This window comes from Clarias gariepinus, chromosome 13 (assembly GCF_024256425.1).
Source record: "Clarias gariepinus isolate MV-2021 ecotype Netherlands chromosome 13, CGAR_prim_01v2, whole genome shotgun sequence".
NCBI classification, from domain to species: Eukaryota; Metazoa; Chordata; class Actinopteri; order Siluriformes; family Clariidae; genus Clarias; species Clarias gariepinus.
In genome coordinates this window covers 4,405,208-4,477,296 of record NC_071112.1, presented here as the reverse complement: position 1 = coordinate 4,477,296, position 72,089 = coordinate 4,405,208, and the positions used below count along the sequence as shown (strand labels likewise).

Below are 72,089 nucleotides of genomic sequence, written 5' to 3'. Positions count from 1 at the left end.
ACAGCTTTCGATACCTCGGTGTTCACATCACGCAGGACCTGTCATGGTCCTGTCACATCAACACCGTGGTAAAAAAGGCCACCTTTTTACCACCTCAGACGTTTAAGAGACTTCAGACTGCCCTCTAAGGTGCTCAGGAATTTCTACTCCTGCACCATAGAGAGCATCCTGACGGGAAACATCACTACCTGGTTTGGAAACAGCACCTTGCAGGACAGACAGCTCCCTGACCTGCACTCAATCTACAGCAAGCGGTGCTGGATCAAAGCCAGGAAGATAGTGAAGGACCTCAGCCATCCCAACAATGGACTGTTCTCTCTGTTGCGGTCTGGGAAGCGATTCCGCTCCCTGAAGGCCAACACAGAGAGACTGAGGAGGAGCTTCTTTCCGCAGGCGATAAGGTCTCTCAACCACAACACAACACAGGACTAATCACCATCTTTTTATAACTCCACGGCACAAATCACTTTAAATAATGCACAAATCACTTTAAATAAGACACTTCACGAAGTCACTTTTATGCATACTTGCACACCACAGCCATTTAAAAATTCCAAATCTGTTTGACAAATTTCTATTTTCTTTTCTATATTTTTATATTTGATATATTGATATTTTGCTTTTTTATAGATATCTTGTTCTTATTTGTAAAGTTTATTTTACTATTACTTTGTAAAGTACATTTGCACTAGTTAATCTTATTTTCTAACGTATTTCTCTTATTACAGTATATTTTACTTTGTACAGCATATTTTACTAGTTAATTTTATTTTTAAAGTATTTCTTTCATTTCTTATTTTACTTTGTACAGCATATTTTACCAGTTAATTTTATTTTTTAAAGTATTTCTTGGATTCCTATTATTTCTTATGTATAAGCTTTTACTATTCTTTTCTTTTAAGGTCACTGGCAGTCGTATAAGCATTTCACTGCATATCGTACTTTGTATGACTGTGTATGTGACAAATAAAATTTTAATTTGAATTTAAATTTAAGGTTCACCTTCCAGCAGAACAACGACCCTAAAAATACAGTTAGAGCTAATGGAATAGTTTAGATCAAAGCATACTCATGTTTTCAGGTCCAGACCTAAATCAAATTGAGAATCTTTGGCAAGACTTTAAAATTACTATTCATTAATGCTTTCCATCCAATCTGACTCACCCTGAGCAATTTTGTAAAGAAGAATGAGCAAAAACACATTCTCTAACTGTGCAAAGCTGATAGAGACATACTCCTAATGACGTGCAGTTGTAATTGCAGTGAAAGGTGCATGAGGCTAAATGCACACCACACTTTTCAGATATTTATTTGCAAAAAAAAAATTATTAACCATGATTAATTTTGCTTCCAGTTCAAAATTATTTGCAACTTTATGTTGGTCTATCACATAAAATCCTAAAAAAATACATTTATGTTTGTGGTTGTAATGTGACAAAATGTGAAATTATATTACCCAGAGGAAGAACGTCGGCAGAATATAGCAATGGGCCTTAAACCGAACCCTGTTGAACACCAAACTTCTCTTTAGTGTATGGAGAATAATCACTGTTTATTTCTAAAAACTGAACAGTCAAATAACACCTGAGCCAGGAGAGTGCTGATCTGACATAATTAAATTAGCACCAATATTAATATTTATATTATATTTATATATTAAAGTATCTAGATGAAAAGCAGGATTCTTATACACAATAACAACATGACCATGGGATATGTATTTTAACATGGTAGTCCAAGATTTAAGAACCCCAAAATTAACTGTTGCCCACTGAAACATATTAATCACTGCAATAATAACCCAATCGAGGGCTTTTTTCGACCAAGAACTGTAGAAAGGTATTAAAGTTATTATTTTAACCAGCAGTTCTAATAGTGAAATTTTAATGCATGCTTTATTCTTTTTATTAAAATTGTCTACTTAAATTAAATTAAATTATATTATATTTAACAAAAAATTAATACTATTCTTTCAATCTCTGTGGATGTTTGAAGGACTGTACATTTAATATAAAAAGCCTATTTCAGGTTATGGGTGAACAGTCCACAGAATTTAAAAGCATTATGGAAAAACAATTCATAAGTACCAGAAATGACTAAATGTTTTTTTTTAATGCAGCTTAATTTTTAAATACATATTAGTAGTAGTAGTGTAATTAAAAGGCTGGTATTAAAATGCTACTAGCATTAGTATTAGCGTTAATGTTGTTATTATTATCATTATTATTATTGTGGTGGTGGTGGTGGTGCTAGTATGGCAAGCCATTTGAGCATTTATTTGACATTCTCAATATGAAATGTCATTTTTCTATAACAGTTCAATAACAGAACTAGCTAACTCAGAAATGCTTAACTAGTAACCTAGTGGGGGCCATAATGGCTTTAACTAGTTAACTTGCAAGCTTTTTGGTCTTTATTAGTTTACCACTAAGCAATTGTTACTACTGGACATAAATTTCAGGGACACATACTGTACAAAATGTTTATTATAATTTCTAGAGGAAAAAAACAGCAAAAAAAAAAAAAAATACTACTAGTATTTTTTTTGTTTGTTTTTAGTTATCAACAAATAACCAATCAAGGAAAATATGATATAAAAATATGATATACAGTAAATAAAGGAAACAGATTTTAGGAGAGTTGTACCAATATGTATCTAAACGTTTGGGCATTTATAATAAAAACTTCAGAATTTCATTATTTTGCAATATGCTTATGATAACTGGGTGATTTTGATGAGGACACCAATGAGACTTTATAGTTATATAAACTCAATTACTTTTAAAAGTCTTCTAGGGTAATTGTAATATTAGAAGTAGTCGTAGTAGTAAAACACATCTTTTAAATTGAAATTTTTAATATGAGCAGATACTAGACTCACTCACCCACTCATCTTCCATACTGTTTATCCTCTATTCAGGGTCACGGGGAGCCTGGAGCCTATCCCAGGAGACTTAGGGCATGAGGCGGGGGACACACTGGATGGAGTGCCGATCCATCACAGGGCACAATTAATATACTAAACTGTCTAAAGAATTACTGACTGTATATTAGATAATAATAATAATTATTATTATTATTATTATTATTATTATTATTATTATTATTATCACAACTTATTAAATCACAACTTCATAAGCATATCCCTTTTAAAAAAATAAGTTTAAAAGTCAACAGTCAGAGGCAGGCAGCCATATTGTTCACGGAATGTTTGATTAGTTTTATTTCCTTTACTTTAATTGCAGACAGAACTGTGACAGAGGTGGAAAACTAACTAGCTCCCTCTTGTGACCGAAAGGTGTACTGCAGACATGAATCACGACAATGGCGACCTTACTGTGGTCACGCGACCCAGTGTTTGGGAACAAATAGTCTAAAATATATTCACCTGACTATTTATTGGATTGTTTTTTTTTATTATTAGTTAATTAGTCAAAACCTTAGTTAAAAATCAAACAGCTCATCCAAAGCAAGGTGTAATGTTACCGTATGACCACGTGATGGCGCTGGTACATAAGCTGCAGAGATTACTTTCTGACCCAAATAAAAAGAAGATTTAATAAGAACTTTTAAAACACAACACTTGGACAGGCGCAGCAGGTCAGTGTGGAACTGTCAAGGCACTGTAAAGGAAGTGTTTTCTTTACTTCAAACAAATAATTTTATTTGTTTGTTTGTTTGTTTGTTTGTTTTGATCATTTCCATTGATCAACATTCCATTGTACAGCATAATAATAAATAGCATGCAAATGCACAATATTTTATTATCTACTGTATCAACTGTATTTATTATGTATTGTTTTCCCTTGTTTTATTTTGTTTTTTTATTAGTCCACAAAAACTTCATAATGACAATATATAATCTAATATAAATTTTATATAATAAAACATTACATTAGTACTGTTTTGACGTGGATTGATATTGGATAGAGACTTCATACCATTGAGCCACACGCTCAGTGATTTACATGTAAAGTCGGGGCATGTCTATATAATGCCCTGACTAAAAAAAGGCAAAAACTGTGCTTTTTTTTAAAACATCAATGCTATTTATTTATTTATTTATTTATTTATTACCAGCATTTTGTATTAAAGTGTGTAAAGCTGTGACCTTGACTTCATCCATCTCAGTACTCAAGATGCTCCTTATAATAAAAGATGCATTTAAGGTCAATCCTGCGACGACTTTCCCGAAAGCAAATCTCAAAAGCCACAAATACACACGCACCCATGAGGGTTACGGTACCACATTTGGGGAGCGCTGACACTCCTCCTGCAGGTATTTGGTCCTCTGTTGTGAGTAGCAGAAGGTGTCGAGCCATGGAGAGGCGAGATGATGTGTCTGTATTGATTTTCCAATGAGTGTGTGCAGCAAGAAAATGAAGGGCTGCCGATAGGGACTATACGTGTGTGGGCATGTGTGTGTGTGTGTGTGCGTAAAGGTCAGCACAAGAGGGAACACAGTCGATGTGTCCTCTATTCAAAAAAGAAAATAATTTCCATCTGAAAATGGTCAGAGATCCTTTTATTACGCACAAACAATCTGTCAGAGATTGTCAGAGAGCAGTAAATGGAGCTGCACAGTATCATGATGATGAAACCAGGACAAACATTTCATTATGTTCAACATAGCAAGATGGCAATCCGGTATTTTGCCATTCATTGTTGGGTGTGTGAGAATCACTCTTGTTTTGATGGGCCATTCAGCTCAGGTGCAGCAATCGGGTGGATGCAGGCTTGAGTGTTTTTTCCTGGCGAGGCCAACCATGTCTTTACCTTTTCACATTTCAGAAATGTACCACAAATGAGGGGATTCATTTTTAAAAAGTTGTTTCCGAGAAAAGCAGCCGTGTCGGACCCACTTGTGGGGGAAAAGGGGGGGAAATTACATTTGGAATGAAACGGATGAAAGTCTGCAACAGTTCAACAATGATTACAAATGCAGCTCAGCATCCGCTACTTTCCTTTACACCACCAGCTGTAAGTGTGTGTTTGGTTTCTCATGTCCACTTCCTGTCTTCAGCCCTTCTGCTTCAGTCCTTCACAGCTTGATCATCATTCACACTGATTTCTCATGACAGAACAAACGATAGGACAGAATCACATTGAATTATAGTCAGTGTTTCTTATTTTGCACACGCACAAATTTTCGTTCACCTAAAACTGTACACACTGAACCCGAGTGTGTACGGTCAGGATTATAATGTGTTTCTGCACTTTGTCTGGCTTGTGTCCTGATATGTTTGCTCTGTGTGTGTGTGACAATTTATAATATGAGTTATATTTCTGTGGGGTTTTTCTTATGTACGATGGTTTTTCGGCGACTGTAATGACTAAAATTGCATTTGTCTGTCTATCTGCTTGTCTGCCTGCCTGTCTTTTTGTCTGTTTGTCTCTGTGTTCCAGTCTGTCTGTATTTCTTTCTTTTATCTGTCTGTTTCTCTGTTGTTGTTTTTCCCTGTGCCTTTTTGTATTGCTATCTTTCTATCTCCTTGTCATTGTGTTTTTTTTCTGTCTGTCTGACTATGTCTTCCATCTTTCTGTCTCAATTGTCTGTCAAATCTCATCTTTTTGTTTGTGTATTTGTCATCTGCCTCCATTTGTCAGTTTCTTTTCCTCTTTTTCTTTTGCCTGTCTCTGTATCCCGTGTTTGTCTGTGGCTTGTTGTCCCTCTGTGAGTCTCTGAGTCTCTTTATCTGTCTCATTTTCTTCCTATCTTTTTGTCTCTGTGTCTCTTTTTTAGTCTGACTCTGAGATAGCCACAGTGCACTGAGAAAAATATAAAAATACTTCAATATACTATAGCATATGGTGTATTAACGCCCTTTTGACATTATGTGCAAATGCCTTCATTGTTGTTGTCTGGTTATTATTGTTTGTAGCATTGTGCTTCTACAAATAATAATAACCAGACAACAACAATGAGGGGATTTACACACAATTTTAAAAGGGCTTTAAACAGTACTGGTAGAGTAAAATGAACTGGAAACTTCAGCAACCTGTCTCTGATAAAGTTAAACAGAGTGTGTATAGTATAGTGTAGTATAGTATATGTAGTATAGTGCGGTATAGTATAGTGCAGTATAATATAGTATACGTAGTATTGTCCAGTATGGTATAGTATATGTAGTATAGTGCGGTATTGTATAGTATAGTATAGTATAGTTCGGTATACTGTAGTATAGTTTGGTATAGTATAGTGTAATATAGTGCGGTATAGTATAGTGCGGTATAGCATAGTATAGTATAGTATAGTGCAGTATAGTTTAGTATAGTACACTGTAGTGCGTTATAGTATAGTATAATATAGTATAGTATACTGTAGTGCGGTATAGCATAGTGCAGTATAGTATAGTATAGTATAGTATAGTGCAGTATAGTTTAGTATAGTATACTGTAGTGCGGTATAGTATAGTATAATATAGTATAGTATACTGTAGTGCGGTATAGTTTAGTTTTAGTATAGTATAGTTAAGATCTTGTATTGAATACAGGAGAGTTGAACCACTTCAGTTCAGGTGGTCAGTTCATGTGTGAAAATAATTCCTTGTGTTTCCAGAACCACTCTTTTGCAATCTCACCTCTGTAATATGTCCATGCTATCAGGGAGGAAGAAAAACACATAAATGTGATACCCCTATCATTGAGTACATTTGGGTCTTTAGCTGTTTTTTATTTTATTGGCACATAACGTTGCAGAGCCTAGACCTAAGCAGCTAATCATAACACTGCCTCCAGAGGCTCGTAAAGGTATCACTGTGGATGATGGCGCTTCCCTTCCTACCCTGATGCACCCATCGCTCGGGAATATCTGAACTCATCGGACCATGTGACCTTTTTCCCTAGCACACTGAATCTGATTAGTCTGACTAACAAGTGGTTTTCTGGTGCTCACACAGCTGTCAGTCACATTGTGTGTTAATTTGCCAGCCGAAATACAATAATCACAGTGTAGATAAATGGATGGAGAGAGGGAATGATACTGCAGTATCACCATGCTAACTGCATTATGTAATGAATACTGCCATCCTGTAGTAGTAAATATACCATTTTACACCCTTAAAACCCAAACCGTTATGCAGGTTCTCCTTGTGTCACCAAAACAGCTCTGACCCTTTAAGGTACGACTCCACAAGACCTCTGAAGGTGTGCTGTAGTGTCAGAACGTTAGCAGCAGATCTGTTAAGTCCTCAAGATAGGGCCTCCATCTTGTCTAGCACAACCGGTGAATGCTCAACTGGACCGAGGTCTGAAGAATTTGGAGGCCGGATCAACAAAGAGATAAACAGAAAGCTGCGATGCACTGATTGTGTTGATATCGTTCTATCATAACCAGCATTAACTGTTTCAGCAATTTATACTAAATTTACTTTTCAGAGGGATCGGACCTGCCTTCAGTCCTACAGGTATAGATGATCCTTGGGAGCCCATGATCCTGTCACCAGTTCAGTAGTATATAATTGATAATCAGTGGGAATATGGCAATTCACCTGGCAGTGTGGTTAGTGTTATGGCTGATTGATGTATATACGGATACGTTATATACAACTAGAATATTAGAACCTCTGCGTGTAACCTTTGTGGAATTCTCTGGGGTTGTTGTGTGCCAATACCTAGATGTTATTTCTAGCTTTCCTTTTCCATCATGGTATTAAAAATGTGTAAGCATATTTTTCCATCTACTGCAATCATTCTCTCTGTAAATTTGCATTTATATGTGGCTACACATGCTAATGCACATATGCTAAAATTAAACCTTGCGTCTCATGGAGTTTTGAATTACGATCCGACTAATCTAAGCAATCCGATTCTTGATTTGCTTCAGACTGATTGATATTGAGTAATCCCATTGTCAATGTGACGTGAGTTGTACTTTCACAGGAATCCCACAATAGAGGTGTCGTCTCTGTCTATTTCAGATCTGATAACCATCTTCTGCTAGTATAACACACACACACACACACACACGGAGCTGTTTCTTAAGGTGCATCCTAAAGCCGTATTTGTTGTGCCTGTTTGCCGTGTTGTAATGTTGTGCCAGCATGCTTTAGGCTCCGTGCCATTAATGTGGGTGAGACGGTAAAGAGGTGCCAAAAACATTAGCGGCAAAAAAAGGTAGCAGCCATCTAGAAAAGACCCTCCTAATCAGCAATAATGAGCTATTAGAACAAGATGGAGCTCTCTATCCCTCCCTCCTGCTCTCTTTCTCTTTATCTATCTATCTTACACCCCCCTCCTTCTCTGTGTCTTACTGTCACTCTCTCTTTTCTCGCTCGCTCACTTATTCTCTCATTCTCTTTTACTCTCCGTCTGTCTGTCTCCCCTTTCATTAAGTAGCCAAGCTGAGACATGTTTCTTTATGGGTAATGGAAGGACTGAGTATACAGAAACACATTTATTTAATTGAGCGTGTTTGTGTGTGTGTGTGTGTGTGTGTTTTCGTGTTTGTGCATTTGTGTGTGAGAGTGTATGATATGTTAGATATTGGTTGGACATCAGGTTTGTGATCCAGTGCTGTGAGAAATGGCTCCTTTATGTCACAGCATTAACATATATGCATTATAAATGAATGGAAGTTTATTGTTTTGAATATTTTATTCCACATCTTAAAGCCATTCTGCTGGACATTACATGCTACATGCTTTCTGTGATCTTGGCTTTGATCATGACTTTTTTATCATGTTGCAAACAAGACAACAAATAAAATCAATTTGAGAGGAAAAAAAAAACAAAAGAATAAACCGAAATTTTTTTCATGGTCATGTCTAGAGCAATATTCCACTGTAGATGAGCTGCTTAGATGATATGAAAGGCAGTTCATAAGGGTAAGGAGATGCTGTACATGCTGTACTAGTCAATAAGGAATATTTTACATTTCAATATAATTTCCACTATCAATACATTAACATAAGCTATTGGGCCACTGGACTTCATTGATAATTTAATATTTGTAAAATCTATAGCTTTGTCCTGGGGTGTGCAAACCTTGTTGTCTTCCTTACTTTAGCATCATCTATTTACTACAGTGCTTTTCCTAAAATAAACCAGACAACCAGACATTTTAGAATGGCGGTCTATTTTCCTCTACAGGTGCATCTATTTTTTCATCCACCCTCTTTTCTGCTCATTTCTCCATGCGTCTTCTTGCTCTTCCTCTCGCTCTTGGTGGTGCTGCAGTCTGTCACTTTCCTCAAATGGCCTTCGTTAAATACTCTCAACGGGGTTTTGCCCCTCTGTGATGCTGCGAGTTCTCAGGTCATCCAATAAAGGTACAAGCTGTGGCTTAAAAAAAAAAAGCCTAAAGCTGGGGGAAAAAAAGATCACACACATTTCAGCAGGTTTTTATGACTCTTCTGAAATTAATTCCTCTCCAAACCAGTGAACAAACAGACAGTAAAGGGAAAAAAGGGAAGTTCAAATACAGTGGAGAAGCAATCTACAGTATATCTGTTGAAAGCTGATCATTATTAATTCATCCAAAAATGATTCCAAATAATGAAATGTAAGTGTTATTTACATTTATAGTATTTGGCAGACACTCTTATGCAGAACGGCAGTTCAGCGTTAGGGGCTTTGCTCACGTGCCAAACAGCTATAATTTGGTGATGCTGGGGTTTAATGCATGACCACCTTATATATATATATATATATATATATATATATATATATATATATATATATAAAACAACTTTAATAACTTTGGAGGAAAAGGATATAATTGACAAATCCCACCTTGAGAACCACAGATGTAAATTGTTTAAAAACTTTAAATAGGATTTCTCCATTCTTAAAATTTTACTGTATATCCTTGAGCAGGGATCACTAAATAGCAGCTTACCAATTGTTCTGATCTTTTAAAATAAAGTTTAATTGGGCCACCAATGAAACAGGAAACGGTCCTCCTTTTTGCCATGTAAAATAAGTTTTATTTTGGAAAGGTTTAGATGTAATACTAACTTTTGGGAAACGAGCTTCAAAAGAGTTAAGGAAGTGTTGAGTCATTCTTTGTAAAGCAAGAAATTCCAAAAGTATGCAAGCCATTTTCATGTTATAGTGGTGATGTGCTTTCTATTGGAACTTATAGAACAAATTTTATTAGAACTTGATAAATGGTCATCAGTTACAGTATGTGGGTAAAGTTGTTACAATAGTTAGTAATAGTTACAATCGTTAGGTCTCTGACTACTTATAGTTTGCATGTTGGATAACTAAACTGTTATCCTGTACACTGCCCAGGCAAAAAATCCCCACCCGGATGTAAGCAAATAAAGTACTTATTTCCCATCCTACACAAACTTTATTGGCTGCCCCCCCCCACCCCCCCACCCCCCATCCCAATTATTTCGGATCTTATTCATACTTGCTCCCCTGTTTGCACACGCCGATCTGCAGATGATGGTCTACTGTTCATTTCTCACCATAGATAAGCATCATTTGGAAGACGAGCATTTACTATTTCTACCCCTACACTCTGGAATTCTATTCCCAAACACATCCGTGATCTTTCTTCACTACAGGATTTCAAAACCCACCTCTAAACATATCTTTTCTCCTCCTGTTTTCCCAATCTTTGAATATGTGTTTAGATCAATTCTACCGGTTTTCATGTTTATCTGTATTTTGTTTTGTTGTCTTTCAGATGTCTCTTTCTATGTGTAAACATTTTTGTTATTGTAAAGCGGCCTTGAGTCTCCTGAAAGGCACTATATAAAATAAACGTATTATTATTTATTATTATTATTATTATTATTTCTAAAACAACCATCGAATTTCTTAAACAATCATATGTCAAAAGTCGTATCCTGTTGTCATGGCAAAGATTGTTTTTGTTTCAGAAGAGTCAAATTGTTATCCTTTGTCAAGCTAAGAAAACAACTAAGGAGATTGCTGAAACTACTAAACTGTCGAGAAGTGTAAAATACATTATTAAAATCATCTTCAAGGAAAAATGAGACAGACAGGAGATTTCTTAAATGCTTACTGAAATCAAATCATAAAAAAGCAAAGGTCACAGCTATGTTTAATAGCAAATGTAAGAACTTTTTCACATGAAGAAGGGTCAAGGGATTGGGACTAAACAGCTGTGTAGCCCTAAGAAAACCACATATTAGTGAAGCTAATCAGAAAAAAAAGGCTTAAATTTGCTAAGGATCATAAAGACTGGACTGTGGAGCAAAGGAGCATAACCATGTGGTTTAATGAGTCCAGATTTACCCGTACAAGCATGCTGGGTCAGGGTTATGATCTGGGGTTGCTTCATTGGTCACGTCTATGTTTAGCAGCATTACTGTATGTGCCCAAAAAATGAAGACCTGGTTATCACATAAATGGATTGTTTCTTCCTTGATGCCAGGGCCATATTCCAAAATGACGATGGCAGAATTTATCAGGCTCAAATTGTGAAAGAGTGGTTCTCTAGATAACATTGCAACACGAAATGTGAGACACACACGCTGCGGAGAATGCTTTTGCGTTTGTTATATCTGTTTGCGTCTGCTGTTATAATATTATAACCTTAGTGGGCGACTGATGCACGGTACATACCTGTATACTATTATAGGAAGCTGGCATCATGTAACGAAGTGAACTTAAAACTGGAAAAAAGATTTTAGAGCTGATGATGCTCTAAACTGAGGTTGTTTCTGATGCTCTTCAATAATCATTACAATTACTTAAAAAAGGGTTGGGTGCAACAAAACCTAAAACATTTTTCCTTCTATCTAATTTGCTGGCACTTGTTTCTGTTTGACGTCCAACAAAATCACAATCAAAACAATTAAAACACGAGTTTGTTAGATTTTTAATTAGTTAAATTTAACCAACATATTATCGATACTAAATTTGATACTTTAATGACCATAAACACAACTGCTGGCAGATATAGCCATTGTGCCAAAGTATTGGAATATTCCTTTAACACCCTTGTAACTCAAAGAAATCATGAACAAAATAATCTCTATTAGAGATTAATTTAAAGAATTTTCGCTTTGTTTAAAAAATATTGTTTTACTCAAAACTGCAAAAATGGAGCATTTTTCAAACTGTTCATTTGTAGAACTTGATTTCCTATTTTCAGGGGTAAGATTGACCAGATTTGCACAATTCAGCTCTTGTGTTTCCTCATTGCATTTATACAAATACTAAGCTACTAAAAAAGAACAATCACAAAGATGGAGGAATTGTCTGTTGCTTCGATATGAAATTCCTGGATGCCCTAAACTCTTAACAGCTATAGATTTAATATCATTTGTATAAAACTACTGGTCATATGTTTTTACTACAGTAACAGTTTGTTATGATTAAGTAACCAAAGGCTTCTTTCCTCCCTTATTATTGGCATGGGAATGAGTAGGCTATTTAGGTGTTCTTTGTTTGGAAACACCAATTAGTATCTGACTCCTGTACAATGGTAGGCAATTAGTGGTGGCCCTGTGGCACCTCCAGAACCATGTCATACCCTCTTCTAATGAACAGCACTGAAAGATCTGGCCCACAGCCAAACCTAGGCATTCTGTCCTAGAGCAATCTCCAGTCAGTTTGTAATGTCTCTATGAACGTACTATATACACACTGAGATGTAATATCTGTCCAACATACACACCAATACAGGAGAGTGAGGATCATGATGTATTTACCTAAACATATTGTAGATGTAAAGTGTAAAACTGTGTCTCAGGTTATCTGAGACACAGCACTATCGCCTTGCAACTCCAGGTCCTGGGTTCAATTCCCGACTCAGGTCTACGTGCATGGAGTTTGCATTGGAGTCTTTTTTCATTTTGTTTAAAAAACATATATTATTATTATTATTATTATTATTATTATATTTTAAAAGAAAAAAAAAACAAATACAAAAAAAGTACAAAAATATAACATTTCTATTCTTTTTTCTTACAATTATAGTTTGTTTAAAGCACATATTAAAATGCATCAAAATTAACTATTCTAGGTATTTTATTATAAAACAAAATAATTGCTTTTATTATTCTTCATTTGGTTAATAAATAAGGTTTATTATTACCAGGTTACTGTACTGGAATATATGTTTTTAATATTTTGTATCACGATTATGGGGAGGAAAAACAAAACAATCCTGGCACTCGGAGTGACAATTTACAGTATTGATAATACACACACTTAGACTTTGCTACAACATGGTGTGTGTTGTGATATTTAGTTTTGATACTCCAGTACCACGATGTAGAAAAATTTTGAATAATATTTTGTTTAAAATAATATTCCTAAAAACTACTACAAACCAAACAGGTATAAAAGAGAAAAATGAAAGAATTTGTTAAATGTAGAATCCTAAAACTTTCCCTAACTTTGAGCTAACACCGAAAACCAAGTGGAAGCTTTTAAAGCTGTAGACCGCTTAAACTGTCTATATCATTTAATGATATCTCCTAAAACATTATCGTGACATAATTTATCACGATATTATACAGACAGTACATATTATTGCCAAATCCTACCTTCCATAACCCCGCTCTTGTAGTGTTCTGTATCACATTCTCGAGCATTATGTCACGACGGTATATGGTCACACCCCCTGTTGTGTGTTTTTGTCAAGGTGCACAGGAACAAGGCCCACAGCTGGTCCCTGTCACCGAAAAACCCTCATTTTTCCCAAGCTTCAACTTGAACAGGGCTTGAGAATCAGCCTCCTGAGCCCCCCCTTCCCTTCCCTTCCCTTCCTTTCTAGCCCCCTTCTTACCTTTTCTTTAAACAATCCCTCCCCTCCTCCACTTAGCTCTTCTTCTTTAAACAATCTTTCCCTCACTCTTTTTCTTCAACAGGCTGCTCCACACTCTTGCTGAATGAAGTTAGTGCTCCACTTCTTCTCTTACCCTAGCCCCCCCTCCCTCGCCCCCCCCCCCCTCCTCCTCCTCCTCCTCCTGGTCTTCCACTATTCCCGAGCAGACACACTCACTGAATTGTTTGTTAATAGTCCAATTAGATAATTGCCATCTTTCTCCCCTTGTGCTCTCTCTTTCCCATAAAGCAGTGAAAGGCTTTAGGAAGGGTGGGAGTTTGGGGTTGGTGGGGGGTTCAGAGGGAAGAGGCCTTCTGGCCCAACAAGGTGACAAGAAGGGTCCGAGTGCACAGCATTGGCTTGAATTGAATCATTGTAGCCTAATCAATTGTCTTATTGGATTACCCACTACGGCTGTTCCCCAGATATTGTTGCGTTGACAATAAAAAAAGCTGCAAGTGCCTGTGTGTGTGTGTGTTGTACTGAAGATTTAATTTCTGGGATTTTGTATGTTTTTAGGACTTTACACTAAAAACAATATGATCGCTTGCTTCCCCAGGTTTGTGTCCACATGTTTTGGACACAATTTTAAAGTGTATTTCTATCTCTACTTTTATCAATGAGTTTGTGTTATTTATTTCACACAGACGCAGGACGCTGCTCACTTTTCTTCCTGATGGTGTGTGTGTTTGCCCGTGATCTTTCGCACTACAAATTCTTGCCGAAGTGCATTTCATTTTTTTTCCTCATTCCTTTTTTCTTTTTGTATCCCACGTCTCTCCGCCTCTCTCGCTCAGTCAAATTCTCACTCTCGCTTTCTCTCTCACTCTCTCTCTCTCTCTCCCACTCTCTCTCTCTCTCTCTCCCACTCTCTCTCTCATTCTGCCCGTGTCTGTCAGTCCTAACGTAGAGACAGTGGTGCGAATTGTCGTGCGGGCTCGTTGCAATATAACTGGACTAAATTTGCTTATCCTGAATAAAGATTTATGCTTCATCAGAGTAACGGGACATCAACAGCGGGACACCTGAGACCGGACTGGAACTTTTCTGCGAGGGTTCTCCCTCCGTTCTGCATGTTGGGTTTTGAAAGCGTGTGAGCACTCCTTCATGATCCAAGACCAATCATTAGACTGGGATCTGTAAGTGTGTGTGTGTATGTGTATGCGTGTGAAGACTGGCTAGGAGAGGGGTTGTAGGGAACGCACCCCTCCATTAGCGTGGCATATATTTCCCCAAACAATTTAGCGTATTCGGGAGGTTACGCAAATCCGAAGCTGGTGAAATTACCGTAATCAATTGCAACGAGCGGGCATGCATCCATCCGCGCCTCTGATTGAATGGAGATCGTCTCTATCAAGCTGACGCGCAAGTAACGAAGACAGGGGCCACTAAATTGCTGCTGAATTTAGGGCGAGAAGTCCATGATCACTGGCCAAGTGAGAGCAGACACTGATGATAGAACGCTTGGGACATGAAGCAACTGCCGCGTCGACATTAGATCCCTGACTCAAGTGTCCAAATAGCTGTGGTTTTACACGCAGGACACAGAAACTAGTATTATCAAGATTTTTGTTTTTGGCCTTAAAAAAGAACAGAAGAAGGAAAAGAACAAGTTGAGCTACTCTGAGAAGGACACGCGAACATGGACGTCCGCTACAGCCAGGAGCCGGAAATGGGGATGGTGCTGAAGAACGGACTGAAGGAAAGCAAGGAGGTGAAAGACTCCCAGGGGAGCCTTTCCAAAACACTCCTGAAGGAACCACAGGACTCCTTCTCTTCATCTGGAGCCATGGAAAACTGTGAAAAGAGTCGCACGAACACGGGAGATCCAGACTACTGCCGGCGGATTCTAGTTCGAGGTAAGGTAGTGATGTTCCACTGTTTGGATTTAATGATGCTTTATAGGAATATTTTACTAAAATCAACGTTACATGGACAAACCTGCCAAGGTAGCACATTTTCAGTGTGTAATATTTTTGATCATTAAAAGCATTAATATAATTTTTGAAATATTATAAAAAATGAAAATGATTTCAATTTCAATTAAATTTTAACCCATAACAATTTCACTGTCTTTTCCTAAACTATATTAAATTATTGCATATCCAAAATTGAAATTAAAATAAATGATTCACAATTTCTGAAAATATGTTGAGCTTCATAATCACTGGTGCATTTTGTTTTATCTTTTTTTCCTTTCCTATTTTAATTTAAACCAATACTTTATTTTCTTATTGTCTTCTGCAGCTTTTTTGAAATGTATGCATTTATATTTTCAAAACGTATTTCAGAATTTACTAAATGCAATACATTAAATATATATATATTTTTTAAATCTTTTGTATATCTTATTTTATATATTTTTTATTCCGGTTCCTTTTAGTAGGGTATTTCAGAAGAATTAAAAAATAAAGTCATACATTCCTGTTGTCTGCAACCGAACGACAAATAAACGATGCCTCAATTTCTATTTAAATGAAATAAAGTGTAGAGAGCTACCATCCATGCTGTGCAGGTTCACCACTTCCCAAAACCCACAGAGCAGTCATCTCCATTTATTATTTACTTTTCCAAACTCAATCAGGCTCACACACCGAGACCTGATCAAAGCCCAATGAAATTAGCTTGATTAAATTATTGTTTTATTCCTTCCAGTTGTGCTTAAGCTGCCGATGTTCCTGTTTCGCCGCACTGATCACATTACAGCATACACAATAAAGGTGTGAAGAATGGAAAGGAAAACTAAAAGGGCTCCACTTCTTCTTTATTTTTAGACAGTATTTTAATTTTTTGTTTTCGTAAAAGCATTAGATTTCCGATTAAAATATTTTTAAAAACTTTTTTAAGCAATATGATTTCTTATTTAATGTCATTTACGTTATTTTGTGTGTTTTTATCTATTTATTTCAACATTACTGTTTTAATCATTTATTTGAACACACTATATCTTAAATCTTAAAATAATATGAAAAGATTTAAAAAATGAAAAATACATTTAGAAAGCTTAAATACATTTAATTTCTTTAGCATTTTGTTTTTGAAACTTTTGACTCTCCTGCATTGTTTGAAGTGGAAATTTTGGTTCTGAAGAAAACTGCATTGAAAGTCCTAGGAATTATGTAGAATAAATAAAAAACAAGGTGATCTGTGAAGCGTAATTTAATAATAAGTCTAGGAGATATTATATAATTATTTTTAAATTCTAAGCAGATTTATTTTTCTGTGGTTGTGAGAATATATTTAGAATATCATCCTAATTTTATGGTTAAATTGATCAGGTATTTTATAGTTTTAGGCGCTCTGTAGGTGAGTGCTGTGTATTCCAAATGTGAAGTATTTTGTATTTAAGAAAGAATAATTTGATAATTATTTTTTAATTATTAGTAGGGGAAAAAAAAGCATTTTTCAACCTTGAGAGTATGTTTATATATATATATATATATCGTTTTAAATTTTTATTATTATTATTTAATTATTAATATTTTTTCTTACAAATATCTATAATATCTATGTGTATGTGTTTTTTTACTTATATAAATATTATTTATTTATATAAATATAAATTTTACATTTCATGCTTTATTAAAAATTGCAAATTTTTGAGATCCAATCATAGCATTTGTTTTGCTTTTTTTAGATGCCAAAGGCTCGATCAGGGAGATCATTCTGCCCAAAGGTTTGGATCTGGACCGGCCGAAGCGTACCAGGACTTCATTTACAGCCGAGCAGCTCTACCGACTCGAGATGGAGTTCCAGCGGTGCCAGTATGTCGTAGGCAGAGAGAGAACTGAACTTGCTCGGCAGCTCAACCTTTCTGAGACGCAGGTACACACACACACACACACACACACACATACATATACACACACTTACACTCTTGCACATACACTTACATGTGAACTTTATATAACTGCCTTAGATGTGTATTTAATTACAGACAGGAAAACAAGAATTTATAGAGACTTATATATGTGTGTGTGTGTGTGTGTGTGTGTGTGTGTGTGTGTGTGTGTGATAATGCAGAAAAATACCTTTGTCCTTTTTTTGGTTAATCTTTTGGGTGTATTATTATTATTATTATTATTATATACCAGTTCAGCTGCTCTCCTCAATTTAATATTTTCCAATTTATACTCCATCTTTCTTAATACATCCTGTAATGCCTGTAATTTCCCTATTTTTCATCTTTATGATGATTACAGCCAGTCATTATTGTCGTTATTGTCGTACGGTACATCAAGAATATTTGTTTGTTTGTTTGTTTGTTTCACCACCTGTTGGAATGCTGTAAAGATGATGGACAGAAGTTTTGGAAAATAGTGTAAAGATCCACAAGGCTAAAGACCCTCTGAAGTGATAGCCATAGAAAACTAAATATACTGTAGACAAAAATAAATAAATAAATAAATAAAATTTTAATAAAAAAAGGAGATGTGTTCATACCCCTCAAATCTATTACCCTTAGCTGATTTATTCAAATAAACATTTTACTCAAGGGAGTAAAATATATATATATACCCATGAGTGATGTTGTCCTTCATTTTCAAGTTAAACATACAGTAGGTCACTCTTCTAGTGAAATTAGTATTTAACAGTCATGGCCTTTTCTGTAAAAACTTGTATCCTACTGATGATGATGATGATGATGATGATATATTGTGTAGGACAGATGCATCCTAATGCATTTCTACACTGAGAACTGTATAAGAAAATAAAAAACAGAGAAAAGATGCACCAAGGAAAGAAATCACACACACAGAGAGAGAGAGAGAGAGAGAGAGAGAGATTAGTCGCCAATTGAAGACAATTCAATTTAAGTTGAAGGGAATAATCAGAGTGTTTTTATTCATGGGATGGTCATGATTTGTCTGCTGCCACTTCAGTGTTTTTTTTTCTAAGCTGCTGCCTATGCTGGTGCTTACCACACTTATCAAGTGTGTGTGTATACAGTATGTGTGTGTTCCAAGTGAATGACCCACTAATTCTAACTCCTAAAAAAATCCTCTTGTAAACTTTTTTGATTTGGTTTAGCTCATCCAGTACTGGTTTAGCTGGGGTTTATTCTGCACAAAAAATGGGCAACAAATAATGCATGAGACTGTAGATACACACTTTTACCGTAAACATGTCCGCATCATCTATCTCTGTATATTCCCTACTTTTGTTGTTGTTGTTGTTGTTTTTGTTTACTTTATTATATTTTTCAAATTATATAAGGTTAAATGTAAACATATTTCATTTAGATTTTTGTTTACGCCTTAAATAACTTTAAAGCATTGTGATCCTGATTGTAATAATTGAATATTTCTCAATTGCCATTCGAATTATTTTAAAATACATATTTCTTGCAGATTCCTCTGTAAATATTAGGTTATGTAAAAAACTCCGAAGCTTGATTGAATGAGTCAATGAGTTGCGATGCACAGAGCTTCAATCCATAAAATCCGTACAGAATCGAGGAACATGCATAAATAATCCTGTAGCTTATGTTGCACGTACTGTGTGACGATGATGTTTATATTTACAGACACAATTTAACACAAGTGTAATGAATTAATAAAGTGTAAAGCTTAGAACTGATAGAGATTATATTCGTCAAATCACGTCTCACTTCCAACACACCACACACACGCACTCAAAAAAACACACAGTTGCATTTCTTCCATCTTGGAGCAGGACATTTCCCATCTCGATAGCTTTGCGTTGTTACAGTACCCGTGCCAGGATAGTTTATTTGCCGAACCCAGTTTGTGATTCGTTTGATTTTATCCCGTCTATTAAAAGCCCCGGATTGTTCTCTGTATGCAATCAGACGACACATGTTTACACAGCTGCGGGTTGCTAACTCATTAGCTGTGGATTGATTTCCAAACTGTGCGCATGTGCTAATGAGGTGAGCATTAACTCCGATAATAGCACCTTATATAAGAGACACGGTAGGTACTGCGTGTCAGTAATTACTGTTTAAATTGTCCCTCACTCTCTTTTCCTCTCTCTTTATTTGCACCACAGACAATTACTGAAAGTGCCTAGCGCCAGATTATTTTATTTTTTTTCCCCCTCTACTCCACAGCCGGCTTATTAAATGTTTCTGTTCTACATTTGAAACCCTCTCACCTGCTTCCTTCTGTCTGTGGGCAGGTGAAGGTGTGGTTCCAGAACCGGCGCACAAAACAGAAGAAAGACCAGGGGAAGGATGCGGAGCTGCGTTCGGCCGCGCACTCGGAGACGGCGGCCACGTGCAGCGTCCTGCGTCTGCTGGAACAGGGCCGCTTGCTCACGCCGCCGGGTATGCCCGGCCTGCTGCCCCACTGTGCCAGCTCCTCACTGGGCATCGCTGCTAATGGAGGATCCTCCTCCAGCAGTGGAACCAGCTCAGCTACAGCATCCAGAAGCCCTCCACTGCCCGCCATGTCCGGCTCAAGCACACTAACCAGCGCCCACCACGGGCTCTTCAGCTTTCCCGTGCCAACGCTGCTGGGAGCCGTGGCATCGCGGATCTCCTCCGCGCCTCTGGGCATGGCCGGCTCGCTGGCCGGGAACCTGCAGGAACTGTCAGCCCGCTACCTGAGCTCCTCGGCTTTCGAGCCGTACTCGCGGACCAACGGCAAAGAGGACAAGAAAGTTTTGGAATAGTGTTGATTTTCTTTAAATTTTTTTTTTTTTGGTTTGTTTACGTTTGGTTCTTTTTTTTTCACTCTGTGTTCTTTGTGTCTATCTTGCTGTGGTTGTCAGTCCTCATGTCTGTTCTTCTTGTTGTCAGAATGCACACGCGAGGCCTCTCGGAACTGTGTGACAAAGCAGAATTCGGACTCGCTCGCCTTTCAGACAGGAGGATTTTCCAAGCTTCTTGCACTATTTTAGGGTTTCACTGCCTGGTTGGGAATTTTTAAGGTGAAGAAGGAGCAAAGAAAAAAAAAAGAGTTGAAAGAAATCCTCACCAGCACAACTTATTTTTATTCCCCTCCATCTGATTTGATCATTTTACCAGCCAGACATTCAGTTTTTTTTTTTTTTAATAATGCTGAGCATAAATCTTCTGTCTGATAGGATGCTATCCTATTTATTTAAGTTAATAAGTAACAACGTTTGGCTTCAATCCTACTAAAACACGCTTTCTGCTTTTCTCCTTGTATAACCCTATTTCTATGATACATTTCTATATCATGCAGTGCCACGTTATTCAGCTCTCACTGGATTGCATTTGATATTCATTTAATTTGTCCCAAATGTTAACCTTTAAAAAAAAAAAAAAAAATACGATACAGTAATTTTTTTTCCAACACCAGCACAGTTAAACATCCTGTGAATATATTGTATGCATCAGCAAGTAACGAGTTTACAATCTGAAACTATTCAATCAGACGTTTTGTAACCCATGGCGCTGTTTAATCCTGTCGAGCCGTTAAAACTCGTCTGGTCGTCCTGTGAGTTTTAAAAGAAAGAGTTTTTTTGATTTGTTTCTCTGTGAAGGCTTTGTTTCCTTCCTGTGCGGTTTCCCGGAGGCCGTCTCGCTCCGTGTTTCAGTGTCTTCAGTGAATATGCAGTCTTGCTCTTTTTGCGTGTGTGATGGTACTGTAGTCCTGAGTTCCATGTTTTTTGCGTACGTGTTTTTCCAACCTGAGTTGAAATTCCCTCACAGTTGCTCCGAGGCCTTGATGAGGACGGATTTTCAGATTTTCTGGACGTTTTTGCAAAAAAAAAAAAAATAAATAAAAAAAGACACACCCTTTTGCCAGTAAAATGAAATGCCTAAACTATACAGAATGTTTTTCTAATTTTGTTTTCTTCCTCCTACTGGCTGGAAAATCTGCTTCTAATCGAGAAATAAAGAGCTGGAGAGACGTTAGACACATCCTCGTCATGGTGAACGTGAAGACAGAGGAACGGAGAGAAAGGGTCGCACCCGAGCAGGCCGCTGTGCCGAGGGTGGAGAGCGGGCGAGGCGAAATTATTGTAGTATAAAAGCAAGAAAAATGAGAATTGTAACTAAAACAAATTGTTATTTTATTGTAAATTATTTCATGTCTGTAATAAATAGATTAGTCTATTTGCAAAAAAAAAATGCAAGAGTGAATGTAGGGGATGGTCAGATGCTCCCCGGTGCTGTTGTTCTTGAACATGTTGACCTTTTGTGACCTGTGGTACGAGTGTGGATATATATATTATATATGATTACAAAAACAACTCCAGACGCCTTCAATCTCCTCCTTTATTTCCTTTTGGATTTCATTCGCACTCATAGGCTGTGTTTGAGTCTCTGCAGTGAAAGATGTTTTTTTTTTTTTTTTTTCTCATATCAGATTCTGTTATTATACACAGAATGTTATTTGCTTTATTGCTTGTAAGGTAACAATCATCTGTCCCTGATTTGCATAGCCGTCCTTTCAATACGCAGACATGAACGTCACCTCGAACAAACCAACAAACAAACAAACAAAACAGAAGCGAGACGCGATTGTGAAATAATTCGATTTACTTTTGACTGGGGGGAAAAAAATCATATACAATTGCGTTAGTGGGAATTAAGCTTATTACTGAATTAATGCTTTTTTTAAGCACATGAACGGAGGTTATTTGTCAGTCTGTAAATGCCGTTCATGTCTCTATTCGTTTCCTTCGGTGTGCATTTTCATGCACAAGGTCAGCCGATGCCTTCAGTGCATCTGTGCACCCTTTCTTCTTCATGCATTGTGCCTTTAAAGAAAAAAAGATGAGGAAGACAACGACGCAAGGCCACACTGTGATCGGTGAGGGTGATAAACCGTGCACCTCATGGGTTGTCTGTGTTTAATTGGCCTAGGGCTGGGGGTTTGGTGATTTCTAGGCAAAAAAAAAAAAAAAAGATGTCGTTAGCTGAGTGAGACAAGGGCATGATGTTGTAATCATACACTGACGTCGTTATTCTGCTCGGATGTTTTGACAGGAGAACAATAAGACGTGTGATTTATACCATGGTTGGACTTAATAAAAACAATTAGATCAGACAGAGTAGTTGTACAGGGTTTGGCCGGTTGTGATTCATGTGCATTTTGGATTTTTTCACTAAATTGGGAAAGTGTGTGTGTGTGTGCTCATTTTCCTGGTATAAAAATCTGTATTTATTTTATTTTTTTATTTACTTATATTTAAAATATTAAAGGACCTAATAATTGGGTCACTGAGGTTAAGGTTTGGTTTAGGTTCAGGTTCAGGCAAAGCTTTAATTATTTGCAATAATACAATCCGATCAAAGGAAGTAATAAAACGTGTGTTATTATTTGAAACAGCAATCTGCGTTCTACAATTTAGTTTCCTGACAAAATTCCTACTTGTGCATTTATTGCATAACTTATATGCACGCATTTATTTGATGTAAAAGGTTTGTCCTGATACACACTCTCCAATTTATGTTCCTGATGCAGGACACAAACCGTATATATATATAAAAAATAAAAAATAAGTATTGTGAAAGTATTAAAAATAAAAAGTACAAAGGGATCAAATTTTCCGAGGGTCAATCTCAAAGCAATTTATTCCACCGTCTGTTACTGTTTATGCAGCAGAACGACATCTGCACAGGACACGCCAAGAGGATGCTAAACTCTTTCACAAAGCCGAGGTGGAGAAAGAGACAGAAAGATGGAGCAAAGATTAGACTGTCCTTGTGGTAAAAGATGAAAATGGTCACGTTGTGACACAATTGTATTTGTGTAAGATGTCAGCTGAAGAAAAATATCTGTGTTTGGGGAGGGGACGGATGTTGGGTAGAAATGTAGTCTGTCTGTCTGTCTTTCTGTCTGTGTGAATAACCGGTGCTGTCTTAAGAACTTGAAGGCTGTCGCTTAAACTCCTGTTCCTGTAGCACCATAGCATGACCTACATTTCTCTATACGTTGTTGAAGAGTTCGTCCGATGGTTCAACGTGGAATGTAATTGAGACATATTTAGAATATAATACCATTTATTTGAATCCTGTCCGTGGAAAACAAAAGTAACCTGATTGACAGGACAGTCTTCTTCTTTCTAGAACTATGCACCTGATCAGATTTCTTAAAATGGAGAAATGCTGTGATTTTTTTTTTTTTTTTTTTATGCGACATTAGCTCTCAGTTCTGTGCAGCGCTAATGATGTGTTTGTATCTTTGCACACACTATGGACATCAACTGAAGGCCTTTGTTCCTTTAGCCATGGGTCTATGTGTGTATGTGTGTGCATGTGTGTGTTCAAGCCTGAACCTGTCCCACACCGTTGCCGAGGCTTGGGAATCTCCCAAACAGCATAAAAACCCCCAGCTGCTGCCTCCTCCTTTATTCAGCACTCCTCTATCTCTGTATAGACCAATTAGGCTGAAGGTCAAGCTGGATTGGGTTTGGAGGGGACAAAGGGGGTGGAGCTAATAGTGACAAGAGGGTGGGGGGAGGATGCGTGTGTATGAGACCACCAACACGTTTTTTGCTTCGTCACATGACCAGCGCTTGAGTCCAGGCCTCGGGAAGGAGGAAGCACAGCATCCTGTCGCGGTTTTGTTCCTCTTTGTGCATCTCCAAGCGTTCCTCTTTTATGCCGGACACTAAGCGTAACGTCTGTGTATGAAGGACAGAAGAAAAGAAATGGGGTTTTGTTTCTGTTCTTTAGGAGGGGGAAGTCTTGCCATAGGTATCCACAGCTTTTCCTTACATGAGGGAGGGAAATTGGAGACGAATCGCATCGGGTGAAGATCTACTTAGCCAGCCAACTAGAGGGCTTAGGGGGAGAAATAAACAGACAGTAAATGTATACCCACACACGTGCATAAACATCCCTAAACACCAACTCAAATGATGTCTGAATTTGCTGAGCATCATTTTTGTTTCTTTAATGCTCCCTTTCATAAATTCTTCTTCACCCAACCATCTTCACCTTAAAATGTTTCTTCAACTTGGTACATCCTTAACGTAATTAAGAGGACCTATGGAAAACTTTAAAGATTTTTGCTTAATTGTCGTTGAGTGGCGGCACAGTGGCTTAGTGGTTATCATTGTCGCGCTGCACCTCCAGGTTCCGGGCTCGGTTGCCACCTTGAGTCTGTGTGCTTGGGGTTTGCAGTTCTCCCTGTGCTTGGTCCGGGTACTTCCTCCGGGTTCTTCCTCCGGGTACTCTGATTTCCTCCCACACTCCAAAGACATGCAGATTACTGTAGGCTGACTGGCGTTCCCAAATTGCCTGTAGTGTGTGAGTATGTATGTGTATATCCTGTGATGGATTGGCACTCTGGTCCAGGATGTACCCTGCCTTGTGCCCCAAGTCTCCTGGGATAGGTTTCAGGCCCCCTGCGACACTGTTCGACATTGGATCCTCAAGGTTTCCCCTTGAAATTTTACCATTTTTGACACCTTCGCTTGTGGCGCTTTTTGACTTGTTAGCAAAACGAAAAGGCAGGACTATTTGCATCCCAGCCCAGCCATGAATATGTCAGGTTCTTGCTCTATATCTCTAGATCATACTGTATATCTAAACATCATTCATCATGATCTTTAGTAAGTGCTTCCTCCTGATCAGGGTTGCAGTGGATTCAGAGTCCTGGGTGGGACACCATTCTCACAAACACATTCACTTACTCATTCACATTTAGGGGAAATATAGATCATTGGAATATTTTGGCGAGTTTGAAGGAAAGCAGCTAATCTGAAGGGAATCCACATGGACACGGTAAGAACATGTGGAAAAACTCCAAACAAACACTACAATACGCTCAGGATCAAACCAGGGACCGTGGAACTCTGAGGCACCAACACCTACTGTTCCATCATGTCACCCACATTTCTGACAGTAATAAAGACTTTTTGTAAACCACTAAAATGCCCTATTGGGTATAATGCTATGGTATGTATAAGAGTAATAACTTTAAAGACAATTTGGAAACAATTTAGCTTCTGTCTTATGTCATAATGGACAAATCTATAATCAAATATATAGAGAAATTAGATTATACAGTGACTGTAAAAGCTTTAAAGTTGAAGTACCCAGCAAATCTCATCTGAAATATGAGATGAAATATGTATATTTAAGAATTAAAGATAAACTAAATTAAATAGGAAATTGCTGTTTTGCATAAAAACGTAGTAATGTAAAACATAGCCAGTTAATGATTATTAAAAACCTACAGATTACAGAATAAACCGCAAACTCAACTCCTCATCATGGTGCTATCCATGTTCAAACACACACACAACTATCAATAGTGCCAGCTAAACCCTGTAGCATGTGAAGGTCACCATTGAGTGATTAACTGGAAAGCTGCTTGAAATTTCTACATTTATATAATGAATTGGTTGCGGAAATGATGTTAAAGTGAAACGCTAAGAAATTAAACCAAAAATATTCAGTTGAAGTACAAAACACAGTAATTGGCTGGATTGGAGAAGACTTCCTAGTCATTAATGAGAACTTTAAGGGTCTACATAAAAACATAAAAGTCAAAGGGTTTTTTTTGGTTTTCATGTAAATGTGATTAAATAACTAAGCAAGTGTTCAGTTTCTGTAATGTTCAAGTAAAGTACCCATCCATTCATTCGTTATTTACTGTATACCACTTACTGTTTAGGGTCATGGGGGCCTAGAACCTATTCAAGGGCACAAGGCAGGGTACACCCTGGATGAGGTTCCAACCCAACGCAGGGCACAAATTCACACACAGAAACGTAGTCATACACTGCTGGCAATTTGAAACACACCAGGCATGAGGAGGACCATGCAATGCGACACACACACTATACAGTAGATGAGATTCGAACCCCCAACCTTGAAGGTACTGTATGAGGTGAACTGCGAACCACTAAGTTCACCTTAAGTAAAGTATATAGTAAATACATGAAATAATACTTTAATAAGTTAATAAGAATAATACTCTTTTGGCAAAAAAAAAGGAATCATCAAAGCTACCGCCAAATGAAAACAACAAATTTTGTAGGTGTTAATGGGATAATATTTTAAATGCAGACATACTTTTTCATTAGTTAAATGGTTAATTGATTTATTGATAAATTACAAGAAACATTCAAGTCAAACCGGGACTTGTAATGAAATGACTCATAAATGGAGGCGTAAAACCTATTAACATTAACAGAAGACTTCAAGCACAGTATAGTGATGAGACTCTTACAGTAATTACAGTAAAACATTTGAGCGGTGCAAACGTTTTTAAAAAGGCTGTATATTGCTCAGATGCCACTGTAGTCGTTCCTGTGAACATTTAGCTAATGAAACGCCTATGCCTGAAAATTTATATACTGTATACTGGAACTTCGGCCAGCTTGTGGAAGAGATGCATTTGTCAGTTGGAACTGTACACACATCATTCCCCAACACCACTTGCACATCACAGGAACTCGGGAATATATTCCCGCTTACAATCCTGACCTTGCTCTAAGCCATTTCCAGATATGTGCACCATTAATGAAGTTCAGACAGGAGAAGCAGGCAGTTTGATGATTGCTCTGGCGTACTGAGAAAACTGTCTACCTTGACGGTATCCTAGGTAAGTTGGCTTTTATATTGATTGTTAAACACATTAAAACAATAATATATACTTCCTCAATAGGGCAAATAATAATAATAATAATAATAATAATAATAATAATAATAATAATATACCTGTTTCTGGCCCTGACAAACACTCAACTATGAACAATAAAAAAAAAGTGTCTTATCACACTGAACTATTGTAAATATATTTCATATGTTCTCAGTAACCTTGGTGGCTTAGTGGTTTTTATATCTAATATCTAATCGAGGCTTGTTACTCATTAGCATGAGTGATTTTCTAGTTCAAGGAATGTGTGTAGGTGTGTTTTCATTGTATACTTGCTGTACAAGTGCTGTTCAAGCCTCTTATACAACATTCAGAGGTTTTCCATGCAAAACAATACTAAGGACAGAAACTGAATTTTGACACCACATATTTGAGTTCCACATGGTATATATATATATATATATATATATACTTTATATATGTGTGAAGTGTAGTATGTTTGTTGACTCTGGGTTGATTCTGAAATTGTCCCATATAATAAGTGAGTATTTAAATGACTGAATGACTGCATGTTCTGCATTTCAATAACACCCTTTGATCATTAGACCCTCAATATAAATTTAGGTCATAAGTGCAACGTCACCTGTGACAAATGCAATTTTACGTTTGTCCCTTAGTTAAAGCACCTATCTAGCGTGCAATTATTTATACTGTAGTCATAGAATGTGCTCATTTCTGATTGGCTGACAGATGTCCTGTTTATTATTATTATATTTTTATTTCAGGATGGCTGTATAAAATACCAGCAACATTAAATCTCAATCAACAACTTTCAATAATATGTTGGACAATAAATATATAACAGCCATGTTTATTGCCCTCCCTACTGTAAAAAATGAACGGTCTGAATTAACTGCATTTGCTGCATGGAAACTAAATCAATTAAAGGTGACTAAAAATGTTATACAACGTTACAATAGAAGTCTGACTGAAATGGGAGAATAAAAAGTTTAGAAAAATGTTTGTTTTTTAGCAGTTTTGAGTCAAACATGTCCAAAGTGTTACCTTTAGGGTTACAGATCAGCAGTGGCGTATTGAACATAACACATAATGCAGCGTCCTGCTGCATTTACTCTAAAATTATATTATTTATTAGTGAAAAGCACTTAGTTTGAAATCTAAGTGAGTATGAGATTTTATCTTTTACATTTTCTGTTAGTAGCCTTTAACCAAAATTTTAAATTAACAAAATATGTTTAGATAAGTTACCTTTCAATTTTGATATATTAGCTAGGTTCATAAATCAGCTTGTTAAATTAGCTTGTTTTATATTTGATAGTACCGTGCTAATCTATAATTTAAATGTTATAAAAATGCTTAAGCTACAAGCCAAATTCTAGAATTATGGGCAGCGATTCCATCTGTTTTATATTATTATTATAAAGTATTTTTAAATATTAATAAACTTTCACTAAAGTGGACTTTTACAGTACTTCCATACTTCAGCAAGGTTACCTTTTGTTTAAGAATAATAGTTTCTCAGTATTTTGTATATGCTTAGTACAGTATTAGTATTACCTAACAAATTAGAATTATCTAACTATCCTACAAAATAATACTACAAAACGTAAATTTTTGCCTCAAAATCATATTACAACACTTACATTTTGCATTAAAAATTAAGCTACAACTTTTATTTCGCATTTAGATCATAATACAAAGAAATTACACTAAAATATTTCAAAAAACTATATATATATGTTTTTTTTTTTCAAAATAATACTTCAAAACTTAAATATAACATTGTAATCATACTACAAAACATACATATTTTAAATTGAAATTACACAACAAACACTCTTTTTTGAAATTAAACAACTTTAGTAAGTATCTCAAATGTATTTAATGGACATTATTTAAATTTGTACAAGAAAATTTTTGGTTATTTATTTAGGCTTTTCATTTCTGAACTTTTCAACAAACAGACTGACGCAAAATTTTTATAGGCAACTTTAGTTGATAAGTTATTAAGATATTATGGTAGTCCTGTTTGATATAAATCAAACAACTATTGCATTGTTATAACTGTATAACTATATCATAACTTTATTAATAATAATAGGTAATGTTAGTTACAGTACTGTAACTATGAATGAATTAATGAATTAATGTTTATGGACCTCACTTTGCTAAAATCATTTATAACTGCAGTGTAGCTTTGGGTATGATAAAATTCTGAGAAATACAACATTGGTAATGTCATGGTGTTGATGAAAGTTTCTCTTGAACATGCAGTACATCAATTTACTTAGAGTTGACAAATAAAATGTCTAAGCTGTTTTAATAATAGACCTTAATCTATTAATAATCTATACTCAGTAGCATATGGTGATTGTAATAATATTGAGCTGAATGCTTATAACACGCTATTAACAATTTATAAAATGCATTATTATTATGGTTATAACCTGTAATGCTGATTTAAAAAAAAAAAATCATATCTTCATGAATTTACTTTTCTAAGGGTGGCAGAATTTTCAGAACTGTACTGAGTAACAGCTTCTATCTCTATTTGTCTTTTATTTCCCTCTCCTTCATTCATTAACTTGTCTGTAAAGAAAGCATCATCGGATCTTTAATTTAAGTTTAGATTAAATACACCTCTGTGCAAGGTCATTCGGCAGGATCTGTCTTTCTCCTCGCTGCTTATGCTCTGCCTCGGGCTGTGTGTTTCCAGCTGGGCCGTGCAGGAGTAAAGCTGATGTATTTTAAACGAGGGCAGTGCTCCTGTGGGTGGAGGCTCTTCACTGGTATTAATCGGCTATTTTTCGCGTTCTGTCTGAAACGTTTGGATTGACTCTCGAGAGACTCAGCGAGCACAGAGACCTGCGAGCAGCACCAGCCGCTAGGCTCAGCCACTTCAAACTCTAGTGCTTTTCCTGCCACAATATTTCACACTGGAGTGTGTGTACGTGTGTGTACAATGTGGGCAATTGTGTGTGCATGTATCTGTAAGAGTAGTGTGTATAGTGTGTGGGATTACATGTGTGTGTGTGTGTGTGTGTGTGTTCAGGTACAGTATGTTTTTTTGTTTAAAAGTATGAGTACAGTGTGTGGATTGTGTGTGTAGGTATCTGTGAAGGCACTGTGTGTGTGTGTGTGTGTGTGTGTGTGTGTGTGTGATTGGAAGTGTAGAGGTCCATCCCTAAACACTTGATTGTGTGTGTGTGTGTGTGTGTCCTTTATATGTGAGTGTGGAGGTGTATGCACTGTCACGCTATTTCATACCTGTGTGGGTGTGTATGTGTGTGTGTGAGACAGAGTGAGAAAGAGAAAAAGAGAGAGAGTGTGTGTTGTGTGTGTGTGTGTTATTTGGAGGTGTTTTTTGTAATTGAGTGTATTAATAGACTTAGTGTGTGCTTATCGTATAGTACCACCATACTGTGTGTGTGTGTGTGTGTGTTATTAAAGAGTGTTTTTTTTTTGGAATTTAAATCCATAGTAGCACCATACTACAGTACGTGAGTGTGAGTGCAAGAACTTAAACTTTAGAGGCTTTGTACTGAATTCCGTCTTGTAGAGTGAGACACAAACATCGGCATTGAGGAAAGAAATGCTAATGAGTGATTGGAGTGTCATCACTCACCTCCTCTTTACATGCCATTCACACATAAAGTGCTCGTCCAATACCACATTTCACACACACTTACAGTTTGCACAAAAGTACTCGTCCCCCGGATGACTTAATTACAAATGCAAATAAAAAAAAGACATATATCACCATGTGAATCACACTTCTCATACTTCTTGTCATGTCTCGTTTTTAAGGACCGAGAACCTCAACCAAATTTACCGGCTTGAATCGGCAGCCATGTAAAACATCCAAAAACTGCGCAGCAGCAAATTGGTTTGAAGTGTTAACTGTCTGCGTGGTGAAATGTGCTCATATGCTGGATCATGGACTAGATGAGCTCTTGAGCTCGAAGCTTATGGGACCCAAAGCGGACGGGGCAGAAACGTCACCTCGTTGAGATCTTTTTGTTGCACTTTGGTTCGCATTTTCGCCAAAGCACTTTGGAGTAGTGTGAAAAACGTGTGCTCTTCATGTGGAAGTGAGAGAGGGACAGGATGATAGAGAATCGCCAAAAAAGCAGTAGCCTGAGAGAAGGGTCTGCTGGTGTAAACGAACTAGCAAGCCTATACCGTCTGCGTTTAAAAGATAACAATTCATTTTTGCTAGCAAGATCAGATTATTTGTTTTCTGAATTTACGGAAGAATTAAGACTGATAAGTCTGATTTCTGTTTAAACCCTGGGGGGGCGGGGGGAGGGGGGGGTATATCTTTCACTTGCATGTTAAAAGTTGCACTGAGAACATACAGATGGATAAATTAAAAACTGTGTCTGTCCCTTTTTCAGGCTGCAAAGCAACAAAATGTGAATATTTCAAACGGGTGAGAGGTAATTCTTTTCTATATTCGCTCTATTACTTATATTGCCGCTGGATCTTTGGCCAGAAGTGCTGTTGTGGGAAATAAATCATGTTCTTAACCAAGAATTTGAGAGCACTACACCATAACAGATTGTACCTGGGTAATATTATGACCATTGCTTATGAGATCCACTCTTTTACATTAGGCATTAAGAAAGTTTTAACATTATAGCACATACTGTTTTTGGGGAGGAAAGCGTTTTTATTATACATATGCTAATTATTTATATTTATGTACATTTATAGCCATAGTTCATACTGGCACATAGTTAGATTAAAGACTGACATATTTTTCCTCAACAACTCCAAAAAGCCATAGTACGAGAGGGTTCCTCTTAACAGATCTTCAAATAGGATGAAGAAGTGTTTTTTTTTTATTATTATTTTTTACATAAAATAAACTATACTGTATTTCTATTAATGGTTAGAAAGGGGATTTTGAAGATTCCCAGCTATTTCTCGCTGGGACAGTCCACTCTGAGATTGGCCAATAAATCAACATCTTTAAAAATCAGAAATTTCTTTGGAAATTTCATTTAGATAGATAGATGGATGGATGGATGGATGGATAGATAGATAGATAGATAGATAGATAGATAGATAGATAGATAGATAGATAGATAGATAGATAGATCTTTATTCAACCTGAGGGGAAAGTGCATTACTGCTAGCATTAAAAACAATTAAAAATAATTATTTTTTTAATTAATTAAAATTGTATAGTGTTACACATTAACATGAAATAAATAATAATTGCAGAAATCACAGTACCCCAGCCACTGGATGCAGTCCTGGTCCTTATCCCAGATAAAATGAGAGGGGTGCATCAGGAAGGGCATCCAGCGTACAAAAAAAAAAAAAAAAAACTGTACTAAGTTGTGTACTGATCAGATGATCCGCTGTGGCAACTTCTCCATGGAAGCAGCTGAAAGGCAAACAACAACAACAGAATCATAGATGACATGTATATATATATATATATATATATATATATATATATATATATATATACAAACTCAGACAAAACTCAAATAAAAAATCCAAATTGTACAGCATAAAATAAATAAGCATATGTGTCTATTCCAATCTGAAATGAAGGAAACAAAAAAAAACTGTCATAATAAAGGCCAGACATTTTTGTTTATTCATTTCATCATCAAACTATGATTGTTTATCATGTGCAGTACTTTTTGCATGCCCGTGCAGAGAACGTGCCTACTGTATGTTGTGTCCTTTCAAGAGCGCGCACGCCGGCCCTGCGTCATGACGTAAAGCGTTGCACGGCACGTGAGCGCTCCCCTTCCGCAGGGTCATATGACTTAGTGGCATTAAGTCGCCTGGGAGAAGTGAAGTGTTCGCCGCTTGTTTTTGTCGTCAGGTCGGGTGTTTTATTTTTTATTTAACCTTAAGAATGGCAACGTTAGTCGCGAATCGTCCGGTGGACCTGAACGGGCCGGAAGCTGCAGCCAGACAGCACGCACAAGCCGTGACAAGAAACTACATCTCACAGCCCCGGCTGAGTGAGTAACTTAGATTACAGTGTGCTTTAATTCTAACCTGAAGCGACTCCTGTTAAATGAAAATGAGGGAACATGGAGGCGTGACGCTTTATTGTGCAGTACGGCTTGTGTTTGTTTCACTCCTTCGACTGTTTTGGTGGAAATTGTGTACAGCTAGGTGACTGACTAGCATGCTAACCGAGCTATCAGGTTAAGCCTAACTGTCACTGTTCTTAACCTGCGCGAGACTTTAACCGCCACTCACACCGTGGCTTCGCTAACAAAAATGTCTGAGTACAAAAAGTATAAATATTTTGCCTTTGGATCCTGATTACAGCCCACAGTGAATGTCCTTTACATAAGCTAAACAAGCTAGCAGTGTAAAGGAAAATTGATCTGTTTTGGTCGTATTCCAAATTCAGCATTAAGTGCACTATGTAGTGTACGACATGTTTGATTTCGTTCGCTTTGTAGTGCACTAATACACGGAGTCAGAATGTGTTTGTACTTTAGCCTGACTGAATGTTCATTCATTAAATGCATCTGACATACTACGTTACTGTAAACTATATAAAGGCAACTTTTATTTTGAACAAGTTTAATTAAACAATGTTATTCATCCAAAGTCCTGTTATAAAATTTATATAATAAAACATAAACGTGTGGTATCTCAAATACTCTTCTAAGGCAGCTAAACAGATGGACGGATGGTGGTGGTGATGATCTCCATCATGTGATATAATCACGTGACTGAGTCATCAGGGGCATGATTATGGTATGTGCTGAAAGCAAAGCCTTTGGCCAGATCCCATATACGGTAGTGTGTATGTTAACAGTAGTTAAATCTAAACGACGCATTTAACAATGAATAATGCATTACCAGTCAATCTGGCACCATTCTAGTTGTTATTCTAGGTGGGTTAGATGTTTACTACTTCACATGTAATAAGTCATAAAAAAAACTATATATGATTATATATCTATTTTTTATTTGACAGACGATGAATATTAAATAGAATGGTTAATATAACATATTTTGAATGTAATTTTCTAATGAAGTTTTTCTTCTAGTAATTAGTATGACTGCTTTTTTTTTGGCCATTGTAAACCCTGTGGGAGAAGCTTAATAAGGATGGTTAAGACTCATAAAATGTCAAAACCCCCAATAATAGAGACTGTATTAAAATTTATTTATTTATTTTGCAATCAAATTATAGGGATTTTTATGAACTTCTGTGCACATGTCCTTTTTTGCTTCAGTGTACTTTCATTCTAAATAAAACGTTACAGATTCCCCTGTATCTGGAACACATACACACACACACATTTTGTCTTTTTCCCTTTGACATTATCCTGCTAATTTCAAGTCATGTCACTCCTGTTTGGTCGATTCTTCTCCTTCCCCAGATGCCTCACGTCACAGAGGGATGTGAAAGTCCAGACTGCACTGATAGTAGATTTTACGATCTCAGCTGAACCTCGTGGTAGTAAACTGTGTAACACCATCAGCTATATGATTGATTGACACCAAGTTTACACAGAAGATGCACACAGAAGATGCACTGCCAGTATGTTGTATTTAATAGGCTTTAAATTTAGGGACAACAGAAATCAGTTTAAGGATTAAGTACTGTTGTAATCACTATGATCTTGCACTCGTTTCTTCCAGTACTAGTTGGTGCAAACCCATCAGCCCCTGTCTACAGTGGTGTTATAATTGCATTATGAGGAACCAGATCCAGTAGTGTTGTGCAAATATATTGCAAAATCCTGGATTTTTTTCATGTGGTGAAAGATTTTAAAGAATGTTCTTTCTGACTTTTACATCCTCAAAATGAGACCTGGCAAACAGTTTTTTATATTATATTTTTGTGCTAAACTTTTTAGAAGAACTTGTATTTAATTAACTTAAAGGTTCAATAGTTAGTGGATTTTTTTTCCCTTTGACTTTATAACAAATTGCTCATAACCACTTTCAAGTTACTTAGACATTTATGTGTTGCATTCATAGTGCCTTGTTAAATGCTAATTTGGTCTTTTTAGTCACGTTTTGGCATTATGAAATGTCGGAGAAAAAGGAATGTGGACTCCACAAAAGTGTCTTTTCCTAAAGTCTGTAAAGTTTTTTAAAGTTACAATTACTGAGCTGAGTGGTTATTGGTACTGTATCCCTATTCCTCCAGACCTTTTAATGATTTTATTTATTTATTTATTTATTTATAATGCCCAAAAAACATTGGTACCCTTCAATTATATATGCACATACATGTGTCACTATAATTATTATTATTTTTTGCTTAAAGAAAGAACATAAGTACAGTACCTTCATCTTTTGATCAGCGGCGGATAAAAATAGCCTCTGTCCATGCTATCCAAAAAATATTAAATCATGCCTCATATTGCACTTTAACTTAATAACTAAGTAATGAATATTTAATTTTAGGAATTGTTTTAAAAATTAGACTTGAATTTTGAATGTTTTTCAATTAAGATGAGCAAAAGTTTATTGCTTCAATAATTCTATTAGTAATAAATGTCTATCTCATCTTCCATGGAATACATCTTCCATACCGCTTATTTCTCCCTCTGGCCTGCTTAGTGAACTTCAGCTCGGCATGAAACAGATTAAAGTAAATCCTAGCAGCAAGGTAGCCTACGGTCGATTAAAAACTAGCATTAGTTACGAGCTAGCTCTAGCATTAGTTATGAGCTAGGTAATAATGTTGAGAATTACTCTCTTGAATCATAAATGAATATGTTCAGTGTTACAGACTAAACCGAGAGCTGTATCTGTGTAGTAACTGATCTAAACTAAGACTAATATGAGCTAATATAAAAGTAAAAATTTAAGGAGACTTAACATCGTTCATGGTGTGAGCAGTTGTGTTGATTTGATATCAATGTGTAACTGAGGAAGCAACTGAAAGGTTTAGCCCTAGTTGACAAGTTTACAATCACTAGACACTGTAGCACTGCCTTGATTGCAAAAGGAAATCTCTGAAATAACCTAAATTGCTAATTGCATCGTCTGCCTTATTAATTTAAACCTAAAACATGCTTTCTCTCAAACGACAAGGTAGTGTGTAGTTTTATTTATTTTACTTTTTCCCCTTTTTTTTCAGGACCAAAAAAAAAAAAAAAGCTTGGGCTAAAAGCCTCTTAGCAAACCGTGAAAGAAATGACTTAATGGAAGATCTGAGTCCGAAAGCCAAAGCAGAAAGCGAGAAAGAAGCCACATAGAGACAACAGCCCATACCCGCTCAAGATGCCACCCCACTCCCTCCTCCCCAAAAGAAGGACTGAAATAGGCGCTCTAATGTAGGCACGCTAGCTAGCAGCTCCATTTTCTTCATCATCAGTGAGCAAAGGCTGAGTGCGCACTGATAGCAGCCTTTGATTGAAGTCGATGATGAATGATAGGCATGCAAACATGTCATGTGAGGCTGAGAAACCAGGACCATCGTCACCAAACATGGGTATTTTGGGCAAAATACACTTTTTCAGTCATGTTTGGAACAGAAATTGTCCATAGAGATAAAATAATCACACTAGTATAGCCTAAAACATTTGCTAATGATCATCTTTAACTGTTCTATTTTCTGCTAGATCAGAAATGTGCGGGTGTATAATATCATGTCCTGATTGACAGCAGCGTCTCCCTGGCAAAAAAATAAAAAATAAAAATACTCGTTACCAAAACTAATACTAGTAAATTGTGTACAGTAAAAATGTCGCAGCACTTTGGACACATTTCTTGTTTGCATTGTTTTCTAGTGTTTTGATGCATTTTATATGCATCTCTCAGCATGTAGGATTACCGTATGTGTATACAGATATAAACGTGAAATAAGACTGTTCTGCCCTAACAGAATAACCTGCATTAAGCCTTGAGTCAGAATAACCTTTATTTTTTTCTCCTTCCGCTTAACCCTAATAATCTGGTCCCTGCTGGAGTATGGTTTTGCTATGCATGCAGTATGTAGTTTAGTTTTCAGTCTCTTAGCCATCTCGAAACCTTTTTTACACTTTTGACATTCCTGAAATTGATTCGCATAGCATGAACCCTTTTGCGAATAGTTGCAAGTACAGCAGTGCGAGCCCAGGAGGAAATTGCACAACAGATCCCTGAATCTAGTTTATCTTTGATTTGTTTGTGTGAAAGGACGAGTGGACAAAAAAAAAACTCTTAAATATTTCCTTGACTTTTTTTATTTTCCTTGTTTCTGTTCAAAATCTGTAAAACACTGAGGTTTGGAGACGAGATCTGCTTCAACAGAGAGTGACTCAAATCATGTGGTGTGAAAGGGTCATCAATTTCAAATTTAAACATGAAAGTGGCGTGGCTTAATTAGGAAGAGGTTTTTTTTTTTTCCCCCAGGTTGTTGGTCATCATTTTGGAGATTTTTTAAAACCGTGTAGTGTAAGTCATAACGCAATGCTTGTATCTGTGTTTGGATTCAAACCTGAAATGAGGGAGGGCTAAATGAGAAGTCTATTTATTTATTTGTTTATTTATTCATTCATTTAAAGTTATGTATGAACCATGGCACAAGAAACATTGGACATTGGAAATGTCAGCATGGTTTGTGAATTCTGTGACCTGACAGCTCGTTAACCCTAGTTACATCATTCTAGTTCATAACTAGACTCAACTACTAATGTGCATAGGACCCCAGATCCTGCACTGTATTATTACTATTATAATAATAATAATAATAATAATAATTTTTTACTCTGCCTGTGATATTTGTAAATCATTTAGATCTAAAAACAAACTAGAAGCGTAAGCACAGTGTTACAGTCTGTGGATTATTCGTTGGTGGTTTTTAGACTTTGTAGATCGTTCCTTTCTCTTCTTAATGAGTCCTAGAGTCCAAAAATACGCTGAAATCCTTTTCCAGTGTTAACGTGTGATCACTGAGATGCTTGTAAAAACCTCATAGAGTGGTGGACCAAATCGGCATAAAAAGGGTGACCTTCAGCCCTGCGTGCTAAATTACCAAATAATATTCTCGGGTCATACCTTCTGTAGGGTTGTAGTCCTAAAACAGGAATATCAATGTTCCTGTTAACAGGTGAGAAATTATAGCAGTGTTTAACAGTTTTTAGCAGTTCAAGAGGTGCAGGCTTCGTAGGTATTTTTTAGCAGTTGAGTTGTCATGTTAGTGAAGGTTTGGCATGAGTTTGCAGAGTCATAGGTGGTCACTTTGATGAAAGTGATTCCGTTGTAATCACCATTATATCGTAAGTACCTCCGAATATTTCGTAGCTAATTCGTAGTTGAGTGAGGCATGTTAAAATTGGGACAATTCCCCGCATTTTTACGAACATATTGGGAATGTAGTAATGTCCTGATTTCAGGACCTCGATCAGTGTATTATGTCCTTGTCCTAATGTTTCTCAATCTTAATTTTATAATTAAATTTCACATGTCGAGCCTTTTGGTGGTGTGATGAGATGAGCTGATCTGTTCTCTCACTTATGCCAAGTCAGATGTCTTCCACTATGAAAAGAGACAAACAAATAAAGTGAACACAATACTCATCTGTCTTTTGATAGCTAAAGCCATTTTTTTTATCTTAATCATGTCATTTGCAACAAAGGCAATTAACCCAGACTGTCTCTGCTCTTTGTTTTAGCTTTGAATAGACTTCTAAATGAAATGAAAAGACATTCAGTACGGTAATGGTATTTCTGCGAAGAAACAATTACCCATAATGACACAGTTATAAACAAATCTTTCAGATGTCACAGCCCACTTTATTTTGCCCACAGTTTCCTGTTTCTAATCCTTTTGTCCGCTTGTAATTAATCAATTGTCACGACGGTGAAAGAGAAAGCCCCCGGTGGGCGTTTGACTTCGTCTTGCCATCAAAGAACATGAAATGAATTGAAAGAAGAGTATAGAATAGTTGACTTTCAAAAATAGTATCCGAGTCTCTAAATTATGTACCACTTAGGCTAAGGGGGGGGACACAAGCCCATTATCTTAAGCACAAAGCATTATGACACAAGGCTTTTTGCACATTCAAGGTTCTTGACTTGAAACATTTGTTTTTTCTTTTAGTTACCAAAGTTTTTATTAGTTGTTTTTAATAGTTGTTTTAATAATTTAAGTTCATACAGTAGTATAATATTTATAGTATCTCCATCAAGGCAGCTGGCTAATATGTAGATGTATGGGGTAATGTAAGTCCAGCCTCGACGAACACAGTGAAATGATATAATGGCAGTACAGTGCATGATACATGATTCATCATATGATGACAAGCAGCAGGTACAGTGAAGGGTGATGAAAGATTTTTCTAGGCATAATGCAGTTTGGCGCCATTATCAGTGACCTGTAGGGTCACATGATTAATAAATGGTGTTAGTATCAATATCGCAATGCAACTTTCTGTGCTGAATGTACAATACCAGTCAAAAACACTGATTTCGTGTTCTTTCCTTGGGATTTTTTTCTTTTCACACTGTAAAACAATGCTGAAGGCGTTTATCCAAAATATGCATTAATCAAGTGGTCCCCAATCCCCGGGCCGCGGGCCGGTACCGGTCCGTGGAGCAAACGGTACCGGGCCGCACAATAAATAATTAAATGTTTCTGTTTTCTGTATTATCGGAGTCTGAATGATATTTTATTGTTGAAGATACTTTTATTTTGACAAATGACCAGATTTTCTCGGTTACGTCTTGCGCGCCGTTACGAGAGCCGCTGCAAAGATTTCTCTTAGAAAAGAAGTTACTGTTGGCAGCACATTTCAGTGCTGCCAGTGGTCCCTCCAGCCCCTCCAATGAAATAATGACGCGTGTTATTTTATTGTTTTTAAAACCCCCAGTATTGTTCTACAATGTAGAAAATAAATCCACCCTTGTGGCCAAACTTTTAACTGTTACTGTATGGAGGATCGTTAAGATCATACACGTTCGAAGTTTAAAGTAGTAAAACTCGTACACATACTACTACGTCTTCTCCTTATTATTATTATTATTATTGATAATTATTACAACCCCAAACCCAAAAAAGTTGGAACAGTATAGAGATTAGCAATAAAACAAAAAGGACTCAGCTGTAAAGTCTCTTGACCTTCTAACTTTTTGAAAACCCTACAAGAAATGTTTGGAAGTCGATTTTTTTTTTTTTTTTTTTTTTTTTTTTTTTTTAGAATCAGGTGGCTACAACATCCTCCAAAAAAAGTTGGGACTGTTGACCAACGCGTAACATCACAATTTTTGTTAAAATCTTTACCTTTTTTTTAATAATATGGTCTATGTAGAGTCCGAATACCGAATATTCTGTTTTATGTTGCGCCAAATCCCACTGTCCCACTGTGGATTATTTTTGCTACTGTAGTAGGGCTATGTTCCAAATAACTTCCAGTTTAAGGTGTATGTAGCGCATGACCGCTAAGAACAGTCCTAGCAAGGTGTACCTAATGAAGTTACCACTGAGTTTCTGTGTGTATACTCTGTGAACATGGCAGTCTGTAATCCCTCTGTTATGTCCTCGATTTTAAAGTTGCACCTTAATTTGTAACAGAAGAACACTGATCTAAAAAAGTGTTTCATGTTTTACGAAATGGAAGTAAATTTTTATCGCACCACCTTTGAACAAATGCACCAGGGTTAAATAGGTACCCTGTAGGCCTTTTGTGCGCGCGCACGCACACACACACACACACACACACACACACACACACACGCACTCTGCAAGTCCTCTGATTACACACAGTCCAATCAGGGCCAGTGTGTGGGAACTTGTTACTCCGCAGGCGCTACCTGGAGGGTCCAGAGCGTTCCTCGTTGATGGAGTGTTATTATAAGTACAGCTCCTGTTATATAACTATATGCTGCTATGTGTAGTTGTAAGCGCTTTGCTTATAGTGACGGGTTGTTTAATGATTTTAATTTAAACAGAATTTTTATAACCACAGTCAGTGTGTAAGGACTATAACTGATAACCTTATTTAAATCTTCTTAAACAAGCAGTGTGTAATAGCTCCAAACACCCCCCCCCCCCACACACACACACACGCACGCACACAAATTTAACAGAAGTGAATTTACTTTTGTTAATTTAATAATCAATCGTACCAAAATGAATGAGATCCTTAAATCTACGTCTGTGGCTGTTAAACCAATAGACTTGTTTAATTGCTATTTTCCTAGCACAACAGTGTATTTTTGTTCTTGACACTCTGAGGGTCATGATGTTTTATCCTCGATTATATGTCTTCATACAAGAAATGATTAGTGCACGTCAAAGACTTCAGAGCGTCCTCATGAAAGACATGAAAATATTTCAATCTTTCGATAGTCTTGAAATTTTTTTATTTTGCAGCTCATTTTGTCCGATTCTTGCAGTTTGAAATCAAAGCCTCGAGCTCTCGAGCTGTCAGCTCCATAATTGGATTCTCTGTGTTAGCATTGAATCCGGTCTGAATACCATCGCGGTCTCCTGCGAGTTTCGATTCACAGCCTTTCACGCATCCGTCCTTTTGCTTGTCCACCGTTCCTCTTTTTTTTTTTTTTTTTTTTTATCGAGTCTCATTTCACGGTTTTTCACACATTATAATGTTGGCGGCTTCTAAATACGATTGAATCGCAGCACAATTACGTTTCTTAACAGAATAGCTGGTGCAATTATGAAACCCGGGAAAAAAATAATAATTGATTATTTTGGCAGAAACGTGTTAATGTGTGTTTAGTCGAAAGCCTGAAATGGACATTTTGTCGCTTTTGAAAAGGCCGTATTTGCATGCAGCGTTTCGAAGCCACGCGTTGGGCGACGTTCAGAAGAATAGCAGCCAGATTCACTTAACATCTTCAATGTTTGTCCTGTTCACATTTCCTTTAGTTGTCTCCCTGAAGCATGATGACTATTGCAGACATAATGTTTGCAAAGTAATTTACCATCTCTTTTTTTTCTTTTTCTCCTCCTTGCTTTGTAAAAAGTTGTTATACAAAATTTGGATATTGGAGTATTATGATAGTGGTGTCCTTGCAAATTTTTTTAAGCCGCATAAAAGGGCAAATATTTATCTCTTACTGCAAAATTTCAGATGAGCGTTTGTTTTCTTGTGTTTGTCGTAAGTTACTCTAAATCACAGAAGCCTAGATCCCAAAGATGGTGCAATTTCCCTAATCCCGCGTTTCACTTTATTTAATTTATTATGTATGCCATGTAATCATAAAGCCTCTGTTATTTTATTTTTTTCCCTTTCCTTTTTTCACATCATTCAATTTCACAAACAGATGGTCTCTGCATTCTTTAATGATGTTGAAAGTAGTATAATGAGCTTAAGATTGTAGTTCTGTTTTGTTCCACCATTTGGCAGATAAGAGACCGAATGTTTTCTGAGTCGCCCAACCCTTAGTTGAAGCACCCATCCTCAACACTGTGGGCTCGAGCTAAACTCGCAGCTTTTTTTTGCTTTTTTTTTTTTTTACCTAACCAATTTACTCTTGTGATGTCTTGTCTGATGTGATGTCTTTTTCTTTTTATGTTTACGTATATTAAACAGGTGTCGATTGTATAATCTGTGTTTTCCTGTTTGTTGATGGTTTCATAGACGTCCTTCTGATCCCAAACCCGAGCGCAATTAGCGTCCCTCTTTACACTGCGCCTTATAGAGAACCAGTGTGTTCATAAGGGGTAAAAAAAAACGAAACCTGAGAAGAGAAACATGAATGCAGCCAGACCCATCACTGTTACCACTCCTTTTGTGGTATTAATTCAGAGCATCAGGGGTGAGGATGCGCCCAAGACGTAGAGGAAAGGGGGGGAGAAAAAGCCCCAGCCGGTCCTCCCGCGCTCCTGTGCTCCTCTCTTTGAGAGCAGAATGTGTTGGAATGCTCTCTGCCTCTTTTTACTAGCCCCATTGAATGGAGTCCTTTTTTTTTTTTTTTTGTAGTATTTCACACCGAGGTATCTTTCGGGGCGTGAGGTCAGGCTAGCAAAACAGCTCCTAGGGCTGGATTAGCACCAATTAACGTCTTGGCGCACAATGGGGCCTGGCAGCCCCGGCTCTGACCCGCACAACTGTTCAGTGCCCAGCCCTCGGACCGCGCCACTCCAGCTCAAGTGTCCCACGAGGGGCGGGCAAAGTTTTTCAAGCCTAATGGGAAATGTTGCTACTTCACACCATGTGAATGTATAGCCATTTTTTTTGTGATCTTTATTTTGCGAGGCCCTCTTCACAAGGCTCTGAGCTCTCTCTCTCTCTCTCTCTCCATCAATGAAAGAGCGAAATAGGATTGGCTCAGATTACTAAGGTGTGAAGTTACGTGTTTAAATACAAAAAGATCCTTATTTATTAGTGTAATATCTATTTCATTTCTATAGAATTCATATCTAATACAAAAGAAATTGCACCTTTATGATCCGGTCTTCAGTTAGATACATATATAATACTCTATATGTTCGAGTCAATTTTCTGACTTTTCTGCTAAATACATTTTGTTTCCTTTTTAAAACGATTGAGATTATGAAGTTTCTCCATCCATTCTCATCCCATCTGAAGAGGATTCTTAACCTTGGTTTCACCGCCTTATTAGAAACTATAATGATCTCACACTACCAGTCTTCACAGCCTTCTTGTGTTGTAAGATTTCTACTAGCATTTTTTTCCCTTTCCCCATTATCAGTGTGTGTAGTGTTTGGAAAGGTGGATGTTTAAAAGGTTGATGCACAATTATATAGTGGCAATTTTCCTACATCGTAATTATGATCACATCTTGGTAAATAGCCATATGAATCTCTTTTGAAACATATGGACAATTTGTAGGGTAAGTGTAGCTATTAAGTCCATTTTATAAACACATCCATCGAAAGCATGCACTGCAATTTGTCAGGCGCTCGCTCAAAGCCAGGCAGAGAACTACATCTAAAAGAAAAAAAAAATTATAATAATAAAAGTCCCGTCTTGACAGTGGAAACATTGGAATGTCCTGAAAATGCATGTTTGTATGCATTTGTAAAGGGGCATTATGTGACGCCGGGGATAATTAGACCAGTGTTTTCTTTTAGACTCCTAATGATGATAATTACGAGGCTAATCTTTTATTTAAAGCAAAATGCGCACTGCGGAGGGTTGGATTCACTCAGACATGGCTTCCAGGAAGCGGATTTGTTTTTTCGTTTTCGTTTATTTTAGGTTGTGTATCCAGCATTCCAGAATTACCTGCTAAATGTACAGTAGATGTGTGTTTTAGGATTTTATCCTTGATCTGTTCTACTCTTTGAGTGGGTTTATTTCGTATTTTATAGTTTTATAAAGATTTCGCCCTTCAAGATAAATTTCCCGTTTAGTCCAACATTCAGATCGTTCCAGGTTCAGAAAGGTCTTCTAATCAAGATCATTTGTTCCTGAAATTAAAGGTGTAGATGACTGCTATATCCATCAATAGCTTCCCCCTCACCTGAAGAGGTGTGTGTTATACGTGTAAGCTTTAGAGGAAGGTCAGGTTAGAGCCTAAACACGATCATGAATCATCTTCCTCTTTATTTTGTTTTTCTTTCTAAAGCTGAGCGTCTGCTTCACAGCAGTAGCACAAATATAAAGAGGTTTCCCTTAGGTTGTGTGTTTGTGGTTTTTCTTTTCTTCATTTTTTTCTCCCCTCCTTACACGTATAAACAAGCACACAACCTTTCCAGACCCTGAGACGAAAATATGTTTAGGAAGGATTTTAATACACAGAGGTTGTGTAATCGTTTTGCTTTAAAATAAGTCAGGATCTGTTGAAGGGAAATACTTTGTGATTTGGTTTTTAAATGATGACATCATAGTGTTGTGTAGCTTTTTCCCAGGGTTTTATGACATCCTATGTGTTTATTCCTTTAAACACACCTCTAACTTTTATTTATTTTCGAAACATTATTATATCTTTCTATAAGGGTGCATAGTCACTGGCTGATGTCGGAGATCAACGTGTATAATATATATTTTTTTTTTACTTGGACATAAAGGCAAACACAGAATGATTGATAAAGTACAAAATGAATATATTGCTGGCATACATGATTAGTGCATGACTCGCAGCATTCACATGAAACCAGAAATAATGCTGTTGATTAATTTTAAGCAAGTCTGTAAAAATAATAATAATAATAAAAATGTCAGGTGATATCCATTTTTCAGACCATTGTCCTTTTGATGAAAAAATGTTCATAGGCTTTTGTCATGTTTTCTTTGGAAAAGGGTTTGCTGCATCTCTCTTTCAGCCATGTTTTTAACTCAAATATTATAATGAACTGTAGTCACATGACCAAACACGCTTTTCTGTGGAAAAAAAATTGCATATATTTTTAATGTATTTATTTTAGGATTTGTCATGTAGTACATATTGTTTTAAGGAAATAAATATTTTAATCATAGTTTCACCATTCAGTCTATAAAATTATATATTACTTTTTGCAAAACTGCAAGTCGAATAATTCCTTAACAGAGTTGACTAGGGCTGTAGTAATCGAGTATTCTACCAAAAATGTAACCGATTAATCGAGTAATCAAAGTAAAATATATGAGAAACAGATTAATTGGTTTTCTTTTTAGAAAATCTGCTTTTATTTTTAAATGCATACACCATTTTATCAAAATCATCATTATTCATAATACAAGGAATAGCTTTAAGTTGACGGAGATGTATTAAGTGCATTACAGTGCCATACATTCTTATTTTAAAGCCTTTTCTCAGATGCAAAAACTAAAAAAAAATGTATTTTAAATGACTTTAAGTATAAAAAAAAACCTAAGGCACACATTAAAATAAATTTTAATATAATTTTATGGCCCCCCTTTACTTTGCAGCCTGCAGCAGGACACTCCCCCAAATCAATACACAGCTAACTGTTTGCGTCTCCTGCCCGTTTTTGGGTGATGTAAGCGCTTCTTCTTCGTCGGTGTTTACTGGCGGCTTGCATTCGGAAGCGCGCCGTGTCACGCCAAACAAAATTGTGCAAAAACATAAAGCAAGCTTTTAAAAATTTATTAAAAGAAGCTTCGAGGCAGAAGATTTTGCTTCGATCATTTTTTGTAATTAAATTACTCGAGTTACTTAAAGGAATCGTTTCAGCCCTAGAGTTGACCACCTTGTGCTTTTCTCTCTCCTTTCTGGCCAAGGTTACTAATTGGGTGTAACGTGTGTGTGTGTGGTAGTGTGACTGTGTGCTGGCTGGTTATTCAGGCTAATTAGAGGCAGTAGGGCTGCTCCCTGTCGTGCGATGTATGCTTGTTTCCTCCAGCCTTTGATATCAGGATGCAGCCTGACGCCCCCAAACAAAGCCCAACACATTGATGCCTGTACACACACACACACACATTCATCACATCCAAAAACTGACATGTCAAATCTTAATGGTTGACCTAAAAAAAAGTCTCCCTCCACCCGACCATGCACACACACGTAGACTAATATTAGGGGAGAGACATGCAACACATTGGCTCCAGTGTCAGAGCCGGTAATGTTTTCGTAGAACGAGTGAAAAGGCAAAGTGAGGACCAAAACCACTTCTGCTCTTCAGCTATTGTCAGACCTCCTGCTGCTAATGATGGCCCACCCGGGATACACACCTGCCAAAACTGTGTGTGTGTGGTTTGCACGTCAATAGCGAGGTGTTTAGTTTTGTTTAAATTGTTTTGTGAACACTAACCGAGAGGTTCGAAACATCCGAAAACCCTGAATGCAAAACGAAATCAATTCACCACATGGTCAGACGAATTTGACTTCACGAACAAATAAAAAGTCTTCAATTTAATTGACCAGCTCAGTATGTCTTTAAAATATATGTTTACAATATCCTTGAATTTTCACAGTAAGTATAAATGTTAAACTTGGTAACAGTCTATTGAAAAGCTAAAGAAGGACAAAAAAAGATATTGATCACAGAAGAGAAAGTAAAAGAATTTTCCATTATAGCAGCGTTTAAACCGTTTTCTGCGGCTTAGCTACGAAGTAAGAGTGAAGTAAAGTGCGATGTGATTTAGTAGGCGATGAAGGATACCGAGACGCTTTAATGAAATGAGTGTGTAGAAAAACTATGCTCCTTTGTGACATCTGTTAACAATAAACAATACAAAATAAACAATAAAAAATACATTTATTTTCATCTGACTCGCCATCATAGAAGTAAAATAAATATGTAGTGCGCTTGGTAATAAACAGGAAATATTGTAGTCTCCTGGTATGAAAAACTTAATTAATAAATAATACTTGAATAACAATAAAGGTAAAGACAAACAGGCAAAAAATTATCTTGCTACAGAATGACAAAATGTAAGAGTAGGCTAATGTACAGTGTATTAGCAATGCAAGGGGATAAGCAATAAGCTCTCGCATTGTCCTATACCAGAACATTAAAGCCACCTGCCTAATATTATGCAGACCCCCTTTCTGCTGCCAAGTCAGCTCTGATTAGATCTGTGTCACCTTTTTAAGTGGATCCAGGCACGGTTCGCGAGCGCAGAACGCATGTGTTCAGACTGATCAAAATTAACCAGACTTTTTACCAATCCTTTGGTATTCCGGGATTGTTTTTGGGGTTCCTGAAGTAAAACCACACTAAAGGTCTGCTGTGGTATCAGGCACCGAGATGTTAATGATGTCTTCCACAGCTATAGTATGTAATGCAGAAGCACATGGTCACGCGTATAATATAAAAGAAAATGTGATCTATTAGACCATTGCCATGTGGTCCAGTTCTGGTCCCCCACATGCCTATTGTAGCGGCTTTTTCCGCAGCATACACAAGTCAGCCTGGGCACTCTGACCGGTCTGCAGCTATGCAGCCCTAATACACAACAAACTGATATGTACTGTGTGTTCTGAGCACTTTGCTCCTCAAGGGAATCAGTAAGCCTCGGTTGCCCCGTCCTCGTAACCATTTTAAGGGTTGCCCCTCCTTGGACCCCTTAATCATTGCATGCTAGGAAAAATCCACAAGAACTGCCATTTTGGAGATGCTCCGGCCTAGTCGTCTAGCCTTCACAAATTATTGGTCCTTGTCAAAGTAATTCGATCCCAAAGTGACCCTTGGCAAAATGGTTCAAAATATTTAATACGTTTTTCTTTACTTTTCTGAAGTGTGTATAAGTTTTTTTTTTTTTTTTTGGCTGGCTCTGTATATAGAGACATTATGAAGAAAAAAATGTGAATATAACTAACTATTAATTATCTGTTAGTAATTGGTCAATTTAACTAGCACTAAGCGTATACAAGTCCATACACGTAGTGTGTGTTCTATTACAATTAGCAAAACATCCAATACAAAAGTTTGACTTTACCAAAACAAAAACAAAAAAATCACTTTCTTAGCCATTTCATAACCAAAGAGGCATTGTTTTTACTCCAGCCCTGTACACACCTCAATTGATGATGGTTGGCACAGGTCCAATCCACTCTGACGGGTCAAAGTTGGAGATGCTTTTGCCAAGATTGTTACGTTGCGACTGCAATTTCTTTCTTTCTTTTTTTTTTTCCTCTCACTCTCACTAATGCCTGTTATTTCTGATGCATTTTACCTGGAGGTTTTTGGGCTGATACGTGACAGCCGAGTTACAGAAAGGGTTGAGAAATTGGCATTTCACTATGGCCGTTCAAGCCGGATTTGGTGAAGCATGGACCCTTTCTGGGCCTTGACATTTGAACACCCAGTTATAATACTTGCAGAAAGGTTGCTCTATGCAATTGGATGCACAGGTGTTGCATAAGAGCGCAAAGTCATTACCGTGGGACCGACACGAGGCTTTCACGCCTCTTATCAGTGCACGGAAAGGGACAGGAAGTTACGGTTTCCTAGTTCACTTGGTGATCTTGTCAATTTATTCCAAATGGCTGAAAATGGCTCAATGCTAATAACTATTTGTTTTATTTTTAGCTTACTCCACTGTCTCGGGTGTTAACGGGCCTCTGGTCATCTTGGACAACGTCAAAGTAAGATTCACTTTCCTTTAAATGTATGTTTTTAAATTATTTGTTAGTATTTGAGAATTTAAGCATGGAAATGATCTCGAAAGCAACCTGTGAACTTTGTCATAGTCTGCAATTTGAGCCCTTAACAAAAAAAAAGTCACAAGATAGAAGTAAATACTGAACAATATAAATCAGATTTGTAAACGGTGTTTAACAGAAATAATTAGGGACAAGTCTTTGAGATGCTACATCCAGAATTTTAAGAGAGCAAAGTGATCTGTGCTCTCTGAAAGTGAGGAATGATCCACTAGCCTGTATCTGTGAGGACATGTACGTCACAAGTGGAAGATACTGTCCGCCGCCTTCTGCATACGTGAGCAACAGTTTGTTAAAACCTCTCTCTGAGGGAATACGCACTTACACTTACACTTCCAGTTTTGCACCGGTCATTTGTTAGGAAAGAGTGGGTTAAAATGGGTGAAAATTGGTGTGGTAGGGAGAAAAAAGACTTGTAACCACTAAGTTTCTGATAATAGCTAGCTGTGTTTGTGTACTACTAAGCTTAATGTTGAGTAGATCACTAGAACAAGTGCAAACATACAGCTAGAGGATAAAAGCAACAAATTTTAGGTTAGATGGTTATGATATCAAATAGCTTACAAGTTCAACATTTGGCCTGTTTAGCAAGAAAATCTAATAGCCTATCATTCTTGTATCTCTAAATTCTGAAACGTCTGACGGTTTATCCACATTTTATCTTTGGCTTCACTGTTTATACTGTAGTTGCTATAAATAAAATGTCTTTTTGTTTTTCCATTTAAATGCACTTTAAATTTATCTGTGTGATACTGAACAAAATGTAACAATCAAAAAAATATATATATATATTATATAAATATATATAATTTGAGTGTTTAATCTATTTTGCTTTTAAAAAGTCATATCACTAATCAGGCTATTCATATGTCACAAGTGAGGAACGCTTTTATTTCGAGTCCTGATTTGTGTTTGTCTTTACTTCTTTGCGCTCTAGTTTCCTCGCTATGCCGAGATCGTCCACCTCACCCTGCCTGATGGCACAAAGCGGAGCGGGCAGGTGCTGGAAGTTAGTGGCAGCAAAGCTGTCGTTCAGGTAAGAAATGTGGTTTGAGGTTGCTCCGTGAACTGCAGGGGGATGTTTTAGGGGGGTGAAAAAAAAATATATAGACATGTTAACAAATAGCCAGCAAAATAGTAATATTAGTTTTTTTTCTTTATAATAAAAAAAGTTACTTTGGAATCTTGGAAAAAACATTTTAGTTTTTCAACAATGTGCTGTTTTGTAATAAGGGTTTAACCTCAGCATGATGACCAGCTTTTCAAGTGACTGTCACTCATTCCTGCCTGCCTGGAATTTCCAATGTAGAAGTAGCAAAGGGAAGTATGTAGAGACTTAATCATTTTCCTCTGATAGTTCTTTAAACTCCATATTGGGGAAACAGTTTGACAAGACAGTTTAAATTTATGATTTGTTTGGTGGGAGAACTAGACTAATCTAAAAGCCTTGAGAACCTTGAGGTTTAGACAGTATCATTTAAACACATAGGAAAACTATAAATTGTGCTTTGCTGTCATTTATTCTGCACACAAGTGTAACTCTGAGAATGTTTTATTGGCTTCCAAAGGTCTGTTATGTTTTTTTTTTTTTTTTTTTTTTAAGCTTTTTTGTTCCGATAAAATATGTCAGGTTGCAGGTTCTGCTCTGTGTGTGTGTGAGAAAGATTGAATAGAGAATATTCAATAGGTCTCAGCTTGGACGAGAAATATTCCTCCTGAGGTCACTCTTAAGAAACGTTACTGTGTGGTGCGAGAAGTTGCTGTGTGGGTTGTGTTCCTACCTCCTGATCTTTTTATTCAGAATAGCGTGGCGTTTCATAAGCTGAATTTTTACTCAGAACTTCAAGGGGAGGTTTTTTTTTTTCGAAGGCTGGACTCTGAGGTTTGGTTTGTGATGGGCAGGTGTTCGAGGGGACCTCAGGCATCGATGCGAAGAAGACAGCATGCGAGTTCACGGGTGACATCCTACGCACGCCTGTGTCTGAGGACATGCTGGGTAAACACACAAACACACACACTCACAAGCACTGTACAGCCTAATCTTTATTTTTAACCTTGTCTTAATCCTTATAGTTTTTTTTCCTTATCCTTTCTTAACTTAAAATTATTCTTGTTTATTGAATTTAATCCCTTAACTTTATATAAACAGATTACCTAAAATACTGGATTTTTAAGTGTTATTTAGGCTAATTCTGATACTATCATAAAGCCTTATTCATACATTTCCAATAGCACAAAGACTTCACAAGTACTGTGCAAAATAGGAAGTTAGTGTTTTTTAAATCTCCATGCATTCAGGCAACTGGGTGAGAGCAAAAACATGGACGACCCATATGTGTCTTTGGTTAACTAGAATCTAGCCAGCTAACTCTGATTTAAGAATTAATTTAAGAATATGTATATCTTTTCAAAACAGCTAGTATAGTCAGAGTTATTTTACTGATTCGGCTGAAATTTGCACATATTTGGCATTTAAGGTTATAAGACGCTGCTGTAGTGGTGAGCAGCTATATTGATCCGACTTGCTCTCTTTCCAAATTCAGAGATGAGGATGCCATTTTGAACCCCTGATTAGGAATTTCTTTTTTCTTGCCTTCCACCCCAAACCTATTGTTGGAAAAATCACACATTACAGTTAAGTTTTAGCCCAACACAGAACTAATTCCAGAAAATGAATTACCAGAAAATCATTGTGGCATCTGAACACTTAGCTAATGTTAGTAAATGGATAAAATTATATGTGTTGTTTAAGTCAAACCGGGACTTGTGATGAAATGTCTCATAAATTCAGACGTGAAGGAGATTGACATTTACAAAAGACTTTGAGCACAGTACAGTGATGAGACTCTTATTTGCAGTAAAACATCCGAATGGTGCAAACGTTTTAAAGAAGCCGGTGGATTGGGATAAGTCTTAAAGACACCATGCTGGGATAAGTGCATTAGTGTAGCCGGGGATTATATAGAGCAATAAAGGGAGTTTTTCCTCTTAGAACTGTGTCCTGTTATTATGCACAATCAAATGTCCTGGTTTTACTTGAATGCCCGTTGTAATTTCGAATGGTTCAGCCAGTGTTCAGTTAATTGTTTACTATGACTGTGCAAATCAGGATGAGCTTGTTTAGCTTTTAAAGGCAGCAAAAAAACAACAGTTTTTTTTTTTCAAACTACAAATTGCATATTTGTATACCTGTAATCCACCAGTTTATCAAGCTACACCAAGTATTAATAATACAGAATGACTGATGTGTATTTCATTTAGGACGTGTGTTCAACGGCTCAGGGAAACCCATCGACCGTGGCCCAATCGTTCTGGCTGAGGACTACCTCGACATCATGGGTATGATACATTTTGTGCCATATATATTAACAATGACAAAAGTAAGTACAATACAATTTACCTTAATGTAATTAGTGACCACATGCAGGATGATGAACATTGTACACACAGTAAGGAGATGAATTAAAGGAAGATTTAATATGCTGTTATGTGTGTGCAAAGTGAATTTATTTACTTTTTATTTAATTGCTGTGGTATTAGCTTCACAAGGCATTCCTTTAAATCAATACAAAGATCTTCCTGACTTATCATCTTTGTCCTATGATGAAACCCAGGGTGACTCCGTCATCCTCAAGAATGGTTTGATTAGGATAAAAATGATCATAATACTATGGCCGTAAGTCACCAAATCTCAGCCTTACCGAGCAAAACTTATGGTTGCCTAGAATTTCTCATTTTGTTGTATGAATGTTAAGGTGTTCTGTGTGAGTTATTAATTTTTTTATTTAAAAAAAATTGGCTTCATTGGAATAGGGTGAAATAGACAACTATTAATGAATAGATCTGCCCAATTAATTGTTTATATATGATAAACTCAAATCAAAAGACGTGTATCTGTTTGTTTAGTTTTTTTTTGGGACGTTTTTCTGACCTTTGACATATGATGGGCGTTCAAGTCAACCTCGGACCTGTGATGAAATTCCTGGTCAATCAAGGCATAAAACCGATTGACCTTTTCGCTATACAGTACTTCAAGCACAATACATTTATGAGATTCTTAGACACAGTAAACATTTGCAAACATTTAAAAAAAAACGTATGTCTGTGAATGACGAGGTGGCTTAGAGCCCACAGCAGTCGTTTCCATGAACATTCAGCAAGTGGAAGCCCTTATGCCTGACATTCGCCAGATAACTTTGCCAACTTGCTGAAGAGACATCTATCGGTGTAAACTGTACACACAATCATTCACCAACACCACTTGCACGTTACAGGAACTGGGCTGGGAGACAACCCCCGTACAGTCCTAACCTCTCTCCAAGCTAATTCCACATTCTTGGGCCATTAAAGGAGCTCCAGGGAGGAATGAAGCAGGCATGGCTCCAGTATACTGAGAGAATTGCTTACCTTGATGGTATCCAAGTACTATTTAAATGATGAGATGAGTACATTCGTGTAGTGTAGCAGGGAATTATATAAGAAATAAGGGGAGTTTCTTAACTCTCTGAACTGTGTTCTGTTATTCTACATAATCAAAAGTCCCGGTTTGACTTGAACACCCCTAGTAAAGGCTTGCACCAGTGAACGTGAGCATATTAAGAAAACTCAACATGAGAAAGTCATGCATAAACAAGAAACATTCTGTCTGACCCTTGCATAACCTCTGACCTTTCCAAGGCCAACCCATCAACCCTCAGTGCCGTATCTATCCAGAAGAGATGATCCAGACGGGCATCTCTGCCATCGATGGCATGAACAGCATTGCCAGAGGACAGAAGATCCCCATCTTTTCTGCTGCTGGTCTTCCACATAATGAGGTGTGTGCGCATCTGCATTTTGACTCAGACTTTACACAAAGATTGCACTAAAGGTCATTAGGTGTTGATGTTTAATTATCATATAACATTTGCCTGCTTTGTTGGGTTTATATAAATATGCATACATATTTAAAAAATAATATTAGTATTTGCTTGTAAGATGAAGCAAATAGTTTAAACCCATCTTTCAGCTTGTAAGAAGAAGTTTTGCAAGTTTTGGTTAATATCTGGTTAATATCACTGACATTTATTTACATACACTTATTTTTTTCGAACACTGTTGTTAAAACACCAGTTTATGGTTTAGTTTATTAACTGGAAACACAAGAGCGGTGGTAAAAAATAGGAGAGTTTGTAAAATCTCAAATGCTGTAACCGATAATGTGTGCTAGTATGCCGTTCATGTAAAATTGTACGGTTACGATCCAGCAATCCAACATTAGATCTGTGATTACAGAAAATCCCAAATGGAATCAATTCCTCCGTATCATCATGGCAATTTTATCATGCAGACGTGCTGAACATCTAATTTCAGATTTAATCTCCCTTCACTTTTGTACCAAGCTCCACTCTTCTTGGAAGGTTTTTTAGGGAAGGTCTGTGGGAATTTGTCTTCATTCAATTATGTAAGAGCACTGATGTCCAGCCTTAACACACAAATCTTTTCAGACCACAGGGGTGTGGTCCTCTTTTTTTTTGGTCCTCTTAGTTCCAGTGAAGCAAAAGTGTAATACTACAGCATGCAGACACATTCTTCAAAATTTGTAGCAATAGTTTGGAGAGGGATTACTTTTCATTGATGCTCAGGTGTCTACACTCTTTTGACCATGTAACAAATTTGTAGACGAATGGCGCTGTGCAAGCGCTCCATCAGCTGCCAATGAGGCCCGGTTATTAATAACGGCTGGTTAGCTTGTTTACATTCTTCTAGATGTGCCTTTAGAGTCCAGCTTCAATGTCTGTAACCTGGCTTCCGTGAACAGACAGGGAAATTGAGGTTGTTTCCATGTGGATTATCTCAACCCGAAGATAAGATGATGTATTCCTGTATCTTGGAGCAAAATTGCCGGGCTCAACAAGGAAATGGGCTTCTAGTTGCAGGCTGTGCTTTTTATCACATGGATAATAATGGAGCAGTTATTTGGCCACAGGAAATGCATCTACATTTGCCCAGCTCTAGCCTGCTGCTCTTTATTTCATCCCAGTACCACAAAGAAGGTACTGTATTTTGTGTGCGATTGCTGTTATTAAGCAGAGCAGCTTTAATTGTTTTCTTCCCGTGGTGCCGGTGCTCCTCAGAACCAAACTGGGTCAGCAGGACAATTTCCCAAACACGTCATGACATTTTTGCGGTGTCTCAGCAGGAGCTGCGGTGCTTCCGAGTATACAAAGAAATCCAGAGATGTAATATAAAGGAAAACGCAGAAGTACAAGGCTAATAGACAAAACAACCTTTATTAGCTAACATGTTTCAAGGCAAGCTTCTCATCTAGGATGTTTATTATCCTTGAATTGACGTTTTATTAATTCTTCATTCTAAAGAAGCTGCACACAGTAATTGGTTGGAACACATATCACACTATGCCCTATTACCTTCATAAATTTATCTTGATATTTGTGTGTGTTGGCGTTATATAAGGCTTACCTTGTTGCATCACTGGTTTTAAAAAAAAAAAAGACCGTTTGAAAAAAGGTTTTAGATACAGTAGACCATGAGGAATAGGTAGTTTTGTGTGTGGTTGTCAGTTGGCCAACACTCTTAGTTTAATCTACAGTAGAACATTTGTGAATCAAGTTTACTAGCTTTCTTGTGCCTGCGTGCAAGTAAATATTATTATAATGGTGCAAAGGAGGATTATAAGGAAAACCAAAAGACAAAAATTTCGAAGTCATGGCGTCAAATCATATCAGAGCACTTGTAGAGTCTGTATAAAGTTTTAAAATATTTTTATTCGTAAAACATTCATTCGCAGCAAGAAATGTGGTCGATGTAACACACCTCACATAGGATCAGAGTGAATGTCAGGTGTCAGAATGTGTGAAAATGGTTCCTCATATCCCCAGCACCACTCTTCAACATTCTGAGTCCTGGAATTGGCCGTGCCATCATAAAGAGTTCATTCAGTTCGTCAGCTGACTTAATCATCATGAATTCAACCCCAGGTCATAACACTGCCTCTAGAGGCTTGTACAATGGCAACTATGCATCATGGGTGCATTGCTTCATGTAGCCTGACATGCACATGTGGAATAGGTTCAATCTTGACTCGGTCGAACATGGCCGAACATGGCAAATAGGTCGAACATGACCTATTGTCCTGGTGCCAAAGTCCAGTCTTTATGCTCCCTAGCAAACCCAAGCATGTTTTTTTATGGTTAGTCTTACTAATAAGTGGTTTTCTTATGAACACGCAACTGTTTAGTCCTAATCCTTGGAGTTCTCGTCACACAGTGGGTAAAAATGTCAGGTGCAATGTCAGGTAAAAATTGTTAGGGTGCAACTTTAAAAAAATATATATAATCTCCAATCAGAGTTATTCATGGTTTGTTTTCGTTTTTTCTGACCACATTTCTTCCATAAAGTTGATGGTCCAGCACTATCCCTCCGGTTTTACTAATGTGCTGGACTTTTTATTTAAACCAAATTTGAGTAATTTTAATTCCATAAATTTTGATGTTTATATTGCATTGTGCATTTTGTTACGTTTGCTCTTAGATCGCCGCACAGATCTGTCGCCAGGCTGGGTTGGTGCAGAAATCGAAGGACGTCATGGATTACAGCTCAGAAAACTTCGCCATCGTCTTTGCTGCTATGGGGGTAAGTCTGTTTCTCTCTTTTCGTCTTTAAGATAATATCTTTATTGATCCTAAAGGTTTTTTATTTATTGCTTACATTATAATTTAGCATTTAGCAATTTTCCATCACTGTTGTTTTCTGCACATATTATAAGGTACACAATAAATGTTTTCCTGATGTACCCTAGTTTTTTCTTTCTATATACATTTTATCACCAAGCTGCAAACCTATTATTTATGTTAAGAAATCTTTTTCCTTACATTCTTATTTAGGAAAGAAACTTCTTTTGTATTTTTTGATGTATGAGGACAGGAGTTTAACTAATCTCTGGAGGGACTTTAATGTAGTTAAAAGGCGTTACTCATGTCTAGACATAGAGAAAAGAAAACTGTTTGTCCAGCCTTGTGACGTTAATCCTCCTATTAACCCTCCCTTAACCTCCCACACCCCCACCTCTAAGCATGTGTTACTGTCGCCTCATTGGGCACAGTCTGTCCTCTCAGAGAAGCATTAGACGGGTCAGGTGTCCCGTTCACCTGCACATTGAGGTGTGAAGGGCTTCCATTAATCTGAGCGAGTAATGTCACCGACCTGGGCCTTTGCTGCTGGTTTGGGTGTTTGTGCTTAATGCGTTCTGCATTCAGCACGTGTAACTCTATACCCTGATTTCATGCTCAGGCCGGCTAAAGTGTTAAATCTGTTTCAGAAAGCTGCGAGTTTTCCTACAGCAGGAAATTACCTTGTATTAGGGGGCTTATTTAAATAGTGTTAGGGGTTTAGGGTATTGGCGTGAAGAAAAAGAGTGGAAATCCCAGCATTCTAAATAAACAGGACATTAGAAATGTGTTAAATCTTATACTGCTGCTGTGGGCAAGTTGTGTAATTTAATTACTTTTTTTCTCTCCTTTCAGGTTAACATGGAAACTGCGCGTTTCTTTAAGTCTGATTTTGAAGAGAACGGATCCATGGACAACGTCTGCTTGTTCCTGAATCTGGCCAACGACCCAACGTGAGCCAGACTTTCATTTTAGAGCTTGATTTGTTGTTTAGTAAAATATTAAGAATAGTTTAAAAAATAATAACTAAAAACTCGCCTGTTTCATCTGCACATATCTAATTGATTACTGCTCACACACTTGCATTCCCACTCCAGGATTGAACGCATCATCACCCCGCGACTGGCTCTGACCTCAGCCGAGTATCTGGCCTATCAGTGTGAGAAGCATGTGCTGGTCATCCTGACGGACATGAGCTCCTACGCCGAGGCTCTGAGAGAGGTGAGAGACAGGACATCCCCACGTACATTAAACGGCCAGAACAAATTTTTAATTTTTTCAATAAAATAAACTTTAGAAAGGTGTTAAAAGTTAACATATTGAGACTGTAGGATGGAACTAGATGATGACATTACACATTTATTCTGACTGTATGTATTTTATTCAGATTTTTGCTTTTAAGTCAGGCTACACAAGCACAGTAGAGTTTCTAGTTTTCTGCCTGATTAGGAAATGATGGTTTATGTAGTTGGTTTATTTGTTAATTAGCAAAATATTCTACATTTAAGCCAAAAAAAGTATATGTTTAATAAACAAAATATAAAAATGTTAGGATCTTATTTACTTACGTTATAGCTGCTATAAACAGCTCTATCCCATTTTCTTTTTTTTTTTTTTTACCTTTTTTGAACACTTTCTAGGAAAAAAAGAGATCAAAGAACCATGTCTAACAAAGTAAAAAAAAACTTTTTACAACCTTAACCTGGCTGTTACAAGATGCTGATATGTAAGACTTCTTTCACAAGTGATGAGTAATGGTCTCCTTGTAGAAGGCAGGTATGAATAATTGCTTTTTCAACCCACAAAGAGCAGTGAATCTCCACTTTTTTTTTTATCCATTTATTTTAGATATGGTGGTGTTTTCTATAAGAAGACCTTTATTAATTATTTAAAGAGTCTCCAGTGTACATACGTCCATACTCTTTCTCGCTTGCTTGATGCCAAAGGAAATTTCTGAATAGGTGTGACTGCTGAAGAGTATCTTTAAATAAACTTTCTATGCTGGCTACATACTGTATAGACACTGTCATGTGGGGATGGATCAGAGTGAGAAATATTAAAGAACACGATCTATAAAAGGTCGCCGAAATCACCACCTTTTAGGCAAGGCAAGTTTATTTGTATAGCACATTTCATACACAATGGTAATTCAAAGTGCTTTACATAAAACATTTACACATCTATGAAGGATTGTGTAAAAAGCCGTCAGTTGAATCGGCCGTTAATAAGTGTCAGGTGCTGAAGCTATGGAATTTGATTTGTGTTTTTCAGGGTTTTTTTTTTTTTTTTGTGAACTCAAAGGTCTTATGACCTTGCAACCACTGTGGCTAAATGCTTCGATCATCTCCATAACTAGTCAATATAAATTAAAGCATGAATAGACATGCACCTAGCTACATTTCTATAATGTTAATGCTCAAGGATCTTGCATTTCAAAATCACAAAATTAACCCATTTAATAACCATTTAACGTAACGTCACATCTGAAAGGGCCATCTGTATTTAATATCACCGAAATGTCCTCCTGAGCTTGTCAAGATGAGCACTCAAATTGCAGGAAGGAATATACAAGGACTTACAATTGATAGCTTGTAAAAGGGCCTTTAAGGACTAAAATTTACAACTAAACAAGAGTTCCAGAGATGAAGAGTGCAGTGATTTTCTCCTGAATGAGCCCCTACTGAATGATGTGGTCTTGCTCATCTGCTGTTTAGGAAGTGATCATTTATTTTTTAATGAGTTTTATCATTCTGGTTTTGTGTTAAATCCTACTAATAAAAAAAAAAAAGAGAGAGTTAATTCGCTAAATGTACACACAAAGAAGGAACATCACTAGTCTTAATAGCACACCTGGGACATGCTGTAATGGGTAAATAATCATAATTATTGTAATTATTATTCAAAACAGCAATTTGCAAACAAGTACAATTTTTATTATTTAGAAATTATCAGTGATATTGACCATAAACTCATCCATACATCTATTTATGAATTTTAACAGCCATACCGTAGTTTCTTGTTTTTATCATCAGTAGTAAGTAGCACGTAGGTAAATATTACAAAATGTGCATTAATATGAACTTGCTATAAACCCGTCAGAACAAAAGAAATATAAATAAATATGGTTTAGTTGAAGAAAGTAGACGTGCGGATTACGACAGTAGCTGAAAAGGTTAAGCGTATTGTGTTAGCATGTTGTACATATCCTGATGGTGGATATTGGATTGCACTCTAAGTGTAGAGATCAAGTCTACCTTGTAACAAATACTCCCTGCCTGACTGTTGACGTTGTGAGTAGTTTTCAGTTTGGTGTAGGGTTTCCGCTAAGCCTCTGCGAGACAGCTCGACTCGAGGGTTTATAATGGAGGGATTCCACAAAACATCTGCCACTCTATAAACATGCAATATCACATTTAGCCACGAAAGCACATGCCTCTTAGTCTGCTTAAGAGCCGTGACGATGACGAGCGTTCATGAGGGACAACCCTGGTCTAAACAGACGAATGGTAATTTCCTAGTGGAAGTGGAAAGCATGAACAACCACTAACCAGAATTTAGCACAATTCACATGACGGGGACGAAAAAAAAAAAGGAATACACGGAATAAAACATTCCTTCCATCTTATAAAGGTTAAAACATTCTTCGTCCTCGTAGAAATACCTCAACTCAATTATCGTTTAAAGCTTACTGAAAGAGTGTTTTGAATAGATGTATTTTCTTCTTTTTTTCTTCGTAGCAGGCCTTGCTTGCCTTTCTCTTTTAAGCCAGTTATATTCGTTTTGCCCATCACGTTTTCATATTTTACTGTGCCAAGTTCACAATACGCATTCCAAATAGTTGAGATGCATGTGAAAGCACAGCCGCCTGCTAGCGTACAACGGTAACCTTGGAAGATGTTAGCCGCATCAATAAAGCCTGTAGTGTACACGCACACTGGCCTGGTTTTGTCTTTAACCACTCAGAAAGCAATGTTACCTTTTGTAAACTCGAAGGTCGAGACTTGAGCTGAGGCCGCAATCTTTTGACCCCTTATAAAGAAAAGAGCTTTTTCTGAAATTTTTCTGAATTTTTTTTTTTTGTGAAAAGGACTTTCCACAAGTCGAATGAAGGTGTGAAAGATGTTTCACAACAAACTCAAATTCAGGAATATCAATAACCCGGAGGTTTTTTTCCCTCCTCTAATAACATAAGTACTTTTATGAAAGTCAGAGGTTAACGTGGTTAAATAAACTATTTAAAAATTTGATTGTTTTAAAGTGTCTTATCTTTATCAAGTGAACTAGCAGGCGCATAAACAATAGCGGAGTACATAAGACAATAATATGCAGAAAATTTCTTGTACTTTCTTCTACTTTCTTGTAGAGGGCCATTGAGGTAACTGACCAGTCCAGTTTATTATCCAGATGCACAGCTAGGTATTTGTACTGAGACCATGTCCACTGTCTCTCCCTGGACAGATATAGGAGTCACAGGGGTACCACCTTTCCTAAAGTCAATCACCAGTTCCTTTGTTTTCTTGATGTTGAGTTGAAGGTGGTTGCGCTCACACTAGAAAACAAAGGCATACACCACAGACTGGTACTCGGATATGTCACCGAGCGTTGCAGAGTGATGGCACCTAGTGATGGCAGAGCATTCATTGAGACACCTTTCACCTTAATTTTATTTTTTTTTTTGAAAACCTTCATCTTTTTCTGCTGTAGACATTGGAGGGTCAACTTGGCCTTGTGTCTGCCAGTATTTGCTGATTACGTGCAGCATTCATCTTCCAATCAAATTTGACTAACTCTCCCGAGCCACTAGAGCTCACACAGCCTGAAAAACATAAGAAATCCACCACCATGCTTTACCCTGGGTATTGTGTACTTTTTACTGTAAACATCGCGCTTATAATTGTAGTTCAATTTTGATCTCGTCACTCTAAATGACTGCTCCAGAAGTTGTCATGCTTGTGTATTGTGCTGTGTGGCGTACTGCAAGCGGGCCTTTTTGTGGCATGGGCACAGTAATGGCTTTCTTCAGGCAACTTAGCCATGCAGGTCATTTGTGTTCAAGTATCTCCTTATTGTGCTCCTTAAAACAACAACCTTTTTTCCAGAACAGGCTGTGTTTCTCTCAAAGTTTTACTTTGCGCCGCAAACAATTATCCTGACAGGAGTGGGAGAAAGCTTACGTGTCTGCTTGACTGTGGCTTAGTATCAACAGAACCTCTTATTCTCCACCTTTTTATGAGAGTTTGAAAGTACTGACTGTCTTTTTCAAGTGTTAAGGTATCCTTTTATGTCCTTCTCCTTATTTATAAACTTATAAACTACCATTTACAGGAGAAATAAGTCGGCTTCAGTGGTTTCAATGAATCAGTCAAGGCGCATAATCAGTGGAAAACAGCTTTGAGAAAAAATGGCATCCAGGATTCCCCTCAAAATTTAAAGGCGCAGAGACAACAGGCATTTGACATGTGAGGTACAGTTCCTTGGGCGCGATTATGGTTTTTGCCACATGATGGCAGTGTGGTGAAAGGGGACCGATTTAATCAAGTGGATTGATATGCTTTACATTGTATATTTGTGTCGTAGATGTACAAGACTCACTTCGTCAGACTTAAGAACAAATCGAACTTATGAACCGGCTCCCGGAACAAAAGTCATGTACAAGTCGGGAACAACCTATATGTGATACTTAATGACTTCACATGACGGCTATTTTGAATTATCAGTTATATTTTCCAAGTAAATGGCAATATTTAACCTTTTCTTTTTTTGCAAACTTTTGAGCACAACTGTGTATGCATCTGTTTACATTGTCACAAGTTATAGTTACTTAAAAACATAATGCAGTATAATGAACTCATTGTAAGAAATACATTTGAATGAATTACTGTTTAACATAAAATTAGTTCATGTACTGAATATGCTAAATGTTTTAAAGTTAAAGAAGCTAAAGCTTAACAGTACAAAATAAACTGATATTTCACATTTAACAGACTTTATAAGTGCCAGTGTGCCGCAGTTGTGTGCAATCGTGTAAAAGACCAAATACCCTACATCAACCTCTGTAATACAGAGTGATCAGAAACTTTTTTAATCCGCTGTGTTTTGTCGTTATGTCAAGCCAGCCCCTATTATCTTCTTACAGCTACTGTATGTATATGCATAACAAGCCACGCAGTAGTTGGACAGTGTACCAATGTCAGTTATGAAATGTTTGCCCCTAAAGCCTAGCTCAAATGTCATACTCCTTTATTCAAATTTGTACCCCTTATACACTTAAAGATTTCTGTCCCAACTGGCTACAAACCTATCCAAAATTCTCTGTAAGGTCATGCAGTGTATACACAGCTTAATGAGTTTGAAGACTGCACTTAAGTCTTTAGGAACTTGCTGTAAAGTAAGGTCATTAGTTCTGTGAAGTAAGACTGTTTTAGAGGTGTTCATTTACTGCAAGGTTTTTAAAGTGAGCCAACCCATTCACAAAGGCTAATCACGGTGTGTTATTTAAGTATGATTAATAGGAAAGTAAGTAAAATGTTAATGAGAACAGAGGTATTTAAGTGGTTATAGACCAAAACATCCCAGAAAGAAGTACAGGCACTATTGATGGCTGACCTTCGCAGACATTCACGCCATCACAGAGTCGCTGAAGGTCACATTTTTACATGTGTGTAAAATCATTTGGAATGTGTATTAAAGCATTCATGCATGGAAATCTAAACATGTTCTCTAGATGAACCAATCTCAGCTCTTTGACTAAGAACATCATATACTTAATGTATTTTTACCTAAATATGATCTCAAGTTGTACACTAAAATAAGAATTTTTTTTTGCTGATATGGTCCCTTGTTGATTTTATTGTATGTCTGTGGATGAGAATAAAATTAAACAAAACAGGCTTATTATGAGTAACGGGTTTGTGTTTTTGTCACCATTGGTGTAAACAATTAGTCCTCATAATTAATACTTACAACGCACAATTGTGTGTAGGTGTCGGCTGCTCGTGAGGAGGTGCCTGGCCGGCGTGGTTTCCCTGGTTACATGTACACCGATCTGGCAACGATTTACGAGCGAGCTGGCAGAGTGGAAGGCAGAAATGGATCAATCACACAGATCCCCATCCTCACCATGCCTAATGACGGTACACACTCAGCGACACAAACACAGACACTTTTCATTCCCTGTCTCCACCCTGACCATTTCTAATGATGGCACACACACTCACACACATCCTGAAGAGGCCTAATGACTGAACCACACACCTCCAGACTGCCAGCACCCAGTGTGCAATCATCACCATTTCCAATGACAGCAACACATGCACACGCGCGCATACACACACACACACACACACACACACACACACATACACACACACACACACACACATTCAACTGCCCAATCAGTAATCAAACGTGCTGCAATAAAGGCCAAATTATTCCCGGCCTTCAACTTTAGCTTCACCACAGGTATTGCTAAAGCCTCACATGCTACCAACAGAGCAGTTTGTGAGCGAGGTGATGTTTCTCTATCGATTCTTCACGCACAAAAACAGAGATGAGCATTCTCCATTTCTTCTGTTACTATAGAAACATCCTTGTTAAGATCAGCATTGGTTTCTGAATGGGTCCCCCCCCCCCCATTATAGCCATATTAGAAAAGCTCTCTGTCTCCATTATATGCCCCTGTCATACCACAAAAAATAATATATATAAATAAATCGCCGTCTTTTAGCGTAGACTGCTCCTCTAAGAATGGTCAGGATTTTGTAAACGTTTCATCTGACCCACTCTGAATCAGCATGTGGTGAAATCTGTTGTATGGCATGCCACCATGTGTCCCAAAGCTATGCAACTGCCTGAGAATGTGCATGCAGTTTCAGTCAGTTCTACCGTCTCTGCTTTCTTGGCTTATAACGGTCTGTAAATTTCCAGATATCACTCATCCAATTCCTGATCTGACCGGGTACATCACAGAGGGTCAGGTCTATGTGGACCGGCAGCTGCACAACAGACAGGTGAGATTCCTCATGGAAGGCACACAACACATACACACACACACACACACACACCGTATTTACTCATAGACTAATCCCCGGACGTCTTGGACGATGTGGTCACAAGTGGGTAAAGCTTAACTGGGTCAAATCTCCATTCCCACTTCCCCATTTATTAATTTTTTTCCCCATTATTACTTGCTACCTATGTTTGTGTAGAAAAAATAAAGCACCTATTTGAAACATTCCCAAAACATTAATCAATTTGTTCTACCAACCCTCAGAAAACTGGACAGTTTAATCTTCTAGGAACCTAAAACTATACTGCACAAAAAAATTAAGGGAACACTTAGTCTCGGTTTGACTTGAACGCCCCTCATATGTGTATGTAAGGTTCAAGTCAAACCAGGACTAAGTGTTCCCTGGTTCCTTTTTTTTTGTGCAGTATATGATGTTTTAAGAACAATGTTCTAAGAGAATAGTGTGATGTGAGTAAGAGTTTTTCAGCAACAAGAAGCTCCTGTATTATTATACATTATTACATTAAGCTTAATAAACATCCATACCTTGCTTTGACCCACACAGAATCACAATTTCTTTTTTCTTTTTCCCTCTCAAAACCCCATGTGTTTGACCTTTTAAAGGTGTATCCTCCAATCAACGTCCTGCCATCCTTGTCACGTCTGATGAAGTCTGCCATCGGGGAGGGCATGACTCGCAAAGACCACTCTGACGTCTCTAACCAACTGGTAAGCTAGCTAAGGGTTTTTTTGTTTGTTTGTTTGTTTTTTTCCTTTTCATAAATCCCAGTTGTACTGACCTTGTGGCTTGTGGTTCCTTTCTTTTCTCCTTCTCAGTATGCATGCTATGCTATAGGTAAGGACGTGCAGGCGATGAAGGCCGTGGTAGGAGAAGAAGCTCTGACTTCTGATGATCTGCTGTATTTGGAGTTTTTGCAGAAATTCGAGAAGAACTTTATCGCTCAAGGTACTGTAAAAAAAATAAATAAAATAAATACTGACTCCAAATCAAAAATGTTAAATTAAAGACATGGTTCAATTGAACATACAGTACAGACCAGCGTGAGTTACACAAAAGAGCCAATGTGACATGTTTTAAGATTTTTTAAATGGACATATACACCAACTGGAAGCTATTTAATGATCTTTGAAACACATGTAAGGACTAAATTATTTTTTACTTCTACCTTGTGTCCATGTAGTGCATTGTGCTGTTTATCAGCCCTGCTCTACTCATTTATTCATATAAAGACACCACTAAAGGACCAATTCAGTGCTGTGTTTCTGCTATAAATGCGCTTCATTGGAGGCACATGGACTGTGGTCTGTAAGCCGAGATGACAGCATGAATCAGATTAAACCTGAATCAGATTGAATGCCTTCTTATTTATCACAAACCTATTGCCCAGAGCGACTCCTTTAACTGTAAAGTAAAATCAATATACTTTGTACAGACTTATTTTGTGAACATTTTGGTATTTTATTGAAGCCATGGAGCTTTTCATTCCTAACATTTCCAGTGACAGAACTTTTTTTTTAATGATATTGAGGTCACTTTGTCAATTGAAAAAAGCTAGTAACTACACTATAAGCACTTGATGATAAATATAATAACTTGCATGTCATTGGATTGTGATTTTCTTTGCTGTAAGGGGGGAAAAACAAAAACAGATTCCTTAGCTTTGCCTCATGGACTCTTGGGGACCCTAAACCCCACCACTGACTTAACAAAATGCTTATGACACTGATGGGCCTTTTGAAGTAAGCTTAACTGTGTATCTTTATGACTTTGTAAGCAACGTTAAATAAAACACAAATGAGTTAATGTAAATGTAAACTGAGATCTTAAACCCATTTGTGGTACAACAATACTGCAAAGTCTAAAGCCAAAGATACTGCTTAATGGGCATTACACATTGTGCTTGTGAAATAAAAATAACTATCCTGACAAGGAGAGTTTTAATGGTTTGTAAGAAGTTATAGAGGAATAAAGAAAACTGGAAGTGAGAGTATATTGGAAAAATGTCTACCAAAGAAAAATTCCAAAAATATATTCTCTCGGAGAGACCCGGACTCTACTCTTGTACAATTTTTTAACTGATTGTCAAGGATCTATATATAGACACACAAGTTGAAGAAAATGTCATGTCATATGAGAACCTTTAGGTCTCAAGAGAATATATAAATATTATACTGCCTTCCAGTATCGTTATCATACTGTTTACTAAGACTGTATGTAGCCAAACAGATTATGTACCATTTTCAGGCTGTTGCGAATCTGCTCTACTCAACCATTCAGCTGCCAAAACAGCAAATGAACAAAAGTTTAAAAGAGAAATGAAATGCACTGTGTACACATGCATTCTCTGGAGAATCCCATGGAGCGTCGCTCAATTTCCTGATTGGTTCAGCTAAACAACCAGTCTAAAAGCTTTTTCTTCTGCCGCCATGCAATAATTTAAAAAGCCGAATTGGCCCATTGGGTGAAAAGGAACATGGTGCAGAAACTGAACCTTCAGGCGCTCCTGCATGTAAACCCAGGTAGTGTGCCTGTTTGGTCAGGTTTAAGTTAAACTTGGGGCTCAATACATATTTACACTCTAATTTAGGTCAAACCAGTCTAAAGCATTAAATAATACAGTGTGTGCTTTTCTGCACTGCTATATTACTGTGTACAGCCAGAGCCTTTTCACACTGCAGCCCCACTTTTGCCTCCTCGCTGAGGAAGACAGTTTATATTGATCCTGGCTGAATGGTTGGTAGAAATTACCCAGCAGTCTTTGTGAAACCTCACAATCACAGTATTGCTGCAGGTAATAGAAATTATTTAGGTGCCATGAAAAGGCTGTGGACAGAGACAGGGAATGAGGGTTTTGAAGATTTTTAGTCCTAATAGGGGACAAGTTACTTTTTTTTTTAAGTTCATAAAGAGCTACCAGTGTCGATATTTACAATACAGAGGTGAACCCATTCAATATGACAAAATCAGCCAGAAGATGGAATGCAGTCACAAGTGAATAACAAATTTACTTTTTTATTAATAATGTACTGTTATTTACAAACATCAAGTGAGTTTCCCTTAGGCACTACACTCTCTTTCCTTCAGTGTTGTCAATCCCAGTATTGGAGGTGTGGCCTTTTTGCTTGTCACAGTAAAGGAGGTGTGACCTTTGTGTCCGTCAGTCAGTTTAGGAGGTGTTGGTCTGTTTTTTTTTTTCCCCCCTATTGAAGGTGTCTTTTATGCCTGTCTGTCAGTGATATGTCAGTTAGGTCTGGCCTTTAGCTTGTCTGTGTGAAAATGTGCCATCTGTGCCATCAGTCCCTGTAAAGGAGGTGTGGCCTCTTAGCTTATCCAAGTGAAGGGGTTGTGGCCTCTTTGCCTGTCAGTGAAGGGGGTGTGGCCACCGTGTCTGTCTGTCAGTAAAGGGGGTGTGTCCACCGTGCCTGCCTGTCAGTAAAGGGGGTGTGGCCACCATGCCTGTCGGGCCCAGGGAAGTAGGTGTGGCCTCTTTGCTTGTTAAATGAAGTAGGTGTGACCACTGTGCATGCCAGGCCCAGGGAGGTAGGTGTGGCTTCTGTGCTTGTCAAAAGGAAGGTCCTTTGTGTTGTTTATTCCTAGTGAAGCAGACTAGGCCTCTGTGCCGGTCTCAGTGAAGTCAGTGTCGCCTATGTGCTTGTCTGTCCCAATGTGCTGAGAATCCTTTCATCTCAGAGTAAGATATGCACGTCTTTTATTGGTTATATCTTGATATATTTATAGTCAAATATTCTTACAGAGATAACATGCCATGTTTTGTGTATCTCTTTGATCTCTGTAATGGCTTGTTGCAGTAGCTGAACTTTATAATTTTGTGCTTTAAATTTGTTTTTCTGCCTCTTTTCTAAAACTCCTTTCTCACTCTGACTGTGAGTGAAAGAGAGGAGGTCTCCCCAGTACATTTGGCCATGTCTGTGCGCTTTACACTGCCACTGAATTGCTTACAAAATAAAGGATAGAGGAATATTTCCATCGACTTAAATTAATGTACCGGGTTGTGGCCTTCAGTGCCGCTATGTGTAAGTTTACAAAGCATCCTTTCACAGAGATTTGTATCAGATGTGGGACATTTTAACACAACAAATTCAATCACGTATGTCACGTTCATATTATCAAATCAGTATAGGACAGTAATAAAAATGTGTGTGTGTGTGTGTGTGTGTGTATATATATATATATATATATATATATATATATATATATATATATTATATATATATATATTATATATATATTTTAGAAGTTTAAGATTTCGAAGGACTGTCATTCTTCTATCTGAGTTCAAGCCATAATTCTGGTCTGTGTGTATAAGGGAGGGCTGGGATGCTAAGAATGTATGGTATGATAACTGTTAAACTGCATGTATGACCAGGCGTACAAACTTCTGCAGCTCATCAGTTTGTTTGTTTGTTTTTTTTTGTGAAAGCTGCACAATCACACTTTCATATGGAAAGTTTAACTAATATTTATTCTACTCCATATATTTATTAATGCAGTCCTTTGTCTGTGTCTGTTCTCCCTCTAGGCCCTTATGACAACCGCACAGTGTTTGAGACTCTGGATATTGGCTGGCAGCTGCTGCGTATTTTCCCCAAAGAAATGCTGAAGCGAATCCCACAGAGCACACTGGCAGAGTTTTACCCGAGAGAGTCCACGGCACGCCACGGCACCTCCTAACCCCGAAGGACAAAAGTCATGTGACCTTTTTACCTCCAGCATCTGTGTGTACTTCCACCCTGAGTTCAGAGTACAGTAATGCTTTAAACAGGCCCTTTGTGTAAAGTGTTACTCGATTCTCTCAGCTCAGTGCTGTTTGTGGGTCTGAGTGTGGTTTTGTGTGTAACTGATTAGTCTACTGTAGTACATGTTTGTGTTTCTCTAAGATGTTCTAAGAGCCTCTGTAAATCAGGTAATATAAATGCTGGACTTTGATTTCATTCCATGTGGATTTTTTTTGTTTGTTTCTTTTGTTTTTTCCCCCTAAAACCTGAAGAAAATCTCCCAAGCTGAAAGGGTGCAACAGTGTGTTCAGTGACTGCTTTACACTGACGTGTTTGATGTCATATCTTTTAAAAATGTGTGTTTATTAACATTCATGGATTCAATCCATATTTGCCAGTACAGCAATAGAAATGCAGCTGAGACAATCTGAGAAGCAAGCTGCGTTTATTTATTTCATCTCCAGACACACTAATGCAACATACAGCGTTAGTTCTAAAGCAGTGCAATATGATGTGTTTGCGGTTGATCTTGATTATTGAGTCTTAAAGACACTGCTTCTCGGTTGTGGTTCCTTTACTGAATGCATCCTGCGGGATTTTTTTCTCCCCCTGTTTTGGACAAACGTGTCTCATGCATGTCTCATGAAATCAGTCAAATTTGTAAAAATGTCTGAGAACCACCCTGGACTCCAAGAGTACAGTCTTACAGATTATTCCTTCCCTTCCCTTTCAACTCTGAACTCATTTTTTGGTTTGCTAGCTGCTCGCAAATCATATTTACATTTTGCTTTTCGTATTATGTGCTGCGTGCAGTTTACAAATCATATGAACATTCCCATTGTGTGTAATTATGTAATGCTCAGATTTCAGTTCGCAGTTGTTCTACTTCTGTGTTAATTAAAAATAAATTAAATTATCTTATTCTCCTGATACCATGCGTCTTTGTCTTTAAGTCACTAGGAAAATGATTAAACTTGGTTATTACTTGATTGTCACTGACAATAGTACATTCAACTCTCTTTTCAAGAAATATTCTCAGCTAAAGGTTTTTTTCTACCTCAGACTCCCCTCTCGGTTTCACTCCTCCTCCAAACTTGCCGTTTTAGTCTTTATGTAAATAAGCTACTGCTAAGACCCATCCCTCCAGAGAACTGCAGGGCTGAGCAATAAACTGGGGGAAAGTTTTTTTTTTTTTTTTTTTTTTTTTTTTTTATTATATTCAATTCAATTTTATTTGTATAGCGCTTTTAACGATTTACATCATCACAAAGCAGCTTTACACAATCAAAAGAACTAAGTTTGTATGAAATGTGAATGTGTATGAATCAAAATGATATGATTGTCCCTGATTGTCCCTGATGAGCAAGCCTAGGACGACGGCGACAGTGGCAAGGAAAAACTCCCTGAGATGGTAATAGGAAGAAACCTTGAGAGGAACCAGACTCAACAGGGAACCCATCCTCATCTGGGTGAAAACAGATAGCAGGGATTGATGTGCATAATAATATGCGAGACTGGAAGTTCAATATAAGAGGAGATGTGTAAGATTAAAGTCCAGTTTGTTCCTGGAGGCTCAGGTAGACAGTGAAAAATTTCAGTCCTGAACTATTGAGTGACTGAAGTCACAGGTCCTCAGAGAACAGCTGTCTGCATCAGTCGAGGACGGGACCACCTTCATGGAAAAGGACCACCTTCATGGAAAATATGAGGTCACATTAGAAGTTGAATCTAGAACACACACACAATGTCTAAAATAACTACAGAGGTAAACTTTGCATAATAAGGTATTAATCTCTTCATCTACATTGTTATTTTAAAATATTATGTTGTAATCAGTAATTTAAAAAGTAAAATCTGATTGCAACCTTTTTCCTGGAATTAACTGATTGTAGCTTTTATGAAGTAACGTTTATGAAGTCAACTTTTTTTAAAGCATTACAAACATCCCATTTTCTAATTTTTAACCACCATATAAGTTTTCATTTTAAATCTGTGTTTTACAGTAAACATTAATTTACACTTAAAGTTTAAATGGTATGTGAAAACGTAACCGCCACACCAATATGTGGTTCTTCCCAAGACTGGTACTACAAAGTCTGAAGCACTCAGTCGTGTACAGTAGAATGCATTAATATGCCATAGAATTACAGTTTCTCATTACTGGAACATAAATACCCAAACCTGTTCCAGCACGATGATGTCCGTGTGCACAAAGCCAGCTCTGTGAGGACATGTCTGGGGCCAATTCAGCCGAACCAGTTTTGTGATACTAGAACTGGAATTCTGATATTTGCTTCTTCGATTAGAGAGAATCTCTAATCTACGAATTGATTTAAAACTAGAATTAGAATTTCAAAAAAGGTCAACAGGCGGGTAAGAATTGTAGTTTGGAACTGGTCTAAAATGTTCAGG

General features: G+C 37.3%; 2 protein-coding genes across 2 annotated transcripts; both read left to right on the top strand.

Annotated features, from left to right (window-relative positions):
- The first annotated feature begins 15,398 nt into the window (after positions 1-15,398).
- Positions 15,399-20,425, top strand: vax1 (ventral anterior homeobox 1). The gene is made up of 3 exons (XM_053510484.1): positions 15,399-15,615; positions 17,394-17,581; positions 19,898-20,425. The coding sequence occupies exons 1-3, from the start codon at positions 15,399-15,401 to the stop codon at positions 20,390-20,392; spliced, it is 900 nt and encodes a 299-aa protein (XP_053366459.1). The 3' UTR covers positions 20,393-20,425.
- A 12,614-nt stretch (positions 20,426-33,039) lies between these two features.
- Positions 33,040-70,607, top strand: atp6v1ba (ATPase, H+ transporting, lysosomal, V1 subunit B, member a). Its single transcript, XM_053509628.1, has 14 exons — positions 33,040-33,260; positions 49,111-49,166; positions 50,179-50,277; positions 51,144-51,237; positions 52,503-52,580; positions 53,919-54,058; positions 56,775-56,876; positions 57,767-57,864; positions 58,009-58,132; positions 63,894-64,044; positions 64,838-64,920; positions 65,544-65,648; positions 65,757-65,886; positions 69,482-70,607. The coding sequence occupies exons 1-14, from the start codon at positions 33,152-33,154 to the stop codon at positions 69,631-69,633; spliced, it is 1,521 nt and encodes a 506-aa protein (XP_053365603.1). The 5' UTR covers positions 33,040-33,151; the 3' UTR covers positions 69,634-70,607.
- Positions 70,608-72,089: the final 1,482 nt, after the last annotated feature.

What these genes read in the sequence shown, in the direction of transcription:
- vax1 (XM_053510484.1), top strand. Translation starts at nt 15,399, where the DNA reads ATGGACGTCCGCTACAGCCAGGAGCCGGAAATGGGGATGGTGCTGAAG. An exon ending in CCGGCGGATTCTAGTTCGAG is followed by an intron (nt 15,616 to 17,393) that starts GTAAGGTAGTGA and finishes TGCTTTTTTTAG; the next exon opens with ATGCCAAAGGCTCGATCAGG. An exon ending in TCAACCTTTCTGAGACGCAG is followed by an intron (nt 17,582 to 19,897) that starts GTACACACACAC and finishes GTCTGTGGGCAG; the next exon opens with GTGAAGGTGTGGTTCCAGAA.
- atp6v1ba (XM_053509628.1), top strand. Translation starts at nt 33,152, where the DNA reads ATGGCAACGTTAGTCGCGAATCGTCCGGTGGACCTGAACGGGCCGGAA. An exon ending in TCGTCTTTGCTGCTATGGGG is followed by an intron (nt 56,877 to 57,766) that starts GTAAGTCTGTTT and finishes CTCTCCTTTCAG; the next exon opens with GTTAACATGGAAACTGCGCG. An exon ending in ACGCCGAGGCTCTGAGAGAG is followed by an intron (nt 58,133 to 63,893) that starts GTGAGAGACAGG and finishes AATTGTGTGTAG; the next exon opens with GTGTCGGCTGCTCGTGAGGA.